The following is a 71,177-nucleotide window of genomic DNA, read 5'->3' as shown; positions in this document are numbered from 1 at the left end:
CCACCAAGGGTGGCAATGCCCGTTTACCAGGCTCCGCCCCCCACTCACCTACCACTTAGAGGGGGTGCTTCCACCCTGGGTATGGGGTGAGTGTGGGCAGTGAAACTTCCCCCCAAGTTTCATCTGCCCTCACTCCCCCCATGCCCAGCGTACTGGTGCTTCCCCCAGGCCCCACCTACATGCACTTATCTACCAGCAAGGGTGGCAATGCCTCTTAGGCACCACTTCACCCACTCATCTACCAGCAAGGGTGGCAATGCCTCTTATCAGGCTTCGCTTCACCCACTCACCTACCAGCAAGGGTAGCTATGCCTCTTATCAGGCTCCGTTTTACCCACTCATCTACCAGCAAGGGTGGCAATGCCTCTTATCAGGCTCCGTTTCACCCACTCATCTACCAGGAAGGGTGGCAATGCCTCTTATCAGGCTCCGCTTCACCCAGTCACCTGCCACCAAGAGGGGGTGCTACCACCCTGGGTATGGGGTGAGTGTGGGCAGTGGAACTTCCCCCCAAGTTTCATCTGCCCTCACTCCCCCCATGCCCAGCGTACTGGCGCTTCCCCCAGGCCCCCCCTAAATGCACTTATCTACCACCAAGGGTGACAATGCCCGTTTACCAGGCTCCGCCCCCCACTCACCTACCACCAAGAGGGGGTATTACCAACCTGGGTATGGGGTGAGTGTGGGCAGTGGAACTTCCCCCCAAGTTTCATCTGCCCTCACTCCCCCCATGCCCAGCGTACTGGTGCTTCCCCCAGGCCCCCCCTACATGCACTTATCTACCACCAAGGGTGGCAATGCCTCTTAGGCTTGGCTTCACCCACTCACCTACCAGCAAGGGTGGCAATGCCTCTTATCAGGCTCCATTTCACCCACTCATCTACCAGCAAGGGTGGCAATTCCTCTTATCAGGCTTCGCTTCACCCACTCACCTACCAGCAAGGATGGCAATGCCTTTTATCAGGCTTCGCTTCACCCACTCGCCTGCCACCAAGAGGGGGCCCTACCACCCAGGGTATGGGGTGAGTGTGGGCAGTGAAACTCCCCCCAAGTTTCATCTGCCCTCACTCCCGCCATGCCCAGCGTACTGGTGCTTCCCCCATGCCACCCCTAAATGCACTTATCTATCACCAAGGGTGGCAATGCCGGTTTACCAGGCTCCGCCCCCCACTCACCTACCACCAAGAGGGGGTATTACCAACCTGGGTATGGGGTCAGTGTAGGCAGTTGAACTTCCCCCCAAGTTTCATCTGCCCTCACTCTCCCACGCCCAGCGTACTGGTGCTTCCCCCAGGCCCCACCTGCATGCACTTATCTACCACCAAGGGTGGCAATGCCTCTTAGGCTCCGCTTCACCCACTCATCTACCAGAAAGGGTGGCAATGCCTCTTATCAGGCTCCGCTTCACCCACTCACCTGCCACCAAGAGGGGGTACTACCACCCTGGGTATGGGGTGAGTGTGGGCAGTTGAACTTCCCCCCAAGTTTCATCTGCCCTCACTCTCCCACGCCCAGCGTACTGGTGCTTCCCCCAGGCCCCCCCTACATGCACTTATCTACCACCAAGGGTGGCAATGCCTCTTAGGCTTGGCTTCACCCACTCACCTACCAGCAAGGGTGGCAATGCCTCTTATCAGGCTCCATTTCACCCACTCATCTACCAGCAAGGGTGGCAATTCCTCTTATCAGGCTTCGCTTCACCCACTCACCTACCAGCAAGGATGGCAATGCCTTTTATCAGGCTTCGCTTCACCCACTCGCCTGCCACCAAGAGGGGGCCCTACCACCCAGGGTATGGGGTGAGTGTGGGCAGTGAAACTCCCCCCAAGTTTCATCTGCCCTCACTCCCGCCATGCCCAGCGTACTGGTGCTTCCCCCATGCCACCCCTAAATGCACTTATCTATCACCAAGGGTGGCAATGCCGGTTTACCAGGCTCCGCCCCCCACTCACCTACCACCAAGAGGGGGTATTACCAACCTGGGTATGGGGTCAGTGTAGGCAGTTGAACTTCCCCCCAAGTTTCATCTGCCCTCACTCTCCCACGCCCAGCGTACTGGTGCTTCCCCCAGGCCCCACCTGCATGCACTTATCTACCACCAAGGGTGGCAATGCCTCTTAGGCTCCGCTTCACCCACTTATCTACCACCAAGGGTGACAATGCCCATTTACCAGGCTCCGCCCCCCACTCACCTACCACTTAGAGGGGGTGCTTCCACCCTGGGTATGGGGTGAGTGTGGGCAGTGGAACTTCCCCCCAAGTTTCATCTGCCCTCACTTCCCCACGCCCAGCGTACTGGTGCTTCCCCCAGGCCCCCCCTACATGCACTTATCTACCATCAAGGGTGGCAAAGCCTCTTAGGCTCCGCTTCACCCACTCATCTACCAGAAAGGGTGGCAATGCCTCTTAGGCTCCGCTTCACCCACTCATCTACCAGCAAGGGTGGCAATGCCTCTTATCAGGCTCCGTTTCACCCACTCACCTACCACCAAAAGGGGGTGCTACCACCCTGGGTATGGGGTGAGTGTGGGCAGTGGAACTTCCCCCCCAAGTTTCATCTGCCCTCACTCCCCGACGCCCAGTGTACTGGTGCTTCCCCCAGGCCACCCCTAAATGCACTTATCTACCACCAACGGTGACAATGCCAGTTTACCAGGCTCCACCCCCCACTAACCTACCACCAAGAGGGGGTATTACCAACCTGGGTATGGGGTGAGTGTAGGCAGTGGAACTTCCCCCCAAGTTTCATCTGCCCTCACTCCCCCACGCCCAGTGTACTGGTGCTTCCCCCAGGCCACCCCTAAATGCACTTATCTATCACCAAGGGTGGCAATGCCTCTTAGGCTCCGCTTCACCCACTCATCTACCAGAAAGGGTGGCAATGCCTCATATCAGGCTTTGCTTCACCCACTCACCTACCACCAAGAGGGGGTGCTACCACCCTGGGTATGGGGTGAGTGTGGGCAGTGGAACTTTCCCCCCAAGTTTCATCTGCCCTCACTCCCCCCATGCCCAGCGTACTGGTGCTTCCCCCAGGCCCCCCTACATGCACTTATCTACCATCAAGGGTGGCAAAGCCTCTTAGGCTCCGCTTCACCCACTTACCTACCACCAAGGGGGGTGCTACCATCCTGGGTATGGGGTGAGTGTGGGCAGATGAAACTTCCCCCCAAGTTTCATCTGCCCTCACTCCCCCCATGCCCAGCGTACTGGTGCTTCCCCCAGGCCCCCCCTACATGCACTTATCAACCACCAAGGGTGGCAATGCCTCTTAGGCACCGCTTCACCCACTCATCTACCAGCAAGGGTGGCAATGCCTCTTATCAGGCTCCGTTTCACCCACTCATCTACCAGCAAGGGTGGCAATGCCTCTTATCAGGCTCCGCTTCACCCACTCATCTACCAGCAAGGGTGGCAATGCCTCTTATCAGGCTTTGCTTCACCCACTCACCTACCACCAAGAGGGGGTGCTACCACCCTGGGTATGGGGTGAGTGTGGGCAGTGGAACTTCCCCCCAAGTTTCATCTGCCCTCACTCCCCCCATGCCCAGCGAACTGGTGCTTCCCCCAGGCCCCCCCTACATGCACTTATCTACCACCAAGGGTGGCAATGCCTCTTAGGCTCTGCTTCACCCACTCATCTACCAGAAAGGGTGGCAATGCCTCTTATCAGGCTTCGCTTCACCCATTCACCTACCACCAAGAGGGGGTGCTACCACCCTGGGTATGGGGTGAGTGTGGGCAGTGGAACTTACCCCCAAGTTTCATCTGCCCTTACTTCCCCACGCCCAGCGTACTGATGCTTCCCCCAGGCCCCCCCTACATTCACTTATCAACCACCAAGGGTGGCAATGCCTCTTAGGCACCGCTTCACCCACTCATCTACCAGCAAGGGTGGCAATGCCTCTTATCAGGCTCCGCTTCACCCACTCATCTACCAGCAAGGGTGGCTATGCCTCTTATCAGGCTCCGCTTCACCCACTCATCTACCAGCAAGGGTGGCAATGCCTCTTATCAGGCTCCGCTTCACCCACTCATCTACCAGCAAGGGTGGCAATGCCTCTTATCAGGCTCAGTTTCACCCACTCATCTACCAGCAAGGGTGGCAATGCCTCTTATCAGGCTTCGCTTCACACACTCACCTGCTACCAAGAGGGGGTGCTACCACCCTGGGTATGGGGTGAGTGTGGGCAGTGGAACTTCCCCCCAAGTTTCATCTGCCCTCACTCCCCCCAATACCCAGCGTACTGGTGCTTCCCCCAGGCCACCCCTAAATGCACTTATCTATCACCAAGGGTGACAATGCCCGTTTACCAGGCTCCGCCCCCCACTCACCTACCACCAAGAGGGCGTATTACCAACCTTGGTATGGGGTGAGTGTTGGCAGTGGAACTTCCCCCCAAGTTTCATCTGCCCTCACTCTCCCACGCCCAGCGTACTGGTGCTTCCCCCAGGCCCCCCCTACATACACTTATCTACCACCAAGGGTGGCAATGCCCTTTTACCAGGCTCCGCCCCCCACTCACCTACCACCAATAGGGGGCGCTACCACCCTGGGTATGGGGTGAGTGTGGGCAGTGGAACTTCCCCCTAAGTTTCATCTGCCCTCACTCCCCCCATGCCCAGCGTACTGGTGCTTCCCCCAGGCCACCCCTAAATGCACTTATCTATCACCAAGGGTGGCAATGCCTCTTAGGCTCCGCTTCACCCACTCATCTACCAGCAAGGGTGGCAATGCCTCTTATCAGGGTCCGTTTCACCCACTCATCTACCAGCAAGGGTGGCAATGCCTCTTATCAGACTCCACTATACCCACTCACCTGCCACCAAGAGGGGGTGCTACCACCCTGGGTATGGGGTGAGTGTGGGCAGTGGAACTTCCCCCCAAGTTTCATCTGCCCTCACTCCCCCCATGCCCAGCGTACTGGTGCTTCCCCCAGGCCCCCCCTACATGTACTTATCAACTACCAAGGGTGGCAATGCCTCTTAGGCTCCGCTTCACCCACTCATCTACCAGAAAGGGTGGCAATGCCTCATATCAGGCTTTGCTTCACCCACTCACCTACCACAGAGAGGGGGTGCTACCACCCTGGGTATGGGGTGAGTGTGGGCAGTGGAACTTCCCCCCAAGTTTCATCTGCCCTCACTCCCCCCATGCCCAGCGTACTGGTGCTTCCCCCAGGCCACCCCTAAATGCACTTATCTATCACCAAGGGTGGCAATGCCTCTTAGGCTCCGCTTCACCCACTCATCTACCAGCAAGGGTGGCAATGCCTCTTATCAGGCTCCGTTTCACCCACTCATCTACCAACAAGGGTGGCAATGACTCTTATCAGGCTCCACTATACCCACTCACCTGCCACCAAGAGGGGGTGCTACCACCCTGGGTATGGGGTGAGTGTGGGCAGTGGAACTTCCCCCCAAGTTTCATCTGCCCTCACTCTCCCACGCCCAGCGTACTGGTGCTTCCCCCAGGCCCCCCCTACATGCACTTATCAACCACCAAGGGTGGCAATGCCTCTTAGGCACCGCTTCACCCACTCATCTACCAGAAAGGGTGGCAATGCCTCTTATCAGGCTTCGCTTCACCCACTCACCTACCACCAAGAGGGGGTGCTACCACCCTGGGTATGGGGTGAGTGTGGGCAGTGGAACTTCCCCCCAAGTTTCATCTGCCCTTACTTCCCCACGCCCAGCGTACCGGTGCTTCCCCCAGGCCACCCCTAAATGCACTTATCTATCACCAAGGGTGGCAATGCCTCTTAGGCACCGCTTCACCCACTCATCTACCAGCAAGGGTGGCAATGCCTCTTATCAGGCTCCGCTTCACCCACTCATCTACAGCAAGGGTGGCAATGCCTCTTATCAGGCTCCGTTTCACCCACTCATCTACCAGCAAGGGTGGCAATGCCTCTTATCAGGCTCCACTTCACCCACTCACCTGCCACCAAGAGGGGGTGCTACCACCCTGGGTATGGGGTGAGTGTGGGCAGTGGAACTTCCCCCCAAGTTTCATCTGCCCTCACTCCCCCCATGCCCAGCGTACTGGTGCTTCCCCCAGGCCACCCCTAAATGCACTTATCTATCACCAAGGGTGGCAATGCCGGTTTACCAGGCTCCGCCCCCCACTCATCTACCACCAAGAAGGGGTATTACCAACCTGGGTATGGGGTGAGAGTAGACAGTTGAACTTCCCCCCAAGTTTCATCTGCCCTCACTCTCCCCACACCCAGCATACAGGTGCTTCCCCCAGGCCCCACCTACATGTACTTATCTACCACCAAGGGTGGCAATGCCTCTTAGGCTCCGCTTCACCCACTCATCTACCAAAAGGGTGGCAATGCCTCTTATCAGGCTTCGCTTCACCCACTCATCTACCAGCAAGGGTGGCAATTCCCTCTTACCAGGCTCCGCTTCACCCAGTCACCTGCCACCAAGAGGGGGTTTTACCACCCTGGGTATGGGGTTTGTGTGGGCAGTGGAACTTCCCCCCAAGTTTCATCTGCCCTCACTCCCCCCATGCCCAGCGTACTGGCGCTTCCCCCAGGCCCCCCCTAAATGCACTTATCTACCACCAAGGGTGACAATGCCCGTTTACCAGGCTCCGCCCCCCACTCACCTACCACTTAGAGGGGGTGCTTCCACCCTGGGTATGGGGTGAGTGTGGGCAGTGAAACTTCCCCCCAAGTTTCATCTGCCCTCACTCCCCCCATGCCCAGCGTACTGGTGCTTCCCCCAGGCCACCCCTACATGCACTTATCTACCACCAAGGGTGGCAATGCCTCTTAGGCACCACTTCACCCACTCATCTACCAGAAAGGGTGGCAATGCCTCTTATCAGGCTTTGCTTCACCCACTCACCTACCACCAAGAGGGGGTTTTACCAACCTGGGTATGGGGTGAGTGTGGGCAGTGGAACTTCCCCCCAAGTTTCATCTGCCCTCACTCTCCCACGCCTAGCGTACTGGTGCTTCCCCCAGGCCACCCCTAAATGCACTTATCTATCACCAAGGGTGGCAATGCCCGTTTACCAGGCTCCGCCCCCACTCACCTACCACTAAGAGGGGGTATTACCACCCTGGGCATGGGGTGAGTGTGGGCAGTGGAACTTCCCCCCAAGTTTCATCTGCCCTCACTCTCCCACGCCCAGCGTACTGGTGCTTCCCCCAGGCCCCCCTACATGCACTTATCTACCACCAGAGGTGGCAATGCCTCTTAGGCACCGCGTCACCCACTCATCTACCAGAAAGGGTGGCAATGCCTCTTATCAGGCTTCGCTTCACCCACTCACCTGCCACCAAGAGGGGGTGCTACCACCCTGGGTATGGGGTAAGTGTGGGCAGTGGAACTTCCCCCCAAGTTTCATCTGCCCTCATTCCCCCCATGCCCAGCGTACTGGTGCTTCCCCCAGGCCCCCCCTACATGCACTTATCAACCACCAAGGGTGGCAATGCCTCTTAGGCACCGCGTCACCCACTCATCTACCAGAAAGGGTGGCAATGCCTCTTATCAGGCTTTGCTTCACCCACTCACCTACCACCAAGAGGGGGCGCTACCACCCAGGGTATGGGGTGAGTGTGGGCAGTGGAACTTCCCCCCCAAGTTTCATCTGCCCTCACTCCCCCCATGCCCAGCGTATTGGTGCTTCCCCCAGGCCACCCCTAAATGCACTTATCTATCTCCAAGGGTGGCAATGCCGGTTTACCAGGCTCCGCCCCCCACTCACCTACCACCAAGAGGGGGTATTACCAACCTGGGTATGGGGTGAGTGTGGGCAGTGGAACTTCCCCCCAAGTTTCATCTGCCCTCACTCTCCCCACACCCAGCATACTGGTGCTTCCCCCAGGCCCCACCTACATGCACTTATCAACCACCAAGGGTGGCAATGCCTCTTATCAGGCTCCGCTTCACCCACTCATCTACAGCAAGGGTGGCAATGCCTCTTATCAGGCTCCGCTTCACCCACTCGTCTACAGCAAGGGTGGCAATGCCTCTTATCAGGCTCCGCTTCACCCACTCATCTACCAGCAAGGGTGGCAATGCCTCTTATCAGGCTCCACTTCACCCACTCATCTACCAGCAAGGGTGGCAATGCCTCTTACCAGGCTCCGTTTCACCCACTCATCTACCAGCAAGGGTGGCAATGCCTCTTATCAGGCTCCGCTTCACCCACTCATCTACAGCAAGGGTGGCAATGCCTCTTATCAGGCTCCGCTTCACCCACTCATCTACAGCAAGGGTGGCAATGCCTCTTATCAGGCTCCTCTTCACCCACTCATCTACCAGCAAGGGTGGCAATGCCTCTTATCAGGCTCCGCTTCACCCACTCACCTGCCACCAAGAGGGGGTGCTACCACCCTGGGTATGGGGTGAGAGTGGGCAGTGGAACTTCCCCCCAAGTTTCATCTGCCCTCACTCCCCCCATGCCCAGCGTACTGGTGCTTCCCCCAGGCCCCCCCTACATGCACTTATCAACCACCAAGGGTGGCAATGCCTCTTAGGCTCCGCTTCACCCACTCATCTACCAGAAAGGGTGGCAATGCCTCTTAGGCTCCCCTTCACCCACTCATCTACAGCAAGGGTGGCAATGCCTCTTATCAGGCTTCGCTTCACCCACTCACCTACCACCAAAAGGGGGTGCTACCACCCTGGGTATGGGTTGAGTGTGGGCAGTGGAACTTCCCCCCAAGTTTCATCTGCCCTCACTCCCCCCATGCCCAGCGTACTGGTGCTTCCCCCAGGCCCCCCCTAAATGCACTTATCTACCACCAACGGTGACAATGCCAGTTTACCAGGCTCCGCCCCCCACTCACCTACCACCAAGAGGGGGTATTACCAGCCTGGGTATGGGGTGAGTGTAGGCAGTGGAACTTCCCCCCAAGTTTCATCTGCCCTCACTCCCCCCATGCCCAGCGTACTGGTGCTTCCCCCAGGCCCCCCCTACATGCACTTATCAACCACCAAGGGTGGCAATGCCTCTTATCAGGCTCCGCTTCACCCACTCATCTACCAGCAAGGGTGGCAATGCCTCTTATCAGGCTTCGCTTCACCCACTCACCTACCACCAAGAGGGGGTGCTACCACCCTGGGTATGGGGTGAGTGTGGGCAGTGGAACTTCCCCCCAAGTTTCATCTGCCCTCACTCCCCCCATGCCCAGCGTACTGGTGCTTCCCCCAGGCCCCCCCTACATGCACTTATCTACCACCAAGGGTGGCAATGCCTCTTAGGCTTGGCTTCACCCACTCACCTACCAGCAAGGGTGGCAATTCCTCTTATCAGGCTTCGCTTCACCCACTCACCTACCAGCAAGGATGGCAATGCCTTTTATCAGGCTTCGCTTCACCCACTCGCCTGCCACCAAGAGGGGGCCCTACCACCCAGGGTATGGGGTGAGTGTGGGCAGTGAAACTCCCCCCAAGTTTCATCTGCCCTCACTCCTGCCATGCCCAGCGTACTGGTGCTTCCCCCATGCCACCCCTAAATGCACTTATCTATCACCAAGGGTGGCAATGCCGGTTTACCAGGCTCCGCCCCCCACTCACCTACCACCAAGAGGGGGTATTACCAACCTGGGTATGGGGTCAGTGTAGGCAGTTGAACTTCCCCCCAAGTTTCATCTGCCCTCACTCTCCCACGCCCAGCGTACAGGTGCTTCCCCCAGGCCTCACCTACATGCACTTATCTACCACCAAGGGTGGCAATGCCTCTTAGGCTCCGCTTCACCCACTCATCTACCAGAAAGGGTGGCAATGCCTCTTATCAGGCTCCGCTTCACCCACTCACCTGCCACCAAGAGGGGGTGCTACCACCCTGGGTATGGGGTGAGTGTGGGCAGTGGAACTTCCCCCCAAGTTTCATCTGCCCTCACTCTCCCACGCCCAGCGTACTGGTGCTTCCCCCAGGCCCCCCCTACATGCACTTATCTACCACCAAGGGTGGCAATGCCTCTTAGGCTTGGCTTCACCCACTCACCTACCAGCAAGGGTGGCAATGCCTCTTATCAGGCTCCATTTCACCCACTCATCTACCAGCAAGGGTGGCAATGCCTCTTATCAGGCTTCGCTTCACCCACTCACCTACCAGCAAGGATGGCAATGCCTTTTATCAGGCTTCGCTTCACCCACTCGCCTGCCACCAAGAGGGGGCCCTACCACCCAGGGTATGGGGTGAGTGTGGGCAGTGAAACTCCCCCCAAGTTTCATCTGCCCTCACTCCTGCCATGCCCAGCGTACTGGTGCTTCCCCCATGCCACCCCTAAATGCACTTATCTATCACCAAGGGTGGCAATGCCGGTTTACCAGGCTCCGCCCCCCACTCACCTACCACCAAGAGGGGGTATTACCAACCTGGGTATGGGGTCAGTGTAGGCAGTTGAACTTCCCCCCAAGTTTCATCTGCCCTCACTCTCCCCACGCCCAGCGTACTGGTGCTTCCCCCAGGCCCCACCTGCATGCACTTATCTACCACCAAGGGTGGCAATGCCTCTTAGACTCTGCTTCACCCACTCATCTACCAGAAAGGGTGGCAATGCCTCTTATCAGGCTCCGCTTCACCCACTCACCTGCCACCAAGAGGGGGTGCTACCACCCTGGGTATGGGGTGAGTGTGGGCAGTGGAACTTCCCCCCAAGTTTCATCTGCCCTCACTCTCCCACGCCCAGCGTACTGGTGCTTCCCCCAGGCCCCCCCTACATGCACTTATCTACCACCAAGGGTGGCAATGCCTCTTAGGCTTGGCTTCACCCACTCACCTACCAGCAAGGGTGGCAATGCCTCTTATCAGGCTCCATTTCACCCACTCATCTACCAGCAAGGGTGGCAATTCCTCTTATCAGGCTTCGCTTCACCCACTCACCTACCAGCAAGGATGGCAATGCCTTTTATCAGGTTTCGCTTCACCCACTCGCCTGCCACCAAGAGGGGGCCCTACCACCCAGGGTATGGGGTGAGTGTGGGCAGTGAAACTCCCCCCAAGTTTCATCTGCCCTCACTCCCGCCATGCCCAGCGTACTGGTGCTTCCCCCATGCCACCCCTAAATGCACTTATCTATCACCAAGGGTGGCAATGCCGGTTTACCAGGCTCCGCCCCCCACTCACCTACCACCAAGAGGGGGTATTACCAACCTGGGTATGGGGTCAGTGTAGGCAGTTGAACTTCCCCCCAAGTTTCATCTGCCCTCACTCTCCCCACGCCCAGCGTACTGGTGCTTCCCCCAGGCCCCACCTGCATGCACTTATCTACCACCAAGGGTGGCAATGCCTCTTAGGCTCTGCTTCACCCACTCATCTACCAGAAAGGGTGGCAATGCCTCTTATCAGGCTCCGCTTCACCCACTCACCTGCCACCAAGAGGGGGTGCTACCACCCTGGGTATGGGGTGAGTGTGGGCAGTGGAACTTCCCCCCAAGTTTCATCTGCCCTCACTCCCCCCATGCCCAGCGTACTGGTGATTCCCCCAGGCCCCCCCTAAATGCACTTATCAACCACCAAGGGTGGCAATGCCCGTTTACCAGGCTCCGCCCCCCACTCACCTACCACTTAGAGGGGGTGCTTCCACCCTGGGTATGGGGTGAGTGTGGGCAGTGGAACTTCCCCCCAAGTTTCATCTGCCCTCACTTCCCCACGCCCAGCGTACTGGTGCTTCCCCCAGGCCCCCCCTACATGCACTTATCTACCATCAAGGGTGGCAAAGCCTCTTAGGCTCCGCTTCACCCACTCATCTACCAGAAAGGGTGGCAATGCCTCTTATCAGGCTCCGTTTCACCCACTCATCTACCAGCAAGGGTGGCAATGCCTCTTTTCAGGCTTCGCTTCACCCACTCACCTACCACCAAAAGGGGGTGCTACCACCCTGGGTATGGGGTGAGTGTGGGCAGTGGAACTTCCCCCCCAAGTTTCATCTGCCCTCACTCCCCCACGCCCAGTGTACTGGTGCTTCCCCCAGGCCACCCCTAAATGCACTTATCTACCACCAACGGTGACAATGCCAGTTTACCAGGCTCCGCCCCCCACTAACCTACCACCAAGAGGGGGTATTACCAACCTGGGTATGGGGTGAGTGTAGGCAGTGGAACTTCCCCCCAAGTTTCATCTGCCCTCACTCCCCCACGCCCAGTGTACTGGTGCTTCCCCCAGGCCACCCCTAAATGCACTTATCTATCACCAAGGGTGGCAATGCCTCTTAGGCTCCGCTTCACCCACTCATCTACCAGAAAGGGTGGCAATGCCTCATATCAGGCTTTGCTTCACCCACTCACCTACCACCAAGAGGGGGTGCTACCACCCTGGATATGGGGTGAGTGTGGGCAGTGGAACTTTCCCCCCAAGTTTCATCTGCCCTCACTCCCCCCATGCCCAGCGTACTGGTGCTTCCCCCAGGCCCCCCCTACATGCACTTATCTACCATCAAGGGTGGCAAAGCCTCTTAGGCTCCGCTTCACCCACTTACCTACCACCAAGGGGGGTGCTACCATCCTGGGTATGGGGTGAGTGTGGGCAGATGAAACTTCCCCCCAAGTTTCATCTGCCCTCACTCCCCCCATGCCCAGCGTACTGGTGCTTCCCCCAGGACACCCCTAAATGCACTTATCTATCACCAAGGGTGGCAATGTCTTTTATCAGGCTTCGCTTTACCCACTCACCTGCCACCAAGAGGGGACGCTACCACCCTGGGTATGGGGTGAGCGTGGGCAGTGGAACTTCCCCCCAAGTTTCATCTGCTCTCACTCCCCCCATGCCCAGCGTACTGGTGCTTCCCCCAGGCCCCCCCTACATGCACTTATCAACCACCAAGGGTGGCAATGCCTCTTAGGCACCGCTTCACCCACTCATCTACCAGCAAGGGTGGCAATGCCTCTTATCAGGCTCCGCTTCACCCACTCATCTACCAGCAAGGGTGGCAATGCCTCTTATCAGGCTCCACTTCACCCACTCACCTGCCACCAAGAGGGGGTGCTACCACCCTGGGTATGGGGTGAGTGTGGGCAGTGGAACTTCCCCCCAAGTTTCATCTGCCCTCACTCCCCCCATGCCCAGCGAACTGGTGCTTCCCCCAGGCCCCCCCTACATGCACTTATCTACCACCAAGGGTGGCAATGCCTCTTAGGCTCTGCTTCACCCACTCATCTACCAGAAAGGGTGGCAATGCCTCTTATCAGGCTTCGCTTCACCCATTCACCTACCACCAAGAGGGGGTGCTACCACCCTGGGTATGGGGTGAGTGTGGGCAGTGGAACTTACCCCCAAGTTTCATCTGCCCTTACTTCCCCACGCCCAGCGTACTGATGCTTCCCCCAGGCCCCCCCTACATTCACTTATCAACCACCAAGGGTGGCAATGCCTCTTAGGCACCGCTTCACCCACTCATCTACCAGCAAGGGTGGCAATGCCTCTTATCAGGCTCCGCTTCACCCACTCATCTACCAACAAGGGTGGCTATGCCTCTTATCAGGCTCCGCTTCACCCACTCATCTACCAGCAAGGGTGGCAATGCCTCTTATCAGGCTCCGCTTCACCCACTCATCTACCAGCAAGGGTGGCAATGCCTCTTATCAGGCTCAGTTTCACCCACTCATCTACCAGCAAGGGTGGCAATGCCTCTTATCAGGCTTCGCTTCACACACTCACCTGCTACCAAGAGGGGGTGCTACCACCCTGGGTATGGGGTGAGTGTGGGCAGTGGAACTTCCCCCCAAGTTTCATCTGCCCTCACTCCCCCCATGCCCAGCGTACTGGTGCTTCCCCCAGGCCACCCCTAAATGCACTTATCTATCACCAAGGGTGACAATGCCCGTTTACCAGGCTCCGCCCCCCACTCACCTACCACCAAGAGGGCGTATTACCAACCTTGGTATGGGGTGAGTGTTGGCAGTGGAACTTCCCCCCAAGTTTCATCTGCCCTCACTCTCCCACGCCCAGCGTACTGGTGCTTCCCCCAGGCCACCCCTAAATGCACTTATCTATCACCAAGGGTGGCAATGCCCTTTTACCAGGCTCCGCCCCCCACTCACCTACCACCAATAGGGGGCGCTACCACCCTGGGTATGGGGTGAGTGTGGGCAGTGGAACTTCCCCCTAAGTTTCATCTGCCCTCACTCCCCCCATGCCCAGCGTACTGGTGCTTCCCCCAGGCCACCCCTAAATGCACTTATCTATCACCAAGGGTGGCAATGCCTCTTAGGCTCCGCTTCACCCACTCATCTACCAGCAAGGGTGGCAATGCCTCTTATCAGGCTCCGTTTCACCCACTCATCTACCAGCAAGGGTGGCAATGCCTCTTATCAGACTCCACTATACCCACTCACCTGCCACCAAGAGGGGGTGCTACCACCCTGGGTATGGGGTGAGTGTGGGCAGTGGAACTTCCCCCCAAGTTTCATCTGCCCTCACTCCCCCCATGCCCAGCGTACTGGTGCTTCCCCCAGGCCCCCCCTACATGTACTTATCAACTACCAAGGGTGGCAATGCCTCTTAGGCTCCGCTTCACCCACTCATCTACCAGAAAGGGTGGCAATGCCTCATATCAGGCTTTGCTTCACCCACTCACCTACCACAGAGAGGGGGTGCTACCACCCTGGGTATGGGGTGAGTGTGGGCAGTGGAACTTCCCCCCAAGTTTCATCTGCCCTCACTCCCCCCATGCCCAGCGTACTGGTGCTTCCCCCAGGCCACCCCTAAATGCACTTATCTATCACCAAGGGTGGCAATGCCTCTTAGGCTCCGCTTCACCCACTCATCTACCAGCAAGGGTGGCAATGCCTCTTATCAGGCTCCGCTTCACCCACTCACCTACAGCAAGGGTGGCAATGCCTCTTATCAGGCTCCGTTTCACCCACTCATCTACCAGCAAGGGTGGCAATGCCTCTTATCAGGCTCCACTATACCCACTCACCTGCCACCAAGAGGGGGTGCTACCACCCTGGGTATGGGGTGAGTGTGGGCAGTGGAACTTCCCCCCAAGTTTCATCTGCCCTCACTCCCCCCATGCCCAGCGTACTGGTGCTTCCCCCAGGCCCCCCCTACATGCACTTATCTACCACCAAGGGTGGCAATGCCCATTTACCAGGCTCCGCCCCCCACTCACCTACCACCAAGAGGGCGTATTACCAACCTGGGTATGGGGTGAGTGTGGGCAGTGGAACTTCCCCCCAAGTTTCATCTGCCCTCACTCTCCCACGCCCAGCGTACTGGTGCTTCCCCCAGGCCCCCCCTACATGCACTTATCTACCACCAAGGGTGGCAATGCCTCTTAGGCACCGCTTCACCCACTCATCTACCAGAAAGGGTGGCAATGCCTCTTATCAGGCTTCGCTTCACCCACTCACCTACCACCAAGAGGGGGTGCTACCACCCTGGGTATGGGGTGACAGAGCATGTGATTCCTTCATCCTCAAATCGGGAGGACCGGGATTATTTTGCCCGAAGGCAAGATGAACTCCGAGTTGCAGATGAGTTTGGCTACGTGCCGAGGTAAAAAACAGGACTAACATTTATTTACTGACACACACTGGACAACTTACAATGACACTAACAGAGGACGTCCAGATGTACATAAACTGACCGCTCCATGCTTTAGATAGATGTACACACACACACACACAACCCAATCAGGAGAGAGTAGACGGCACACACAGATTATAGGATGAGGCCGTACTACAAACATACACCCAACATTAGAGAAAGGATGAGTAGCGTCCAGTAGGGTAGCTTAGTGTAGTCAGTGTAGGTCCTGCCCTAGAAGAGTCTACCTTGGCGTGGTGGGCAGGCTTGGAATCTCCTGGTCAAAAGTGTGTCAGCGAATGGGGCGAGAGGATCGCTAGATCTTCACTTCTGGCCAATTGATTTTACTAAAGGACTCTTGGTTTATTCCGAGTATATAGAGATGGAGAAGGAAACATGTGACCAGAATTCTACTTTCATAAACACAACAAAAACTTCTCCCTCCACCCCCCCTCTCTTTCTTTCTCCCTCCATCCCCCTCTCTTTCTTTCTCCCATCCCCCTCTTTCCATTTCTTTCTCTATCCCTCTCTCTTTCTTTCTTCATCTCTTTCTCTCTTCCTCTACCCCCTCATTCTTTGTTTCTTTCTCCACCCCCTTCTCTTTCTTTCTCTATCCCTCTCTCTTTCTCCACCCCCCCCTTTCATTCTTTCTCCATTCCCCTCTCTTTCTTTCTTTCATTCTCCATCTCCTTTTTTCTCTTTCTTTCTTTCTTTCTTTCTTTCTTTCTTTCTTTCTACATCCACCCTCTCTTTTTTTATTTCTTTAATTTTTTATTTCTCCATCCCCTTTCTTTCTTTCTTTCTCCATCCCCCTCTTTCTTTCTCCCTCCACCCTTCCTCTCCATTTTCCTTTTTCTCTCTCTTTCTTCTTCCTCCATTTCACTCTTTTTCTTTCTTCCATCTTTTTCGTTCATTCTCCCTCCATCCCCCTCTCTTTCTTTCTCTTTTTATGTTTCTCCATCCCCCTCTGTTTCTTTCTTTCTTTCTCCAACCCCCTCTCTTTCTTTCTTTCTTTCTTTCTCCAACCCCCTCTCTTTCTTTCGTTCTTTCTTTCTTTCTCCAACCCCCTCTCTTTCTTTCTTTCTTACTCCAACCCCCTCTCTTTCTTTCTTTCTTTCTCCAACCCCCTCTCTTTCTTTCGTTCTTTCTTTCTTTCTCCAACCCCCTCTCTTTCTTTCGTTCGTTCTTTCTTTCTTTCTCCAACCCCCTCTCTTTCTTTCGTTCGTTCTTTCTTTCTTTCTCCAACCCCCTCTCTTTCTTTCTCCAACCCCCTCTCTTTCTTTCGTTCGTTCTTTCTTTCTTTCTCCAACCCCCTCTCTTTCTTTCTTTCGTTCTTTCTTTCTTTCTCCAACCCCATCTCTTTTTTTCTTTCTTTCTCCAACCCCCTCTCTTTCTTTCTTTCTTTCTTTCTCCAACCCCTCTTTCTTTCTTTCTTTCTCCAACCCCCTCTCTTTCTTTCTTTCTTTCTTTCTTTCTCCAACCCCCTCTCTTTCTTTCTTTCTTTCTTTCTCCAACCCCTCTTTCTTTCTTTCTTTCTCCAACCCCCTCTCTTTCTTTCTTTCTTTCTTTCTTTCTCTTTCTTTCTCCAACCCCCTCTCTTTCTTTCGTTCTTTCTTTCTTTCTCCAACCCCCTCTCTTTCTTTCGTTCTTTCTTTCTTTCTCCAACCCCCTCTCTTTCTTTCTTTCTCCAACCCCCTCTCTTTCTTTCTTTCTTTCTTTCTTTCTCCAACCCCTCTTTCTCTCTTTCTTTCTTTCTTTCTTTCTTTCTTTCTTTCTCCAACCCCCTCTCTTTCTTTCTTTCTTTCTTTCTTTCTTTCTTTCTCCAACCCCCTCTCTTTCTTTCTTTCTTTCTTTCTTTGTCCAACCCCCTCTCTTTCTTTCTTTCTTTCTCCAACCCCTCTTTCTTTCTTTCTTTCTTTCTTTCTTTCTCCAACCCCCTCTCTTTCTTTCTTTTTTTCTTTCTCCAACCCCTCTTTCTTTCTTTCTTTCTCCAACCCCCTCTCTTTCTTTCTTTCTTTCTTTTTCTTTCTCCAACCCCCTCTCTTTCTTTCGTTCTTTCTTTCTTTCTCCAACCCCCTCTCTTTCTTTCTCCAACCCCATCTCTTTCTTTCTTTCTTTCTTTCTTTCTCCAACCCCCTCTCTTTCTTTCTCCAACCCCCTCTCTTTCTTTCTTTCTTTCTCCAACCCCCTCTCTTTCTTTCTTTCTTTCTTTCTTTCTTTCTTTCTTTCTTTCTTTCTTTCTTTCTTTCTTTCTCCAACCCCTCTTTCTTTCTTTCTTTCTTTCTTTCTTTCTCCAACCCCCTCTCTTTCTTTCTTTCTTTCTTTCTCCAACCCCTCTTTCTTTCTCTTTCTTTCTTTCTTTCTTTCTTTCTCTCTCCAACCCCCTCTTTTTCTTTCTTTCTTTCTTTCTTTCTTTCTTTCTTTCTTTCTTTCTTTCTCCAACCCCCTCTTTTTCTTTCTTTCTTTCTTTCTTTCTTTCTCCAACCCCCTCTCTTTCTTTCTTTCTTTCTTTCTTTCTTTCTCTCTCCAACCCCCTCTCTTTCTTTCTCTTTCTTTCTTTCTTTCTTTCTTTCTCCATCTCCTTTTTTCTCTTTCTTTTTCTTTCTCCCTCCATCCACCCTCTCTTTCTTTCTTTCTACATCCACCCTCTCTTTTTTTGTTTCTTACATTTTTTATTTCTCCATCCCCCTCTCTTTCTTTCTCCATCCCCTCTTTCTTTCTCCCTCCACCCTTCCTCTCCATTCTCCTTCTTCTCTCTCTTTCTTCTTCCTCCGTTTCACTCTTTTTCTTTCTTCCATCTTTTTCCTTCATTCTCCCTCCATCCCCCTCTCTTTCTTTCTCTTTCTCTTTCTCCAACTCTCTCTTTCTTTCTTTCTTTCTTTCTTTCTTTCTTTCTTTCTTTCTCCAACCCCCTCTTTTTCTTTCTTTCTTTCTTTCTCCAACCCCCTCTCTTTCTTTCTTTCTCTAACTGCCTTTCTTTCTCCACCCCCCTCATTCTTCCTTTCTTTTTCTTTTTTTCTTCATCCTCCTCTTTTTCTTCCTCTATCACCCCTCATTCTTCCTTTCTCTCTTTAGTTACCCCCCTCTTTCTTTCTTCTTCCATCCCCCCTCTCTCTCCCTTTCTGTCTTCCTCTACCCCCCTCTCTCTTTCTCACTCCACCCCCACTCTCTCTCTCTCCCTCCATCCCCCTCTCTCTCTCCCTTTCTTTCTCCCTGCACCCCCTCTCTCTCCTTTTCTTTATTCCACGATCTCCCTCTCTCTCTCTTTCTCCCTCCATCCCCCTTCTCTCTCTCCCTTTATTTCTTCTTCCATCCCCCCTCTCTCTCCCTCTCTCTCTCCCTCCACCCCCCTCTCTCTTCATCCCCCTCCATCCCCATCACTCTCTCCCTTTCTTTCTCCCTCCATCCCCCTCTCTTTCTCCCCTGACCACTCCAGTTCTCCTCTACCCATCCCCCATCTCCTACCCACTACCTCCTTTTTCCTCCCTCCTCCTCCTCCCCTACCCCATGGACGTCCAGCATCATCTAGTCCAGCCATTCTCCACCGCACCTCATGACCAGACACAGGGTGACCTGGGAAGTTTCTGTAGTGTAGCGGTTATCACGTTCGCCTAACACGCGAAAGGTCCCCGGTTCAAATCCGGGCAGAAACACAGCGTGCACCCCAGTGCTTTATGAGGTGGAAGAGGACGTCTTAGATTACCCCCCCCCCCTTTATGTGTATTTTCCTGTAATAAGGCTTCAAACCTGTGAACTCCTCCCCCTCCCATCCCCTAGGCCTGTGAACTCCTCCCCCTTCCATCCCCCAGGCCTGTGAACTCCTCCCCCTCCCATCCCCCAGGCCTGTGACCTCCTCCCCCTCCCATCCCTCAGGCCTGTGAACTCCTCTCCCTTCCATCCCCTAGGCCTGTGAACTCCTCCCCCTCCCATCCCCCAGACCTGTGAACTCCTCCCCCTCCCATCACTCAGGCCTGTGAACTCCTCCCCCTCCCATCCCCTAGGCCTGTGAACTCCTCCCCCCTGCCATCCCCCAGACCTGTGAACTCCTCCCCCTCCCTGTGAACTCCTCCCCCTCCCATCCCTCAGGCCTGTGAACTCCTCCCCCTCCCATCCCCTAGGCCTCTGAACTCCTCCCCCCTGCCATCCCCTAGGCCTGTGAACTCCTCCCCCCTGCCATCCCCCAGACCTGTGAACTCCTCCCCCTCCCTGTGAACTCCTCCCCCTCCCATCCCTCAGGCCTGTGAACTCCTCCCCCTCCCATCCCCTAGGCCTGTGAACTCCTCCCCCCTGCCACCCCCCAGGCCTGTGAACTCCTCCCCCTCTTTCCTGTCCCCCATCCCATACCTGTGAACTCCTCCCCCTCCCATCCCCCAGACCTGTGAACTCCTCCCCCTTCCATCCCCTAGGCCTGTGACCTCCTCCCCCTCCCATCCCCTAGGCCTGTGACCTCCTCCCCCTCCCATCCCCCAGACCTGTGACCTCCTCCCCCTCCCATACCTGTGACCTCCTCCCCCTCCCATACCTGTGAACTCCTCCCCCTCTCATCCCCCAGGCATGTGAACTCCTCCCCCCTCCCATACCTGTGAACTCCTCCCCCTCCCATCCCCTAGGCCTGTGAACTCCTCCCCCCTGCCATCCCCCAGGCCTGTGAACTCCTCCCCCTCTTTCCTGTCCCCCATCATTCACACCCATTGAAATGTCTTGAACAGTTAGGTTTGTCTTGGGGTGCCATGTAGGACATAAGGGGGAAGGGTTCCTCTTAGGCACTTCATGTCTGACATTGTGCCGCTTGGTACCTCGGGGGCCACATAATGCTTACAGGATGAAGTGGCGTCATGCATGGCATGGGGGAGGGGGGACTCGGGTAACTTTGTCCCACATTCAGAGGGAAAAAAACTCACAGGAAGCGGTGGCCTCATTGGATGCAGAAAAGGCCTTTGACTCTGGAATGGGAATATTTGGGGCGGGGACTTAACAGATTCAGTTTTGGCCCGAAATGTATTACCTGGATCCAGTTGCTATATGCGTCCCTCCCTGTCAGCGCGAACCGAGGAATGACGTTTACCAGCTCTTCCTGGTTCACGCAATGATCAGCTGTGATTGGTCACAGCTGATCATGTGGTAAGAAGCCTCTTATGATCGGAGATGCAGCGTGTCAGACCGACACGCCGCACTCGCAGGCGCACGCCGACATGTTATCCTGCTGGACGTCATATGACATCCAGTCAGGGTAACAGAACCACTTCCCGGACATCAATTTGTTATTGACCGGGCGGGAAGTGGTTAAAGAGGTCGGGGGGGGGGAGCAGTGTAGTGTTTTTAGCCTCGGGAAACCAAAAGGCTCTAGAAGCGCGGAAAGTTTTTCGAAACAATCCTGACATAGTTGGAGAAAGATCTGCTTTTCTCAGACGGACCGCGTAGAGGAGGGGAGCAGGGTCAGGGTCTGGGAACCATAGAGATGGACCACGTCTCGCCCTGGACCTGCACTGGTCTCCGCGGCTGACTACACTTGTTGCACTTTTGGTCAAGGTGAGCTCCTAGCACAGGATCCAGTGTGTGTGTCACTGTGACCGACACTGACCAATCAGCATCGACCTGGTCTGTGCTGGAGGAGAAGGACCGCTGGAGTGTGGACAGCCCAGCACTGTTAAAATGACATCAAATTTTAATTTAGTTTTAGTCTTTTTGGTCGTATTTTAGTCATCTGAATTGTTGTCGTTTTAGTCAACTAAAATGTTAATATTCATCGACAAAAATATTAGTTGAGGAAATTTAAACTGCAGGTCTAGCGAGGACCAGGGGGGGTGTGTCCTGTGTTGAAATTTCTTCTGTAAAGATGAACTGACACTTTAACCCTTACAATACCGGGCACTTTTACCCCCCCCCCCTTCCTGCCCAGGTCAAGTTTTCAGCGATGTCACCCTTTGAATGACAATTACGCGGTCACGTAACACTGTACACATGACATTTTTATCATTTGTTTCACACAACTAGAGCTCTCTTTTGTGGTATTTAAAGAGGAAGTAAACCCTGATGGGTTTTACTCCCCCCCCCCCCCGCAAAGTAAAAGCATAATGGGCTAGTATGCATTGCATACTAGCCCATTATGTTGAACTTACCTGCAAATGAAGCCCACGTTGTCCCTGCTGGAGGACGTGTCCATCTCCACCCCCTCTTCCTTTTCGTGGCCGCGGACTCCGGCTCAGTGACTGGCCAGCGTCGCGTGACTTCACTCCCACGCAGGGCCGCCATCAGGAATTTTGGGGCCCCTTACACAGCTTCAGGCATGGGCCCTCTGTATTTTAATAATATAAATATATATAAGAATAAAAAAAATATATATATATATATAACAATTTTTTTTATAGAAAAATAAATAAAAAAAGGGGGGGGGGTTGCCATCCGGGGCCCTCGGACCCCTAAAATTTTTTTTTTTAAAGGGGGTTGCCATCCGGGCCCCTTACAGGTGTACTGCCTGTACCCCCCTGATGGCGACCCTGCTCCCACGCATGCGCTAATGACGTCAGCGCAAGCGTATATGGTAAATATCTCCTAAAACGTGCAGGTAAGCCTTACTCTAAGCAAAAAGGCGTGTACCTTGTTTTTTGGAGGCACCCAGCTCCCACTTTCTCCCCTGGCACTGCAAGGAAGATCACCTCTCCCCGCAATCTTCTGGGACACGTCACAGGTCCCAGAAGACTGTCCGGCCATTCACAACGCACAGTGTGGCTCACCAGGCTGTGAAGCCACAGCCGGGCACTCACAGTTAGAATTCCCCTTGAAATGTTCCACATTTTCTCATGTTACCACCAAAAACGTAAATGTATTTTATTGGGATTTTCTGTGAGAGACACAAAGTGTCACATGATTGTGAAGTGGAAGGAAAATGATACAAATAAATGTGAAAAGTGTGGGGGGGGCCCAAAGCACCTTGCCCCTAAGTTGATGAGGACGAGAGCCTCTTCCCGACAACCCTGGCCGTTGGTTGCCAAGGTCTGCGGGCGGAGGGGCTTATCGGAATCTGGAAGCCCCCTTTATCATGAGGAGACACACGGCGGCAGCACGGACGGAGAGAGAGGGGGGGGAGAAACACGGCAGCAGCACGGACGGAGAGAGAGAGAGGGGGGAGAAACACGGCGGCAGCACGGATGGAGAGAGAGAGGGGGGGAGAAACATGGTGGCAGCACGGACAGAGAGGGGGGGAGAAACACGGCAGCAGCACGGACGGAGAGGGGGGGAGAAACACGGCAGCAGCACGGACGGAGAGAGAGAGAGGGGGGAGAAACACGGCGGCAGCACGGATGGAGAGAGAGAGGGGGGGAGAAACACAGCAGCAGCATGGACGGCGAGAGAGGGGGGAGAAACACAGCGGCAGCACGGACGGAGAGGGGGGGAGAAACACGGCAGCAGCGCGGACGGAGAGAGAGAGGGGGGGGGGGGAGAAACATGGTGGCAGCACGGACGGGGAGAGAGAGAGGGGGGAGAGGAGGAGACACACGGCGGCAGCAGCACGGATGGGGGCACACGGCAGGAACATGGAAAAAGAGAAGGCAGTATGGAGTGGGACACGGAGGGGGGATGGAGGAGGATACGAGAACAGTCAGCGGTGATCGGTGCTTGTCACTCCCCCATAGCACTGATCACCCTGACTGTTCAGGTATCAGCTGAAGGATCGGAGCATTTGCCCGAGTACAAGTACTTAGGGCAAATGCTCGTCATCGGTCCCGGTACTAGTATCGGTATCGGGACCACCCTAATCCAAACCCTGGCCTCTGTTTAGGACTACGTTCCTGAACTGTTATTAAAGGTGTCATTTTTATCTGCATTTTCTGTCTCCGTCCGGTTTTTGGTTCCCGACAATACCAGACCCGTGTGCTGTAACTTGACTGCGAGACCTCCGATGACTTTTGACTCAATTTATGGCGCAATGACACTAGACGAGGGTGCGAATATTTCAATGGGACACCCAAACAATTCTAATCATCAGGATCTTCCACGGAATAAATGACTGGTCCTCTTTGAAAGGTCCGGTCCAACCTAAGTTTGGGGCCTTCTTGAGTATTTTTAGGCCAAACATCTTTGACTTCCAGGTGGAATATCTAAAGTACGGGTGCAGCTACAGGCATCATTTAGATCTCCTCGTTATCAGCCGGCGATTCTGTGCGCCATAAGAACGATCACAGCGGCAGTTCCGCCGCTTCATCCTTCTTACAGGAGATTGGAGAGGACACCCCCCCTTCCCACCGTCATCCGGTGCTTCTCCGGGGCTCTCCCGTCCCGGAGAAAGAATCGTCCGCCGCCAAACGAGGAGCATAGAGATTTCCGGTAACCAGATGGTCTCTAGTCATCTCTATGATCGTCGGAGGCGCAGCGTTATGACGTCGCATCCGGTGCCGCGATTGTAAACAAAGCCGTGATCGTGGCTTGTAAGCATAAGATCGTGAATTTTTTTTTTTTTTTATCTCATGCTTTCCAGCCTGGAGGAGAGATGTGGGGGGAGGGGGAGGTCTTATTGACCCCACATCTCTCCATAAAGAGGACCTGTCAAGCACCATTCCAAATTACAAGGGATGTTTAGACTCCGTTTCCACTACTGCAACCTAGAGCTGCACGATTAATCGCGGAGGGAATCGCGATTTCGATTCTCCCCGCCCACGATCTCCCCGCGGGATGACCCGCGATTCTGCTTTTTCACAGCTGGTTCCACGCAGAGTCATTATTCAGGGCCCCCGATTATTCGCCGCTGACGCCGCTAGAGGTCCGCGGCCGGGCGGAGACAATGTCTCCGACGGCCGCCATTTTATTGTAGACCAAGCAATAGGAATTGCTCAGTGCAGAGTGGACAGGACTGGAGGAGCCGGCCGGGTGGCTTCTAATAGGAATTGAGCTGCAGCTCCGCCCACCTCCCGCCCCACTGATGTCTGTCTGTGAGTGTAATGACGTGGGAAGGGGCGGGGGTGGGCGGAGCTGCAGCTCAATTAATATTAGAAGCCACCCGGCCGGCTCCTCCAGTCCTTTCCACTCTGTACTGAGTCTATGCTGCTGGGGCATCATACCTGATGATTTAAGGGGGCCCTGCTGGAAACGCCTGGTGTAAGGGGGGCCCTGCTGGGAACGTCTGGTGTAAGGGGGACCCCGCTGGGAACGCCTGGTGTAAGGGGGGACCCCGCTGGGAATGCCTGGTGTAAGGGGGGCCCTGCTGGAAACGCCTGGTGTAAGGGGGGCCCTGCTGGAAACGCCTGGTGTAAGGGGGGACCACGCTGGGAACGCCTGGTGTAAGGGGGGACCACGCTGGGAACGCCTGGTGTAAGGGGGGCCCTGCTGGAAACGCCTGGTGTAAGGGGGGACCCCGCTGGGAACGCCTGGTGTAAGGGGGTCCCCGCTGGGAACGCCTGGTGTAAGGGGGGACCCCGCTGGGAATGCTGGTGTAAGGGGGGCCCTGTTGGAAACGCCTGGTGTAAGGGTGGACCCCGCTCGGAAAGCCTGGTGTAAGGGTGGACCCAGCTGGGAACGCCTGGTGTAAGGGTGGACCCCGCTGGGAACGCCTGGTGTAAGGGTGGACCCCGCTGGGAACGCCTGGTGTAAGGGTGGACCCCGCTGGTAACGCCTGGTGTAAGGGGGACCCCGCAGGGAACGCCTGGTGTAAGGGTGGCCCTGCTGGAAACGCCTGGTGTAAGGGGGGACCCCGCTGGGAACGCCTGGTGTAAGGGGGTCCCCGCTGGGAATGCCTGGTGTAAGGGGGGACCCCGCTGGGAACGCCTGGTGTAAGGGGGGACCCCACTGGGAACGCCTGGTGTAAGGGGGGCCCTGTTGGAAACGCCTGGTGTAAGGGGGGACCCCGCTGGGAAACACCTGTTTTTTGGGGAGGACCCCGCTGGGAACTCCTGGTTTAAGGGGGACCCTGCTGGAAACGCCTGGTGTAAGGGTGGACCCCGCTGGAAACGCCTGGTGTAAGGGGGGACCCCGCTGGGAACGCCTGGTGTAAGGGAGGACCCCACTGGGAACGCCTGGTGTAAGGGGGGACCCCACTGGGAACGCCTGGTGTAAGGGGGGCCCTGTTGGAAACGCCTGGTGTAAGGGTGGACCCCGCTGGGAACGCCTGGTGTAAGGGGGGACCCCGCTGGAAACGCCTGGTGTAAGGGGGGACCCCGCTGGGAAACACCTGTTTTTTGGGGAGGACCCCGCTGGGAACTCCTGGTTTAAGGGGGACCCTGCTGGAAACGCCTGGTGTAAGGGTGGACCCCGCTGGAAACGCCTGGTGTAAGGGGGGACCCCGCTGGGAACGCCTGGTGTAAGGGAGGACCCCACTGGGAACGCCTGGTGTAAGGGGGGACCCCATGGGAACGCCTGGTGTAAGGGGGGCCCTGTTGGAAACGCCTGGTGTAAGGGTGAACCCCGCTGGGAACGCCTGGTGTAAGGGGGGACCCCGCAGGGAACGCAAGGTGAAAGGGGGGACCCCGCTGGGAATGCCTGGTGTAAGGGAGGACCCCACTGGGAACGCCTGGTGTAAGGGGGGACCCCACTGGAAACGCCTGGTGTAAGGGGGGACCTGTTGGAAACGCCTGGTGTAAGGGTGGACCCCGCTGGGAACGCCTGGTGTAAGGGGGGACCCCGCCGGGAACGCCTGGTGTAAGGGGGTACCCCGCTGGGAACGCCTGGTGTAAGGGGGGACCCCGCTGGGAACGCCTGGTGTAAGGGGGAACCCCACTGGGAACGCCTGGTGTAAGAGGGGCCCTGTTGGAAACGCCTGGTGTAAGGGGGGACCCCGCTGGGAACGCCTGGTGTAAGGGGGAACCCCACTGGGAACGCCTGGTGTAAGAGGGGCCCTGTTGGAAACGCCTGGTGTAAGGGTGGACCCCGCTGGGAACGCCTGGTGTAAGGGGGGGACCCCGCTGGGAACGCCTGGTGTAAGGGTGGCCCTGTTGGAAATGCCTGGTGTAAGGGGGGACCCCGCTGGGAACGCCTGGTGTAAGGGGGGACCCCGCTGGGAACGCCTGGTGTAAGGGTGGACCCCGCTGGGAACGCCTGGTGTAAGGGGGTCCCCGCTGGGAATGCCTGGTGTAAGGGGGGACCCCGCTGGGAACGCCTGGTGTAAGGGTGGACCCCGCTGGGAACGCCTGGTGTAAGGGGGTCCCCGCTGGGAATGCCTGGTGTAAGGGGGGACCCCGCTGGGAATGCTTGGTGTAAGGGGAGACCCCACTGGGAATGCCTGGTGTAAGGGGGGACCCCACTGGGAATGCTTGGTGTAAGGGGGGACCCCGCTGGGAACGCCTGGTGTAAGGGGGGACCGGCACTGAATCCACGTAACCAGCGTGGAACGAAAATGACGCCAACAGATTTATATGGGGGGGGGGGTTCTGGCATTCAGTTTTTGAGAATCGTGATCTTTAGTCTAAGCAAAAGAATCACGATTCTCATTTTGACCAGAATCGTTCAGCTCTACTGCAACCCCAAAGTCTCGCGATTTTGCCGCGACTTGAAGCAATGCCTGTGTATTCTTGAGGTCCTGGACCTCAAGTCGCATCAAAGTGGGACCAAAGTAGTGCGGGGGACTACTTTGAAGTCGCTGCAACTTGAAGGCGCACAGGTATGAACGGTACTTATTGGAAATCATGGGGGTACAACTTGTCATGCGACTTTGCAGTCCCGAATCACATGAAAAGTCGCACAAGTGGAAACCGAGCCCAACATTCCTTGTGATAGGCATAAAAAGTGATAAATTAAACAACATTTTAACCACTCAAGGACCGCCTCCTGCACATATACAACGGCAGAATGGCACGGCTGGGCACAAGCACGTACAGGTACGTCCTCTTTAAGTGCCCAGCCGTGGGTTGCTGGCGCAGAGCCGATCGCTGCTGGAGTCCCGCGATCGGTCCCCGGAGCTGAAGAACGGGGAGAGGTGAGTGTAAACACAGCTTCCCCGTTCTTCACTGGGGCGCCGTCATCGATTGTGTGTTCCCTAATATAGGGAACCACAATCAATGACGTCACACCTACAGCCACACCCCCCTACAGTTAGAAACACACAAGAGGTCTCACTTAACCCCTTCAGCGCCCCCTTGTGGTTAACTCCCAAACTGCAATTGTCATTTTCACAGTAATCAGTGCATTTTTAATGCATTTTTTGCTGTGAAAATGACAATGGTCCCAAAAATGTGTCAAAATTGTCCGAAGTGTCCGCCATAATGTCGCAGTCCTGAAAAAAATCGCTGATCGCCGCCATTAGTAGTAAAAAAAAATGAATTAATAAAAAATGCAATAAAACTATCCCCTATTTTGTAAACGCTATAAATTATGCGCAAACCAACCGATAAACGCTTATTGCGATTTTTTTTACCCAAAATAGGTAGAAGAATACGTATCGGCCTAAACTGAGGAAAAAAAATAAAATTTTATATATTTTTGGGGGATATTTATTACAGCAAAAAGTAAAAAAGTTTTTTTTTTCAAAATGTTCGCTCTATTTTTGTTTATAGCGCAAAAAATAAAAACCGCAGAGGTGATCAAATACCACCAAAAGAAAGCTCTGTTTGTGGGGAAAAAGGACGCCAATTTTGTTTTTGGGGAGCCACGTCGCACGACCGCGCAATTGTCAGTTAAAGCGACGCAGTGCCAAATCACAAAAACTGTCCGGGTCCTTTAGCTGCCTAAAGCTGCATTCACACCTAGGCGACAAAACGCCTGAAGTGCGACGCTACAATACGCTGGAGGGGAGAAATAACATGATTCTCTATGGAGATGGTTCACATCTCCACGCCGAACGCCTGAAGCTCAAACAAGTCCCGGACCCTTTTTTGTCGCGGCATATCGGGCCGCTTCGGCGTTCTCCATACAGACAATGACCTATACAAAACCGCAGTTAAAAACGCTGCAATTTGTCGCGGCAAAAACGCTGCAATTTGTCGCGGTAAAAAACGCTGCAAATCGCCTACGCCTAGGTGTGAATGCAGCCTAAAGGTCCGGGTCTTAAGTGGTTAAAGAGAAAGTGCAAAAAAAAAAAAAAAAGGAAAGCAAAAAAAGAAATCCGTCGCCGGAAGTGAACGCCCACATAAGAAAAAACACAGTTCAAACCACTGTGTGAGGTATCGTCGCGTGCGTTAGACCGCGAGTAATAATTCTAGACCTCTCCCAACTCTAAACTGGTAACCTGTAAAAAATAAAAAGAATTAAAGCGCCGCCTATGGAGATTTTTAAGTACCGAAGTTTGGCGCCGTCCCATGAGTGTGCGCAATTTTAAAAGCGTGACATGTTGGGTATCTATTTACTCGGTGTAACGTCATCTTTCACATTATACCAAAAAATTGGGCTACTTTACTGTTTGTTTGTTTTTTAATTCATGAAACATTATTTTCTCTTTTCAACAAAGTTTTAATTTGAAGAAAAACTTGAAAAACCACGGAATATTTTACTGGATTTTTATTCATAAACTTGTTTGAATCAGAAAAACAGAAAAATAAACAATGCGTCGTACTCTAGGCTTATTACGTCATCCCGGTGATCCCGTCCTCACAGTCACCTCCCCCGGGGAGGGGGGAGAGAGCTACAGCCACCACTCTACCCAATACAAGTGCTGCCCCCTGCTGACCACAACCTGCAGAGCCTGGAGCCTGGGGAGGGGGGAGAGAGCTACAGCCACCACTCTACCCAATACAAGTGCTGCCCCCTGCTGACCACAACCTGCAGAGCCTGGAGCCTGGGGAGGGGGGAGAGAGCTACAGCCACCACTCTACCCAATACAAGTGCTGCCCCCTGCTGACCACAACCTGCAGAGCCTGGGGAGGGGGGAGAGAGCTACAGCCACCACTCTACCCAATACAAGTGCTGCCCCCTGCTGACCACAACCTGCAGAGCCTGGAGAGAGCTACAGCCACCACTCTACCCAATACAAGTGCTGCCCCCTGCTGACCACAATCTGCAGAGCCTGGAGCCTGGGGAGGGGGGAGAGAGCTACAGCCACCACTCTACCCAATACAAGTGCTGCCCCCTGCTGACCACAACCTGCAGAGCCTGGGGAGGGGGGAGAGAGCTACAGCCACCACTCTACCCAATACAAGTGCTGCCCCCTGCTGACCACAATCTGCAGAGCCTGGAGCCTGGGGAGAGCTACAGCCACCACTCTACCCAATACAAGTGCTGCCCCCTGCTGACCACAACCTGCAGAGCCTGGAGAGAGCTACAGCCACCACTCTACCCAATACAAGTGCTGCCCCCTGCTGACCACAATCTGCAGAGCCTGGAGCCTGGGGAGGGGGGAGAGAGCTACAGCCACCACTCTACCCAATACAAGTGCTGCCCCCTGCTGACCACAATCTGCAGAGCCTGGAGCCTGGGGAGGGGGGAGAGAGCTACAGCCACCACTCTACCCAATACAAGTGCTGCCCCCTGCTGACCACAACCTGCAGAGCCTGGGGAGGGGGGAGAGAGCTACAGCCACCACTCTACCCAATACAAGTGCTGCCCCCTGCTGACCACAACCTGCAGAGCCTGGGGAGGGGGGAGAGAGCTACAGCCACCACTCTACCTAATACAAGTGCTGCCCCCTGCTGACCACAATCGGCAGAGCCTGGAGCCTGGGGAGGGGGGAGAGAGCTACAACCACCACTCTACCCAATACAAGTGCTGCCCCCTGCTGACCACAACCTGCAGAGCCTGGGGAGGGGGGAGAGAGCTACAGCCACCACTCTACCCAATACAAGTGCTGCCCCCTGCTGACCACAATCTGCAGAGCCTGGGGAGGGGGGAGAGAGCTACAGCCACCACTCTACCCAATACAAGTGCTGCCCCCTGCTGACCACAATCTGCAGAGCCTGGAGCCTGGGGAGGGGGGAGAGAGCTACAGCCACCACTCTACCCAATACAAGTGCTGCCCCCTGCTGACCACAATCTGCAGAGCCTGGGGAGGGGGGAGAGAGCTACAGCCACCACTCTACCCAATACAAGTGCTGCCCCCTGCTGACCACAATCTGCAGAGCCTGGAGCCTGGGGGGGGGGGGAGAGAGCTACAGCCACCACTCTACCCAATACAAGTGCTGCCCCCTGCTGACCACAACCTGCAGAGCCTGGAGCCTGGGGAGGGGGGGAGAGAGCTACAGCCACCACTCTACCCAATACAAGTGCTGCCCCCTGCTGACCACAACCTGCAGAGCCTGTAGCCTGGGGAGGGGGGAGAGAGCTACAGCCACCACTCTACCTAATACAAGTGCTGCCCCCTGCTGACCACAATCTGCAGAGCCTGGAGCCTGGGGAGGGGGGGAGAGAGCTACAGCCACCACTCTACCCAATACAAGTGCTGCCCCCTGCTGACCACAACCTGCAGAGCCTGGAGCCTGGGGAGGGGGGAGAGAGCTACAGCCACCACTCTACCCAATACAAGTGCTGCCCCCTGCTGACCACAATCGGCAGAACCTGCAGAGCCTGGAGAGAGCTACAGCCACCACTCTACCCAATACAAGTGCTGCCCCCTGCTGACCACAATCTGCAGAGCCTGGAGCCTGGGGAGGGGGGAGAGAGCTACAGCCACCACTCTACCCAATACAAGTGCTGCCCCCTGCTGACCACAACCTGCAGAGCCTGGGGAGGGGGGAGAGAGCTACAGCCACCACTCTACCCAATACAAGTGCTGCCCCCTGCTGACCACAATCTGCAGAGCCTGGAGCCTGGGGAGAGCTACAGCCACCACTCTACCCAATACAAGTGCTGCCCCCTGCTGACCACAACCTGCAGAGCCTGGAGAGAGCTACAGCCACCACTCTACCCAATACAAGTGCTGCCCCCTGCTGACCACAATCTGCAGAGCCTGGAGCCTGGGGAGGGGGGAGAGAGCTACAGCCACCACTCTACCCAATACAAGTGCTGCCCCCTGCTGACCACAATCTGCAGAGCCTGGAGCCTGGGGAGGGGGGAGAGAGCTACAGCCACCACTCTACCCAATACAAGTGCTGCCCCCTGCTGACCACAACCTGCAGAGCCTGGGGAGGGGGGAGAGAGCTACAGCCACCACTCTACCCAATACAAGTGCTGCCCCCTGCTGACCACAACCTGCAGAGCCTGGGGAGGGGGGAGAGAGCTACAGCCACCACTCTACCTAATACAAGTGCTGCCCCCTGCTGACCACAATCGGCAGAGCCTGGAGCCTGGGGAGGGGGGAGAGAGCTACAACCACCACTCTACCCAATACAAGTGCTGCCCCCTGCTGACCACAATCGGCAGAGCCTGGGGAGGGGGGAGAGAGCTACAGCCACCACTCTACCCAATACAAGTGCTGCCCCCTGCTGACCACAACCTGCAGAGCCTGGAGCCTGGGGAGGGGGGAGAGAGCTACAGCCACCACTCTACCCAATACAAGTGCTGCCCCCTGCTGACCACAACCTGCAGAGCCTGGGGAGGGGGGAGAGAGCTACAGCCACCACTCTACCCAATACAAGTGCTGCCCCCTGCTGACCACAATCTGCAGAGCCTGGAGCCTGGGGAGGGGGGGAGAGAGCTACAGCCACCACTCTACCCAATACAAGTGCTGCCCCCTGCTGACCACAACCTGCAGAGCCTGGGGAGGGGGGAGAGAGCTACAGCCACCACTCTACCCAATACAAGTGCTGCCCCCTGCTGACCACAATCTGCAGAGCCTGGGGAGGGGGGAGAGAGCTACAGCCACCACTCTACCCAATACAAGTGCTGCCCCCTGCTGACCACAATCTGCAGAGCCTGGAGCCTGGGGAGGGGGGAGAGAGCTACAGCCACCACTCTACCCAATACAAGTGCTGCCCCCTGCTGACCACAATCTGCAGAGCCTGGGGAGGGGGGAGAGAGCTACAGCCACCACTCTACCCAATACAAGTGCTGCCCCCTGCTGACCACAATCTGCAGAGCCTGGAGCCTGGGGAGGGGGGGAGAGAGCTACAGCCACCACTCTACCCAATACAAGTGCTGCCCCCTGCTGACCACAACCTGCAGAGCCTGGAGCCTGGGGAGGGGGGGAGAGAGCTACAGCCACCACTCTACCCAATACAAGTGCTGCCCCCTGCTGACCACAACCTGCAGAGCCTGTAGCCTGGGGAGGGGGGAGAGAGCTACAGCCACCACTCTACCTAATACAAGTGCTGCCCCCTGCTGACCACAATCTGCAGAGCCTGGAGCCTGGGGAGGGGGGGAGAGAGCTACAGCCACCACTCTACCCAATACAAGTGCTGCCCCCTGCTGACCACAACCTGCAGAGCCTGGAGCCTGGGGAGGGGGGAGAGAGCTACAGCCACCACTCTACCCAATACAAGTGCTGCCCCCTGCTGACCACAATCGGCAGAACCTGGGGAGGGGGGAGAGAGCTACAGCCACCACTCTACCCAATAAAAGTGCTGCCCCCTGCTGACCACAATCTGCAGAGCCTGGAGCCTGGGGAGGGGGGAGAGAGCTACAGCCACCACTCTACCCAATACAAGTGCTGCCCCCTGCTGACCACAATCTGCAGAGCCTGGGGAGGGGGGAGAGAGCTACAGCCACCACTCTACCCAATACAAGTGCTGCCCCCTGCTGACCACAATCTGCAGAGCCTGGGGAGGGGGGAGAGAGCTACAGCCACCACTCTACCTAATACAAGTGCTGCCCCCTGCTGACCACAACCTGCAGAGCCTGTAGCCTGGGGAGGGGGAGAGAGCTACAGCCACCACTCTACCTAATACAAGAGCTGCCCCCTGCTGACCACAACCTGCAGAGCCTGGAGCCTGGGGAGGGGGGAGAGAGCTACAGCCACCACTCTACCCAATACAAGTGCTGCCACCTGCTGACCACAACCTGCAGAGCCTGGGGAGGGGGGAGAGAGCTACAGCCACCACTCTACCTAATACAAGTGCTGCCCCCTGCTGACCACAACCTGCAGAGCCTGTAGCCTGGGGAGGGGGAGAGAGCTACAGCCACCACTCTACCTAATACAAGTGCTGCCCCCTGCTGACCACAACCTGCAGAGCCTGGAGCCTGGGGAGGGGGGAGAGAGCTACAGCCACCACTCTACCCAATACAAGTGCTGCCCCCTGCTGACCACAACCTGCAGAGCCTGGGGAGGGGGGAGAGAGCTACAGCCACCACTCTACCCAATACAAGTGCTGCCCCCTGCTGACCACAATCTGCAGAGCCTGGGGAGGGGGGGGGAGAGAGCTACAGCCACCACTCTACCCAATACAAGTGCTGCCCCCTGCTGACCACAATCTGCAGAGCCTGGGGAGGGGGGAGAGAGCTACAGCCACCACTCTACCCAATACAAGTGCTGCCCCCTGCTGACCACAACCTGCAGAGCCTGGAGCCTGGGGAGGGGGGAGAGAGCTACAGCCACCACTCTACCCAATACAAGTGCTGCCCCCTGCTGACCACAACCTGCAGAGCCTGGGGAGGGGGGAGAGAGCTACAGCCACCACTCTACCCAATACAAGTGCTGCCCCCTGCTGACCACAATCTGCAGAGCCTGGGGAGGGGGGGGGAGAGAGCTACAGCCACCACTCTACCCAATACAAGTGCTGCCCCCTGCTGACCACAATCGGCAGAGCCTGGAGAATTCAGCATTCTACATGGAGGAGACGATCTGATGCCGGGAGTCCGATGTTCTCTGCGCAGATATCGTTGTCTGCCAGGTCAGAGATTTAACTAGCGGGCACCACTTCAGCCCTGGCACCACCCACCCACAATTGACCTGGGTGTTAAAAGCTAAATAGCTGAAATATATACATACAAGCGTTATTTTACCAAAGGATTTGCAGTTTTGTCCGTTCAGTACTGAGATTTACACAGGAGAGCCGATCTTTTCTCCAAAACACATGCTGCCTCGTTTTTGGGGCGCGTTGTGCTTAAAGTGGGCCTAAAGGCTCAAGTGTTTTTTTTTTACCTTAATGGCTTGAAGCTGGCACCTCTTGACCCTCTTAATGCAGGGATCTTCAAACTGCGGCGCTCCAGCTGTTGCGGAACTACACCTCCCATGAGGCATTGCAAGACTCTGACATTCACAGACATGACTGGGCATGATGGGAATTGTAGTTCCTGAACAACTGGAGGGCCGTAGTTTGAGGACCCATGCTCTAATACATAGGTCTTCAAACTGCGGCCCTCCAGTTGTTCAGGAACTACAATCCCCATCATGCCTAGTCACGTCTGTGAATGTCAGAGTTTTACAATGCCTCATGGGATGTGTAGTTCCGCAACAGCTGGAGGGCCGTAGTTTGAGGATCCCTGCTCTAAGGGGGTTCAGGATGCTGGGGGGCGGGGTTTAGGATCATGCGACCACCGTGATTGGCTGTCGCATGAGGAGCAAGCTCCCAATTGCAAGTAGAGATTGGGGGGCTTTCCATTAGCCGCCAGTCACTGTACCGGGAGCTGTATTCACACTTAGCGCCAAAGCCCACCCGCCCAGAGGTACTACATTTGCACGCGGCCGGCGCCAACGGGTTAAAAAAAACAAACTTTCTGGGTGCAGTGCTCCTCCCCAGACCCATCTTGATCCAGTGATGTGCATGAAAGCAGCGGCTCTCCGGGGGTCTCTCTCCCCTCACACAGCCAATGAGAAGAGAGCAGGGCCAAGGCCACGCCCCACAATGTCCATTCACAGAATCGTAGCTTGGGAAAAGAGCCTGCTTGAGCGCTTGCTATGGGGGGGGGCACTCGGCAAGGGGGAGGAGCCAAGACCATCAACTGGGGACCCAAAAAGAAGAGGATCGGGGCTGCTCTGCGCAAAACCATTACACAGAGCAGGTATGGCCACACGTGCAGAGCAAAGCGCTGTGGTGTGAATGAACCATCAACCTCTCTGCGCAAAGCGCGCACAAATATGCGGCCTCTCCGGGGGGCGGGCTTTGGCAGAGTGGCCACATATTTGCATGCCTTGGTGCAAATAGAGCTGTGCCGAGAGCCCGTGCCCCCTGGCGGCTGAGGCAAAGCTCCTGGTCGCCGCTTGGGAGCTTTACGATCATGTGACCGCCGATCACATGATCGCAAGTCCCTTCTCTCAGCATTTTAAACACCTTAAAGGGTGCCTCCAAAGGGGTTCATCATTTATTACGAATACAGTGCGAGATCACTTAGATATCAGCGCGTTTCGTCATGAAGGCTATATTGCATTTTAGACGCCGCCTTCTTGCGGTTTCCATTATTGGCGCCACACCTGCTCAGGCCGCTTTCGACCAGATTTAGCAAAACTCAAAATTAAGTGAGATGGAGGAAGAAGCTCACAGCGAGTGAGCGCTGACCGCGTTCTTACCTTCTATAATGTTGGTATAGAACAGGGGGGGGGAGGAGGTCTGACACGTTGCATGGTGCTCACGGTACTTTCTCAGGGGGAAGCATCACAAGCAGTATCATGCTACTTGGAGCTTCCACCCTCCGTGTCTATGGTGATATTTTATGAATACAGAAGGCGGTCAGCGATCACGCAGCGTGCGCTCATGTTGGTAACTTCTATTATCACAGAACAGGAGGGGAGGAGGTCCAACACGTTTCGTAGTGCTCACGTCACTTTCTCAGGAATGACCACAAGCAGCAGGACATTTGTTGGACCTTCCGACCCCACCGTCTACGGCAGGGGTGGGCAATTATTTTTTCGATGGGGCCACATGAGAAACTAAAAATATTTTGGAGGGCCGGGCCAAAAGGCTAAACTCAATACTGCATAAAATCAATTGTATTTCTTTATAAAAAGCAGTAAATATCATTGTTGGACAACTGGTACGAGTACTTGTTATAGTTAAACAATGAAAAAGTGAGGTTGCCTTACAAGAAAAAAAATGTAATTTATTAAACAAAATTTCCCAAAACAATGAACATTTTTCACTATTTGTGACTCATATTAGTGAAAATTTCCAGAGAGGATCAGAGACTGCGCACATGATACCAGAGAGGATCAGAGACTGCGCACATGATACCAGAGAGGATCAGAGACTGCGCACATGATACTAGAGAGGATCAGAGACTGCAGACATTGTCCCCATAAAGTCCTGCCAAACGACAATGTATGCCGTGTCATAAATTATGGTTTATGTATGTCTTATTGTCTTAGTGATTGATTCACATCACAACTTCATTGATAGCTTTTTTTTTTGTATGATTTTTAGTTTTTCTCATTACTGCCACACACGTGCAATGCATGGCTGCATGTGTGTGGCAGTGATGAGCAAAAGCAAAAATCATACAAAAAATAAGGGTATCAATTTCAAATCAATGAAGTTGTGATGTTAATCAATCACTAAGACATACATAAACCAGCGTGCCATCAATTGCTGCCAGTGTGCCATCAATTGCTGCCAGTGTGCCATCAATTGCTGTCAGTGTGCCACCAGTGTGCCATCAATTGCTGCCAGTGTGCCATCAATTGCTGCCAGTGTGCCATCAATTGCTGCCAGTGTGCCATCAATTGCTGCCAGTGTGCCATCAATTGCTGCCAGTGTGCCACCAGTGTGCCATCAATTGCTGCCAGTGTGCCATTAATTGCTGCCAGTGTGCCATCAATTGCTGCCAGTGTGCCACCAGTGTGCCATCAATTGCTGCCAGTGTGCCATCAATTGCTGCCAGTGTGCCATCAATTGGTGCCAGTGTGCCATCAATTGCTGCCAGTGTGCCACCAGTGTGCCATCAATTGCTGCCAGTGTGCCATCAATTGCTGCCAGTGTGCCACCAGTGTGCCATCAATTGCTGCCAGTGTGCCATCAATTGCTGCCAGTGTGCCACCAGTGTGCCATCAATTGCTGCCAGTGTGCCATCAATTGGTGCCAGTGTGCCACCAGTGTGCCATCAATTGCTGCTAGTGTGCCATCAATTGCTGTCAGTGTGCCACCAGTGTGCCATCAATTGCTGCCAGTGTGCCATCAATTGCTGCCAGCATCCCCACAAGCAAGTACCTGATGATGATGATGATGAAATCTCTGTCCTGTCAGTGTTTTGCTGCCTGCAGTCCTCGGCCGTCTCGGGTCTCCTACAGCAGCCTGTGCAGTGTGCACAGTGTGAGGTGAGGAGTCGGGACCGGGTCATTACTTGGCGGGAATTGGGGGACTTTTTTGAATTCGGGGACACTCACTCCACGTGGTGACGGACGGCTGGGAATGCCGTCAGCGGGGGGCGGGAAAGGAAGCGTGGCCAGCTCCAATGGCTTCTTCGGCTGAATCAGCGGGGGGCGGGAAAGGAGGCGCGGCTAACACCCACGGGTTTCTTCGGCTGCACCAGCGGGGGGGCAGGAAAGAGGTGCGGCTAACACCCGCAATTCTTTCGGCTGCAAATTCAGACTTCAAATTTAGATTTCTAGCGATCCGCCCGGGGGCCGGATTAAAAGGTCTGCCGGGCCGTATACGGCCCGCGGGCCTTAGTTTGCCCACCTCTGGTCTACGGTGATATTTTATGAATACAGAAGACGGTCAGCGATCACGCAGCGTGCCCTCATGTTGGTAACTTCTATTATCACAGAACAGGAGGGGAGGAGGTCCAACACGTTTCGTGGTGCTCACGTCACTTTCTCAGGAATGACCACAAGCAGCAGGAAGTTTGTTGGACCTCCCGACCCCACCGTCTACAGTGATATTTTATGAATACAGAAGACGGTCAGCGATCACGCAGCGTGCGCTCATGTTGGTAACTTCTATTATCACGGCATAGAACAGGAGGGGGGGAGGAGGTCTGACACGTTTCGTGGTGCTCACGTCACTTTCTCAGAAATAACCACAAGCAGCAGGAAGTTTGTTGGACCTCCCGACCCCACCGTCTACAGTGATATTTTATGAATACAGAAGACGGTCAGCGATCACGCAGCGTGCGCTCATGTTGGTAACTTCTATTATCATGGCATAGAACAGGAGGTCCAACACGTTTCGTGGTGCTCACTGCACTTTCTCAGGAATGACCACAAGCAGCAGGACGTTTGTTGGACCTTCCGACCCCACCGTCTACAGTGATATTTTATGAATACAGAAGACGGTCAGCGATCACGCAGTGTGCTCTCATGTTGGTAACTTCTATTAACATGGCATAGAACAGGAGGGGAGGAGGTCTGACACGTTTCGTGGTGCTCATGGCACTTTCTCAGGGGAAGCATCACAAGCAGTGTCATGTTACTTGGAGCTTCCATCCTCAGTGTCGAAGGTGATATTTTATGAATACAGAAGGCAGTCAGCGATCACGCAGCGTGCGCTCATGTTTCGTTCGTTCTATTATTACGCCACAAGACGACGCCTTCTTGCAGTTTCCATTATTGGCGTCACGCCTGCTCAGCCGGCTTCTCCCAAACTTGGCAAAACTCAAATCTGGCAAGATGGAGGAGGAAGTTCACAGCGAGTGAGCGCCGACGTATATGTTGGCATAGAACAGGGAGGAGGAGGTCCAACGCGTTTTGTGGTGCTCACCGCACTCTCTCAGGAAAAGGACCACAAGCAGCAGGACGTTTGTTAGATTTTCCATCCCTAGGGCCTATGGTGATATTTTATAAATAGAGAAGACGGTCAGCGATCACGCAGTGTGCGCTCATGGCCGTAACTTTTATTATGGCATAAAATTGGGTGGGGGGGGGTCCGACACGTCACGTAGTGCTCACGGGACTTTCTCAGGGGAAGAACCACAAGCAGCAAGACGTTTGTTAGATCTTCCATCCTCAGTGTCTATGGTGATATTTTATGAATAGAGAAGACGGTCAGCGATCACGCAGTGTGCGCTCATGATCGTAACTTCAAGGATCACGGCATAAAATTGGGGGAGGAGGTGTGACACGTTTTGTGGTGCTCAAGGGCACTTTCTCAGGGGAAGCACCATCATGATACTTGGAGCTTCTATCCCCAGTGTCTATAGTGATATTTTATGAATACAGAAGACGGTTAGCGATGACGCAGTGTGCGCTCACGGTCGTAACTTTTATAATAATGGCATTAAATTGGGTGGGGGTGGAGGTCCAACACGTTACGTGGTGCTCACGTCACTTTCACAGGGGAAGCAGCAGGACGTTTGTTAGATTTTCCATCCCTATGGTCTATGGTGAAATTTTATGAATAGAGAAGACGGTCCGCGATCACGCAGTGTGCGCTCATGGTCGTAACTTCAAGGATCACGGCATAAAATTGGGGGAGGTGGTGTGGCACGTTTTGTGGTGCTCACTGAACTTCCTCAGGGGGAAGCACCAAAAGCAGCATCATGATACTTGGAGCTTCCATCCCCAGTGTCTATAGTGATATTTTATGAATACAGAAGACGGTTAGCGTTCACGCAGTGTGTGCTCATGGTCGTAACTTTTATTATCATGGCATAAAATTGGGTGGGGGTGGAGGTCCGACACGTTACGTGGTGCTCACGGCACTTTCTCAGGGGAAGAACCACAAGCAGCAGGAGGTTTGTTAGATTTTCCATCCCTAGGGCCTATGGTGATATTTTATGAATAGAGAAGACGGTCAGCGATCACGCAGTGTGCGCTCATGGTCGTAACGTCAATGATCACGACATAAAATTGGGGGGGGGGGGTCCCCGACACATTTTGTGGTGCTCACTGAACTTCCTCAGGGGAAGCACCAAAAGCAGCATCATGTTACTTGGAGCTTCCATCCCCAGTGTCTATAATGATATTTTATGAATACAGAAGACGGTCAGCGATCACGCAGTGTGCGCTCATTATTTAATTCTGGTTGGGAATAGTAACCAGGCCACTGCCCAGAACATGGGCGACCCGAGGCTGCGGCGTGCATTTCACTTTAAAAAGCAATATTGGACAAAAAAAAAAAAAAAAACAGACTACAGATTGATGTATATTGAAATGTATAGAACAAGCAAATCACAACTATCGCCTTCGCCTGCCTGGTAATACTAAAAAGAAATACATTTATCTGGAGGGAACATACACGAGAGAACCAAACACAGCTAACTCTCCTCCCCCTGTGATGTCACTTCCTGTATAAAATACTGATTTTCACTTTTTTTTTTAAAGGATAAGTTCACTTTTTTTTTAACCTCTTCACGCCTCCCACCCTTTAAGGGTTCAAAAAGCCAGGAGGTGGGCATTTGGGTCACGTGACCGCTGTCACATGATCAAAAAGCTCCCGATCGCTAATATGCATTGGGAGCTTTCCGTTAACCGCCGGTACGTGGTTTACACAGGGCCACATAGGTGTTCGGCGGATGTAAACAGGCTGAAAAATGCTATTTTTTTTGCAGGTAAAAAAAAAAATTTGCACTTTTTTTCTGCTATGGAGCCTACAGATTATTGCACCCACAAAGCAGCAGATCGTGGGTGCAATGTCCAGCTCCTGCAGGCTCTCAGGATGATTGTCTGCCTGTAATTTGTACAGGCAAGGCAGTTAGAGAGCAGGAAAAGCAGTGGACTATCTAAAGCGCGCATCAGCACCCAAGCCAGCAGCTGCATTGGCTGGCGGTACTTGTAGGCATTCACTCACAGGAAACGGAATGAATGACGCAGCCTTTTGGGCGGAACCCCCGCAGTTTTCAAATTGTGGCAGCGGGCGTGGGAAGAATATCCCCCACCCGCTGTCCCAGGGCTGAGAGTAGAAATATCAGTGGACTAGCTAGAGCGCTCCATCAGCACCCAAGCCGGCAGCTGCAATGGCTGGCAGTACTTGTAGGCATTCACTCACAGGAAACTGTGAAACAGTGACGCAGCCTATTGGGCGGAGCACCACTGTTTCTCTTCCGTTCATGGACGGACACAGCAGCCTTTGACCTTAGCGGATATAACCCTAAGGTCAAAGGCTGTTGTGTCCGTCCATGAACTCAGAGAAATGGATTTTACGGTGAGTACAAAAATCCTATTTTCTCTGCCGTTTATGGACGGACACAGCAGCCTTTGACCTTAGGGTTATATCCAAGGTCAAAGGCTGCTGTGTCCGTCCATGAACTCAGAGAAATGGATTTTACGGTGAGTACAAAAATCCTATTTTTCAATGTGTCACAGTGGGCGCAGGGAGAAGGTCCCCAACCCGCTGTCCCAGGGGTGAGAGCAAGAAGATCAATGTACAACCTAGAGCGCTCCATCAGCACCCAAGCCAGCAGCTGCAATGGCTGGCAGTACTTTTAGGCATTTACTCACAGGAAACAATGACGCAGCCTATTGGGCGGAGCGCCACTGTTTTCAACATGTTACAGTGGGCGCAGGGAGAAGGTCCCCAACCCGCTGTCCCAGGGGTGAGAGCAAGAAGATCAATGGACAACCTAGAGCGCTCATCAGCACCCAAGCCGGCAGCTGCAATAGCTGGCGGTACTTGTAGGCATTCACTCACAGGAAACAGAATCAATGACGCAGCCTTTTGGGCGGAGACCCACAGTTTTCAAATTGTGGCAGCGGGCTTGGGAAGAATATCCCCCACCCGCTGTCCCAAGGCTGAGAGCAGAAATATCAGTGGACTAGCTGGAGCGCTCCATCAGCACCCAAGCCGACAGCTGCAATAGCTGGCGGTACTTGTAGGCATTTACTCACAGGAAACAATGACGCAGCCTATAGGGCGGAGCACCACTGTTTTCAACATGTTACAGTGGGCGCAGGGAGAAGGTCCCCAACCCGCTGTCCCAGGGGTGAAAGCAGAAATATCAGTGGACTAGCTAGAGCGCTCCATCAGCACCCAAGCCGGCAGCTGCAATAGCTGGCGGTACTTTTAGGTATTCACTCACAGGAAACAATGACGCAGCCTTTTGGGCGGAGCACCACTGTTTTCAATGTGTCACAGTGGGCGCAGGGAGAAGGTCCCCAACCCACTGTCCCAGGGGCAAAAGCAAGAAGATCAATGGACTACCTAGCTGGTGCAATAGCTGGCGGTACTTGTGAGCATTAACTCACAGGAACCTGTGGATGAAGCATACAGTCTCTTAGGCAGAGCCCTGCTATTTTTAATTTGTGACATCGGGCATGGAGAGAAGATCCCCCCATCTGCTGTCCCTAAAAACTTGGAGGAACATGTAAAATGTTCCAAAGCTGAACTTATCCTTTAAACTGTTTGTTGCATCTGAGTGCTGTCCCTCCCCGGCGGCCATTTTGCCGCCACTTCCCGCCTACATGAACTCCAGCAATGGCTGCATGACGTTTTACGGGACGGGATTCCTGATGGCGACAACGGTGGGTAGCGTTCCAACGGCCACTTGTAGTCTCCATCCAAAGTCTGTGTGTGTGACAACGCAGGAGCACAACCGCGAGACAGAGAGAGAGCGCGTTGTCACCTTATAACAGGAAGTGCCCAAAACAAGAACCTTCAAGGCAGGATCACCGGGTACTATTTTACTAAAAGCAAATTTAAAAAAGACTGAAAATTCATATTTTTTTTAAAAAAAAATATACATAAATACGGTAAGGGTCTGAGATTTAAGGCCCCTTTCACACTTGTGCGACTTGTCCTGCGACTTGGGACTGAAAACGCACACCCCATGATTTCCAATGAGTACAGTTCATCAAGTCCCGGGCGACTTCAAATTAGTCCCTGCCCTACTTTGGTCCAACTCTGATGCGACCCGAGGTCCATAGACCTTAAGATCACACAGGCTTTATTACTTCAAGTCGCGTGACTTTCGGGTCGTACGAGCGTGAAACGGGCCTTCGTGATTGGGTTTACATCAACTTTAATCTGTGTAACATAACAAAAAAAAAAAAAAGATTAAAGACGTAAAACAAACCAGCTGTCACCCAGACCTGCCTAGAAAAAAAGGACGACGACTTTGGGGGTGCTTTAGGCTAACTGCATGGCGTGCTACGTGATAAGTCCTACATGGAGAGGGTGAGATCTGACATTGTTCAGGCACAGACACACGCTTCGGCACGTAATGCTGCGCCGGCACACGTCCTGCACGTAATGCTGCGCCGGCGCACGTAATGCTGCGCCGGCACGTCGTGCTTGTAATGCTGCGCCGGCACACGTCAATGCTGTGCCAACACATGTCCTGCACGTATGCTCTTCGGCACAGACACTTGTCCTTTACGTATGCTGAACCGGAACATGTTCTTTACGCATCTTCATCTGCGCAGACACGCGTCCTTTACGTATGCTCTTAAAGAGAAAAAAAATTCATCAATTCTTTAATAATCGGATTGCCGACCAACGAGAGGGACAATCCTCAGTCTCATAGTAAACCACAAGAAGCTCTACAAAAGCTCAGGAGGACCTTTGTGGTGCCAGAATCCTCTAAACCTACATCTCAATACCTACAGAAACTATAGGGTGATAGAAGTTCCAAAGGAGGGCAACGAAAGAATAAAAGAGTGAATATTCCAACGCCTGTTAGCAAAATCATTTGTGGAGAAGAAAACAAAAAACAAAATGCAATAAAGCAAAAGGTGTCCGATACGCCCGAGAGTCAGCCATGCACAGGGAAAGAAAGAAGGCAGCGTATTGGAGGTCAACGCCTGAGGGAATATTGGGGTCTATGGCGGTCCTCCCGCCGCGCCTCCCACTTCATTTTGTAGAAAGAAGCCGATCTTGCAAAGTGTTCTTTATATCATAATTGGGGAACACCTGGCCGACTTCATGGTTTAATCTTCTTCTGCACTTGCAGGCTCTGCACGTTATGCACCCGGATGTGAGCCAAGAGAGTCTCTTTCTTGTTGAAGCTCCTCTCGCACTGGTTGCACGGGTAGGGTTTATCTGGACCATGGTTGGCTTGGTGGGCCATCAGCTGCGTCTTCAGGAAGAAGCTCTCGTTGCACTGAGTGCACTTGAAGGGCTTAGTGTCTGTGTGCACTCCCTCGTGGGTGGCAAGAAGGGTCTTGTCGTTGAAGCTCTTCTCGCAGTGCCGGCACTTGAATGGCTTGGGTTTCAGGTGGCACTCTTCGTGTTCCACCAGGCTGTTGCGGTTAGGGAACCATTTGTTGCAGTGGCTGCACTTGTGAGGCTTCTCGCCGGTGTGGGTCCTCTTGTGGGCCACCAGGAGGGACTCGTCGTTGAAGTTCTTGTCGCACTGGTCGCACTGGAAAGGCTTGCCTTCCTTGTGGGTGTTGTTGTGAGCCGCCAGCAAGGACGGTTTGGAGAAACTCATGTCGCACATCGTACAAGGGTAGGCCAGCTTCCCGGTGTGGATTCGATGGTGGGCTTCCAATATTGACCTGTCGTTAAACCTTTTCTCACAGAAATTGCATTTAAGAGGCTTATCGCTGTCTTTTTGAGGGAGGCTGGAGGGACTGCCGCTGCTAGTGCTCGGCTGCGAGCTCGGCACTGGCTGGGCAACAGGGCTCGCGGCACGTTCAACACTTGTGTCGGTGTCCTCTGAGGTCCCGTTGACACTTGTGGTTGGAAGCGGCGTGGATTCTTCAGGCTCAGCTGCAGTGGGAGGTGCAGCTTTGGTGGGAGGTTGATTTTTCGCACCTTTGGATGCACTTTTGGTGGACTTGGAGTGTTTCCTGCGGTGCACGATCAGCTCAGACTTGAAACTAAAGGTCTGATGGCAGTCTTCACACTTGTGTGGTTTGTCCCCACTGTGCACGCGGAGGTGAGCTTCCAACGCCGAGCTATAGTTGAAGCATTTTTCGCAGTGCTGGCAGTAGTACTGTTTGCGCTCTCTGAGGTTTCTGGTGTGCGCAGGAGGAGGAGGAGGATCCTTAGTCTCATCCTTACTGGTCGAGTCCTGGCTCCGCTCTTCTAAATTTTTACTAAATCGAACCCTCTTGGAGGATCTTTTGATGGCTCCGTTCCCAGGATGGCTAAATGACTCCTTAGGCTCTTCTTGTGGCTTCTTTGGCTCTTCTTGTGGCTCCTTCTCTTTCAAGTGATTGGCTGTAGGATCTGTCATAAAACACAAACAGAAGAGGTTATCAGAAGAGCCTCTGAAGTTCATTTTATTTTACATGATTACACTATATGGGCGCCATCTTGTTTTACATGATTACACTCTATGGCCAAATATTTATGGGCGCCATCTTGTTTTACATGATTACACTCTATGGCCAAATATTTATGGGCGCCATCTTGTTTCGCATGATTACACTAGAAGGCCAAATATTTATGGGCACCATCTTGTTTTGCATGATTACACTAGAAGGCCAAATATTTATGGGCACCATCTTGTTTTGCATGATTACACTAGAAGGCCAAATATTTATGGGCACCATCTTGTTTTGCATGATTACACTAGAAGGCCAAATATTTATGGGCACCTACCACCACACCTCATGTATATGCAACCCCCTCCCCTCAAATTACCAAGTTTGGGTGTTTTCGGTGAAATGTACGGTTAATCCTACAGCAAACAAAAGACATTTTAGACAACTATGAACTTCCAAACTTGTGCTGTTTAAGGGGGAGGGGGGGGGGGAGACCCTTCTGCACAACTTCTGCTGTTCCTGTATGACTCTGCCATGTCTAGAAAGCCAGCTGAATAAAGATATGGTTTGACCAATTTGATGTGGAGGAACTCGAATGGGTTTGAGTGCTGACCTCAAGCCTTCTGAACACCCTTAGGACTAAAGGGGATAAAACCGGTCTTCTCATCCAACATCTTAATAAAGGCATGGTCTGACCAGTTTGGTGTGGAGGAGATGAAGTGGCACTGAGATGGCACTAATGAGGTGGCACTGATGGACACCGATAGGCTGCACTGGTTGGAACTGCACTGGTTGGAACTGATGGACACCGATAGGCTGCATTGGTTGGCACTGATGGTCTGCACCCCACCTCTGAGATGAAGAAGAAAAAAAAAAAAAAAGATCGACCGCCCCGATTTCTAAGCAACACCCGGAGAAAACCCCATATAGCTCGACCTCTACTGTACAGAGCCCTGACCTCAACCCTACAGAACACCTTCGAGATGAATAGGAACACTGTTCACGCCAGGTCTTTTTTTTTTGCGCCCAACATGCAAGTAAGCCAGGTCTTCTCACCCAACATGATTACCTGACCTCACAGATTATCCTTCAAAATCTTGTGGAAAGTCCTCCCAGACGAGTGGAGAATGTTAGAGTCACATAGGGGACAACTCCATAAAAACATGGTTTCAACACTTAGGTGTGGAGGAATGGAAGTGTCCTGACCTCAACCCTACTGAACACCCTTTAAATATCAATTTTGAGCCTGGTCTTCTCATCCAACATCAGTCCTGTCCTTGGAGGTTCATGATTAAAGAACTCTACCGATAGTGGTAATAGGGTTATCCCACTCCAGATATTGTACATATGGCCCAAAGGATGTGGGCACTCCTTCAAAAAATGGAGTCCAGGTGTCTCCAGTAAAAAAAGAGTCCTCCTCATACTCCATCAAAGACATTGGAGAGAATTGTACTCCTCCAGCCTTGTGGTAACAGTTTGGTGAAGCACCAGGAACTGCCTTGCTTTACCACTGCTGTTTTCTAACGCACTAAGTGTTAACACTGAGGGACGGAGCCGTGATGCCATCCACTGGGTTGAGTGTTACTCCTGGTGGAACTCTGACCTCTGACTTGTTTCTACTGCCAACCTCCAGTGACCTGGTCACTACTCATTCTGCTCTCAGAGAAATTCTGCCTGCAGTCTGGATTCCAGTGACCCTATAATAACTGGGTCTACCCTTCCGCTTCATATGGCAAGGCCACATCCCCTATCCTATCATGGATCTCTACATCTACTCTAGACTCTGTGGCCCAAATCCTCATAGATACTGGTGGCAGAGGCTGCAAGTACGCTTCAGCGCCATCCCCTGCAAGGCCCACCCCTGGCCTTAGAACAGGCAGAGTGCTTTGACCCTCTCCGACTCAAATTCAGCCTCAAGTCTATCTAGTCCTGGTGCAACTTTTCTTGGGGCACTGCAGTCCCCTATCATCCTCTCAAACCTTCAAGAGATTTATGTTTTTTTTTCATGTAGTACCGACTTTACGGCATTTGGAGGATCACCCTACTGCCTCCAGCCTTGGGTCTTTCAGAGCTCTTACAGCTGTAAAGTCCTTTCCACCACATCCCGTAATTCAAGGTTTTCCTCATCTATACGAATTGGAAGCACCCTGAAGGGTCCTGGGCCATACGACCCCATCCTGTTTTAGCTTTGACCTTAAATCGGTCAGTCAAACCATGGCAGAATTAGTTGGATCCCTTAAATAGGTTGTAAAGGTTAGTTTTTTTCACCTTCATGCATCATCCTGAGCCCCGAATCTGCTGTGCGCGTCCCCTGGCGTCCTCTTCTCCTATGAGTCTGGCTAGATTTGCTGGATTGATAGCAGCGCAGCCATTGGCTCGCGCTGCTGTCAATCACATGCAATGACGCAGTGCGCCGGGGGCCGTGTGATACAGTCGGCGGCTATAGCCATCGGCTGTATCACGGGAGCGCACCCGCAAGCCAACAACCTTGGGAGAGAGCTTCCCATGAAGGGGGTTAGCTGATGCGGGGAGGAGCCGAGACAGCCGCTGAGGGACCCCAGAAGACCAGGATCGGGGCCACTGTGTGCAAAATGAGCTGCACAGTGGAGGCAACGATTTTTTTTAGACTGGAACATTTAGTGTCCCTTTAAGAAGGATTTCTCCAGCAAATTGGGGAGAAACTAGGGGTGCGCATCTTTCGATTACAATTATCTAGTAAGCGATTTGATTCCGCGATGCATCGCGATTACTGATGTCATAGGTGTGCATGGAATATTGCATTAGGGTGTGCACCCCAAAGCTCAAAACGCACACTACCGATCACTCACAATGTTCATTCAGAAAGGGAAGGGGCCGGGAAATTACATATTTACTGGCCCCTTCCCCACTCCTAAGACCGTCCCCGCAGCAACAGCCGATAGGAGAGGTGGGAAGCTGGCAGCGCTGCGGGGGGAAAGATGTGAGCCAGGGCAGTAGGGGGAATCTGTGCTGCACAAGGTGATTAGGGTGTGCCTGGGCACATCTGGCAGACGCCTATGACTGACGCACTCCCACTTCCGCATGGCCTGCCTAGGCGGCCCTTCCTCCCTGAAATCTTCTCGGACACATCACAGGTCCTAAAAGATTGCCTGGCTATACAGGACAGCGCAGTGAGGCATGCGCCCCCCGGCTGTAAAGCTGCAAGCTGGATGCCCACATCAGTATTGCCAGCGCCATGGACAGGCGGGGGAGAGAATGGAGGGTTCGGGTGGCCATAACGCTGGATTGTGGGACAGGTGAGTAAGTGGAAGGGCGAAAAACTACGCTACCTAAAAATCTCCATATGCGACGCTTTAAAATTGTTTTTTTACGGTTACCAGGTTAGAGTTAGAGGAGGTCTAGAATTATTTCTCTGGCTCTGACAATCGCGGCGATACCTCATGTGTGGTGTGAACATCGTTTACATATGCGGGCGAGACTTGTAAACGGGAGGCCCGGTCAGAGGGGCGGAAGGGCATCATCCCGGGAATTGATTTTCCTGGTCGCATGCATCGATGCTGCATCGGGGACACGCGAATCGTGATGCATCGATTCATTTCGGCACCCCTAGGTTAAACTCCCGTTTAATGAAGCCTTTGGTACAGGTACCTGAAGCTTCGGGTTTTAGTTGTGTTGGCCTGTAACAAGCATCCAACTGCTGTACTTCATGGATCTGCTGTCAATACAGATGGGCAGAGCACATAGGTCAAGATAATGGGACAGCCACGTCCTTCCCGTAACGGGACAGCCACGTCCTTCCCGTAACGGGACAGCCACGTCCTTCCCGTAACGGGACAGCCACGTCCTTCCCGTAACGGGACAGCCACGTCCTTCCCGTAACGGGACAGCCACGTCCTTCCCGTAACGGGACAGCCACGTCCTTCCCGTAACGGGACAGCCACGTCCTTTCCGTAACGGGACAGCCACGTCCTTTCCGTAACGGGACAGCCACGTCCTTTCCGTAACGGGACAGCCACGTCCTTTCCGTAGAGCCACCGACTCGCCTGGCCTTTCAAAGGACGTAGTCTTTGGATCTACACTAGATACCACCTGAACGGATGCCACAGGAAGCCTAAACACAGGAGGTTCAGGAAGAGGTTGGCCAAGTCTCAGCCTTTTTTTTTTAATTTATATTTGTCATAGGGGCCCTAGGACCCCAGAGCCCGATTCAGGCAGCTAATAAGGCTTGGATTCAAAAACTGGCTAAGCCTGCTGATGAATTTTCTGCAGGAAGGTGTCCCTCCACTTCTGCAAGTGGCGAGCCGTTTGCGAGTCCTTCCAGATCCAAGAGTAAAGTCCTTCAGGCATTAAGACGCAGAAAGCACCCCCTTTGTGCCCTCAGGCTAATCTCTTGCCCCTGACATTTATCCTACACTCCTTTGTGCTACTGCACCTCTCCTGGTCCCCTTCTTCCAGACCCCGTTTTCACTCAAATGCTAGAGCTGGGCTACATCCAGACCTCCCTCTTGTCTCATAGAAACTCCTTTGATTTTTGACTTGTTAGTTTCCCATTAATACCCGGTACCCCTCAGTGCCCCCCCCCCCCCTTCTGCAGAGAAACGTTCTGTCTAGGAGCAGGCATGCCCAAAGTCCGGCCCGGGGGCAAATTGCGGCCCCACTGGTAACTTGGATATACATCTCTTTTGTAACCCCCCAACGAATCTCCGAGCATCGCACATTCAGAGGCTGCATTCATGGCAGTGGCGAGGGTTGCATTCATGGCGAGGCTGCAGATGGGCACCGGCCCTTATTTTGCTTCACAATTCTTTATTTAAAAAAAATAAAAAATTCCCCGAAACTTCCATTTTAACCACTTAAGGACCCCCTACCGACGATATACGTCGGCAGAACGGCACATCCACGTACGTGGCTCTTTAAGCCCAGCCGTGGGGTCGCGCGTGCACATGACCCAGTCCGGGGCCTCGCGGACCCGATCGCCGCTGGAGTCCCGCGATCGGTCCCCGGAGCTGAAGAATGGGGAGAGCTGAGTGTAAACACACCTTCCCCCGTTCTTCACTGTGGCGCCGTCATCGATCGTGTGATCCCTTTTATAGGGAATCACAATCTATGACATCACACCTACAGCCACACCCCCCTACAGTTAGAAACACATATTAGGTCATACATAACCCCATCAGCGCCCCCTTGTGGTTAACTCCCAAACTGCAATTGTCATTTTCACAGTAAACAAGACATTTTAAATGCCTTTTTTGCTGTGACAATGACAATGGTCCCAAAAATGTGTCAAAATTGTCTCAAGTGTCCGCCGTAATGTCGCAGTCACGAAAAAAATCGCTGATCGCCGCCCATTAGTAGTAAAAAAAATTATAAAATTGCAATAAAACTATCCCCTATTTTGTAAACGCTATAAATTTTGCGCAAACCAACCGATAAACGCTTATTGCGATTTTTTTTTATACGAAAAATAGGTAGAAGAATACGTATCGGCCTAAACTGAGGAAAAAAAATAATGTTTTATATATTTTTGGGGGATATTTATTATAGGAAAAAGTAAAAAATATTGAATTTTTTTCAAAATTGTCGCTCTATTTTTGTTTATAGCGCTAAAAATAAAAACCGCAGAGGTGATCAAATACCACCAAAAGAAAGCTCTATTTGTGGGGAAAAAAGGACGCCAATTTTGTTTGGGAGCCACGTCGCACGACCGCGCAATTGTCAGTTAAAGCGACGCAGTGCCGAATCGCAAAAACTGTCCGGGTCCTTTAGCTGCCTAAAGGTCCGGGTCTTAAGTGGTTAAAGTGAAGGTGCGTGTTATACACCAGATAACACACAGAGCTCATCCTTAGACTCTTCACCACAGAATTCGTGTTGGGCAGTGTATTAGTTTGCATTTAATTTTAATGGTTCAAAGAATGTCAGGCAAAATGGTCGGCCCTCACGCACGGTCACTATCAAATCTTGCCTTCTTTAAAAAGAAAGTTTGGACACCCGTCTTGGACCAGCCTCACCCTGCCAGGGATTTGAATCCTTTCTGCCACCCACGCACACCTGATACACTTTAGAGCTTAGTCTCTTGTGTTGGGTCCATGACCAGTCCCTGTGAAGAGGGTGAGCTTCTTGGATTCTAGTAGACAACACGTCCCTGAAGAACCGAACACTTCCAAGATCCAAACTGGATCTCAACAGATTTCAGTGCCGGGAACTATCCGTCACCTGGGCAGTTTACTTTTACTCCCTTTGGTTTTCGATTGAGACCCATTTCAGGAGGAGGGTTTGGCCTCGTCAGGCTCTTCAGCTCCTGGCAGTCCCCCAATTTCCTGGGCGTGAGGGAGGTTGTTTCTATGTTGCCCACTCCTCAGCTGGACCGATTTTGGACATTCCAAAAGTCGAATTTCTGTGTCCTTCTATGGACAAGAAAGGAAGCCGGAATTTTGTATTTACCAGTAAATCCTTTCCTTGGGAGTCCATAGAGGGACACAGACCCCAGCTATGGTTTTTGCTCATGCTTTGCAGTTTGCAACAAAATCCAGGTATCCAGGGGAGAACACCGGGAGTAGAAGGAATCCAGGGGAGAACGCCGGGGAGTAGAAGGAATCCAGGGGAGAACGCCGGGGAGTAGAAGGAATCCAGGGGAGAACACCGGGAGTAGAAGGAATCCAGGGGAGAACGCCGGGGAGTAGAAGGAATCCAGGGGAGAACGCCGGGGAGTAGAAGGAATCCAGGGGAGAACGCCGGGGAGTAGAAGGAATCCAGGGGAGAACACCGGGAGTAGAAGGAATCCAGGGGAGAACGCCGGGGAGTAGAAGGAATCCAGGGGAGAACGCCGGGGAGTAGAAGGAATCCAGGGGAGAACGCCGGGGAGTAGAAGGAATCAAGGGGAGAACGCCGGGGAGTAGAAGGAATCCAGGGGAGAACGCCGGGGAGTAGAAGGAATCCAGGGGAGAACGCCGGGGAGTAGAAGGAATCCAGGGGAGAACGCCGGGAGTAGAAGGAATCCAGGGGAGAACCCCCGGGGAGTAGAAGGAATCCAGGGGAGAACGCCGGGGAGTAGAAGGTATCCAGGGGAGAACGCCGGGGAGTAGAAGGAATGCAGGGGAGAACGCCGGGGAGTAGAAGGAATCCAGGGGAGAACGCCGGGGAGTAGAAGGAATACAGGGGAGAACGCCGGGGAGTAGAAGGAATACAGGGGAGAACGCCGGGGAGTAGAAGGAATACAGGGGAGAACGCCGGGAGTAGAAGGTATCCAGGGGAGAACGCCGGGGAGTAGAAGGAATACAGGGGAGAACGCCGGGAGTAGAAGGTATCCAGGGGAGAACGCCGGGAGTAGAAGGAATCCAGGGGAGAACGCCGGGAGTAGAAGGAATCCAGGGGAGAACGCCGGGAGTAGAAGGAATCCAGGGGAGAACGCCGGGGAGTAGAAGGAATCCAGGGGAGAACGCCGGGGAGTAGAAGGAATCCAGGGGAGAACCCCGGGGAGTAGAAGGAATCCAGGGGAGAACGCCGGGAGTAGAAGGAATCCAGGAGAGAACGCCGGGGAGTAGAAAGAATCCAGGGGAGAACGCCGGGGAGTAGAAGGAATCCAGGAGAGAACGCCGGGGAGAAGAAGGAATCCAGGGGAGAACGAGGGGGGGGTAGAAGGAATCCAGGGGAGAACCCCGGGGACTAGAAGGAATCCAGGGGAGAACACCGGGGAGTAGAAGGTATCCAGGGGAGAACGCCGGGGAGTAGAAGGAATACAGGGGAGAAGGCCGGGGAGTAGAAGGTATCCAGGGGAGAACGCCGGGGAGTAGAAGGAATCCAGGGGAGAACGCCGGGGAGTAGAAGGAATCCAGGGGAGAAGGCCGGGGAGTAGAAGGTATCCAGGGGAGAACGCCGGGGAGTAGAAGGAATCCAGGGGAGAACGCCGGGGAGTAGAAGGAATCCAGGGGAGAACGCCGGGGAGTAGAAGGAATCCAGGGGAGAACGCCGGGGAGTAGAAGGAATGCAGGGGAGAACCCCGGGGAGTAGAAGGAATCCAGGGGAGAACGCCGGGAGTAGAAGGAATCCAGGAGAGAACGCCGGGGAGTAGAAGGAATCCAGGGGAGAACGCCGGGGAGTAGAAGGAATCCAGGAGAGAACGCCGGGGAGTAGAAGGAATCCAGGGGAGAACGCCGGGGAGTAGAAGGAATCCAGGGGAGAACGCCGGGAGTAGAAGGTATCCAGGGGAGAACGCCGGGGAGTAGAAAGAATCCAGGGGAGAACGCAGGGAGTAGAAGGAATCCAGGGGAGAACGCCGGGGAGTAGAAGGAATCCAGGAGAGAACGCCGGGGAGAAGAAGGAATCCAGGGGAGAACGAGGGGGGGGTAGAAGGAATCCAGGGGAGAACCCCGGGGACTAGAAGGAATCCAGGGGAGAACACCGGGGAGTAGAAGGTATCCAGGGGAGAACGCCGGGAGTAGAAGGTATACAGGGGAGAAGGCCGGGGAGTAGAAGGTATCCAGGGGAGAACGCCGGGGAGTAGAAGGAATCCAGGGGAGAACGCCGGGGAGTAGAAGGAATCCAGGGGAGAACGCCGGGGAGTAGAAGGAATCCAGGGGAGAACGCCGGGGAGTAGAAGGAATCCAGGGGAGAACGCCGGGGAGTAGAAGGAATCCAGGGGAGAACGCCGGGGAGTAGAAGGAATCCAGGGGAGAACGCCGGGAGTAGAAGGAATCCAGGGGAGAACGCCGGGGAGTAGAAGGAATCCAGGGGAGAACGCCGGGGAGTAGAAGGTATCCAGGGGAGAACGCCGGGGAGTAGAAGGAATCCAGGGGAGAACGCCGGGGAGTAGAAGGAATCCAGGGGAGAACGCCGGGGAGTAGAAGGAATCCAGTCCAGGGGAGCAGAAGGAATCCAGTCCAGAGGAGCACGCTGGGATTAGGAGAAGCTATCCGGGGTTGACTCACAATTTCCTGTTTGACAATGTCTGATCATCCTGCAGGTGGCAGTATAACCCAACAGTATCGGAATTCCTTTGTCCCTCAATGAACCCTCCACATTCCGTGCAGAGTATCCGACATCTAATGACCATCCTAAAGCAGAACTCCGGGCAGAATCGGTCAGCCAGCCAAGTGATTACATCTTATTTCTTTACAGTGTTCCTGAGATTCGGCACCATGGTCTCCACCGCAAGAATGTCCGCTATTCGTTAGGATCAGGACATCATGTGACTTCCCTGGCCAATGGGCACCCCGAGGACCCTCAACACACATTACGATGCAACCGTTATATTTATACTGCCTCCCTGTGGTGGATGGAAAGAATACATTCTACAACCTAATGTCAGTGGGAGGAATAGTGTCCCATCATTGTTGTCAGTGGGAGGAATAGTGTCCCATCATTGATGTCAGTGGGAGGAATAGTGTCCCATCATTGATGTCAGTGGGAGGAATAGTGTCCCATCATTGGTGTCAGTGGGAGAAATAGTGTCCCATCATTGGTGTCAGTGGGAGGAATAGTGTCCCATCATTGGTGTCAGTGGGAGGAATAGTGTCCCATCATTGGTGTCAGTGGGAGGAATAGTGTCCCATCATTGGTGTCAGTGGGAGGAATAGTGTCCCATCATTGGTGTCAGTGGGAGGAATAGTGTCCCATCATTGGTGTCAGTGGGAGGAATAGTGTCCCATCATTGGTGTCAGCGGGAGGAATAAAGTCCCATCATTGGTGTCAGGGGGGGGAATAGTGTCCCATCATTGGTGTCAGTGGGAGGAATAGTGTCCCATCATTGGTGTCAGTGGGAGGAATAGTGTCTCATCATTGGTGTCAGTGGGAGGAATAGTGTCTCATCATTGGTGTCAGTGGGAGGAATAGTGTCCCATCATTGGTGTCAGTGGGAGAAATAGTGTCCCATCATTGGTGTCAGTGGGAGGAATAGTGTCCCATCATTGGTGTCAGTGGGAGGAATAGTGTCCCATCATTGGTGTCAGCGGGAGGAATAGTGTCCCATCATTGGTGTCAGGGGGGGGAATAGTGTCCCATCATTGGTGTCAGGGGGGGGAATAGTGTCCCATCATTGGTGTCAGGGGGGGGAATAGTGTCCCATCATTGGTGTCAGTGGGAGGAATAGTGTCCCATCATTGGTGTCAGTGGGAGGAATAGTGTCTCATCATTGGTGTCAGTGGGAGGAATAGTGTCCCATCATTGGTGTCAGTGGGAGGAATAGTGTCCCATCATTGGTGTCAGTGGGAGGAATAGTGTCCCATCATTGGTGTCAGTGGGAGGAATAGTGTCCCATCATTGGTGTCAGTGGGAGGAATAGTGTCCCATCATTGGTGTCAGTGGGAGGAATAGTGTCCCATCACTGGTATCAGTGGGAGGAATAGTGTCCCATCATTGGTATCAGTGGGAGGAATAGTGTCCCATCATTGGTGTCAGTGGGAGGAATAGTGTCCCATCATTGGTATCATTAGGAGGAATAGTGTCCCATCATTGGTGTCAGTGGGAGGAGTTGTGTCCCATCATTGGTGTCAGTGGGAGGAGTTGTGTCCCATCATTGGTGTCAGTGGGAGGAATAGTGTCCCATCATTGGTGTCAGTGGGAGGAATAGTGTCCCATCATTGGTGTCAGTGGGAGGATTGGTGCCCCATCATTGGTGTCAGTGGGAGGAATAGTGTCCCATCATTGGTGTCAGTGGGAGGAATAGTGTCCCATCATTGGTGTCAGTGGGAGGAATAGTGTCCCATCATTGGTGTCAGTGGGAGGAATAGTGTCCCATCATTGGTGTCAGTGGGAGGAATAGTGTCCCATCATTGGTGTCAGTGGGAGGAATAGTGTCCCATCATTGGTGTCAGTGGGAGGAATAGTGTCCCATCATTGGTGTCAGTGGGAGGAATAGTGTCCCATCATTGGTGTCAGTGGGGGGAATAGTGTCCCATCATTGGTGTCAGTGGGAGGAGTTGTGACCCATCATTGGTGTCAGTGGGAGGAATAGTGTCCCATCTTTGTTGTCAATGGGAGGAATAGTGTCCCATCATTGGTGTCAGTGGGAGGAGTTGTGACCCATCATTGGTGTCAGTGGGAGGAGTTGTGACCCATCACTGGTGTCAGTGGGAGGAGTTGTGTCCCATCATTGGTGTCAGTGGGAGGAGTTGTGACCCATCATTGGTGTCAGTGGGAGGAGTTGTGCCCCCAGAACTATTAATAAAACAATCAGATGGAGAGGATGTTCGTACCTTCATGATTGGGGGGTTCAGGTGATTTCTGGGCCACCGTCTCGCTGGCGGCCTTATTGCTGTGTTGCGGCCATGACAGGATGATGGGAACCTTCAACCCTGAGAGGAAAAAGCGAGAGACAGAAGAGATGAGGACCGGAGATAATCCGCCAGATTTGTTGCCTCTGAACACTCCACAGACATACAGAGCAGCCGGAAAGTATTCACAGAACTTCACTTCTTCCACAGTTTGTTCGAAATCTTTACAAATGTATTAAAGGAAAAAAATCCAATGTACACAGGCCCCTCCCATGTACACAGGCCCCTCCCATGTACACAGGCCCCTCCCATGTACACAGGCCCCTCCCATGTACACAGGCCCCTCCCATGTACACAGGCTCCTCCCATGTACACAGGCTCCTCCCATGTACACAGGCCCCTCCCATGTACACAGGCCCCTCCCATGTACACAGGCTCCTCCCATGTACACAGGCCCCTCCCATATACACAGGCCCCTCCCATGTACACAGGCATCACAGGCTCCTCCCATGTACACAGGCATCACAGACTCCTCCCATGCACACAGACTCCTCCCATGCACACAGACTCCTCCCATGCACACAGACTCCTCCCATGCACACAGACTCCTCCCATGCACACAGACTCCTCCCATGCACACAGACTCCTCCCATGCACACAGACTCCTCCCATGCACACAGACTCCTCCCATGCACACAGACTCCTCCCATGCACACAGACTCCTCCCATGCACATGAAACAGAATGCACCCAAGCTCAATTTTAAATGCCATGGCAAAGCCTGCGATATTTATGCACATGGGGAGGAGCCCGCCAGGCACACGGGGAGGAGCCCGCCGTACCCAGGCACACGGGGAGGAGCCCGCCGTACCCAGGCACACGGGGAGGAGCCCGCCGTACCCAGGCACACGGGGAGGAGCCCGCCGTACCCAGGCACAGGGGGAGGAGCCCGCCATACCCAGGCACACGGGGAGGAGCCCGCCATACCCAGGCACATGGGGAGGAGCCCGCCATACCTATGCACATGGGGAGGAGCCTGCCAGGCACATGGGGAGGAGCCTGCCAGGCACACGGGGAGGAGCCCGCCGTACCCAGGCACACGGGGAGGAGCCCGCCGTACCCAGGCACACGGGGAGGAGCCCGCCGTACCCAGGCACACGGGGAGGAGCCCGCCGTACCCAGGCACACGGGGAGGAGCCCGCCGTACCCAGGCACAGGGGGAGGAGCCCGCCATACCCAGGCACACGGGGAGGAGCCCGCCATACCCAGGCACATGGGGAGGAGCCCGCCATACCTATGCACATGGGGAGGAGCCTGCCAGGCACATGGGGAGGAGCCTGCCAGGCACACGGGGAGGAGCCTGCCAATCTTCTCTCACGGTGTCATTATTGGGGATGTTTGTAGAGTTTTGAGGAAAATAATGAATTTAATCCATTTTTGGAATACGGCTGGAACATAAAATGTGGAAAAAGTGAAGCGCTGTGAATACTTTCCGGATGCGCTGTACGCTCTACAGACACACTGGGAAGGGGGAGGGGTGAAGGGGGAGGGGGTGTGAAGGGGGAGGGGCTACCCGACAGGAGAACCTGTAAAGAAGCAGAAAACTCTCCTCCCATTGGTGGATGAGACGTGGACTTGCCTAGATAGATGAAATGTTCGTAGTTTTCCTTCATCACCTCCATGTAGAGCGTCCTCTGCTGGTCACTGAGCATCTCCCACTCTTCCCCCGAGAAGACAATGGCAACATCGTCAAATGTGATTGGGTCCTGCAATAAAGAAGAAGAGCAGTTAGTGGGGGGGGGAGGGGTCACCTGCGTGTTCTTAGGCCGACGCCCCCAGGACACGTCACACACACCAGAAGGCCTCAGGAAAGCCGCTCAAAGCACTCCACCATTGCATGCAGGCGCAGTGAGGCGCAGGGGGCGGGGTCTGTGCCGGGCAGTCTGACAGGTCTCCTCCCATTCTTCCTCTCTGAATACATTACTGCTCCGTTCATGTGGGGGAGATAGGATATTACCACTGCTACGTCAGAGGGTCCGGCCCTGCCGCGGTCCCCCCAACCACAGGTCCCCCCCAACCTCCTCTGACGCAAACCCCCCCAACCTCCCACTCTGCCGCAGAGCCTCCCCCAGCCTCCCACTCTGACGCAGACCCCCCCCCCCCCACAACTCCGCCACAGGTCCCTCCAACCTCCCCCCCCCAACCTCTGCCGCAGACCCGCCCCAACCTCACCACAGCCCCTCCAACCTCTGCCGCAGACCCCCCCCAAACCCTGACACAGGCCCCCCCAACCTCCGACCCCGCCACAGGTCCCCCCAACCTCTGACCCCGCCACAAGCCCCCCCAACCTCTGACTGCCTCCGACCCCCCCCCCCCCCCAACCTCTGACTCTGCTTCAGACCCCCCCCAACCTCGCCACAGCCCCCTCTGACTCTGCCGCAGACCCCCCCAAACCTCCAACCCCACCACAGGTCCCCCCAACCTCCGACTCTGCTGCAGACCCTCCCCAACCTCCGACCCCGCCACAGGTCCTCCAAACTCCGCCACAGGCCCCCCCAATATCTGACCCCGACACAGGTCCCCCCAACTCCGCCACAGGTCCCCCCAACCCCGCCACAGGTCCCCCCAACCTCCGACCCCGCCACACGCCCCCCCAACCTCTGACTGCCTCCGCCCCCCCCCCCCCAACAGGCCCCCCAACCTCTGACTCTGCTGCAGACCCTCCCCAACCTCCAATCCTGCCACAGGTCCCCCCAACCTCCGACCCCGCCACAGGTCCCCCCAACAGCCCTCCCGACCCCGCCACAGGTCCTCCAAACTCCGCCACAGGCCCCCCCAACATCCGACCCCGCCACAGGTCCCCCCAATATCTGACCCCGACACAGGTCCCCCCAACTCCGCCACAGGTCCCCCCAACCTCCGACCCCGCCACACGCCCCCCCAACCTCTGACTGCCTCCGACCCCCCCCCCCCCCCCCAACCTCTGACTCTGCTGCAGACCCTCCCCAACCTCCAATCCTGCCACAGGTCCCCCCAACATCCGACCCCGCCACAGGTCCCCCCAACAGCACTCCCGACCCCGCCACAGGTCCTCCAAACTCCGCCACAGGCCCCCCCAACATCCGACCCCGCCACAGGTCCCCCCAACAGCCCTCCCAACCCCGCCACAGGCCCCCCCAACATCTGACCCCGCCACAGGTCCCCCCAACAGCCCTCCCGACCCCGCCACAGGTCCCCCCAATATCTGACCCCGACACAGGTCCCCCCAACTCCGCCACAGGTCCCCCCAACCCCGCCACAGGTCCCCCCAACCTCCGACCCCGCCACACCCCCCCCCAACCTCTGACTGCCTCCGACCCCCCCCCCCCCCCCCAACAGGCCCCCCAACCTCTGACTCTGCTGCAGACCCTCCCCAACCTCCAATCCTGCCACAGGTCCCCCCAACATCCGACCCCGCCACAGGTCCCCCCAACAGCCCTCCCGACCCCGCCACAGGTCCTCCAAACTCCGCCACAGGCCCCCCCAACATCCGACCCCGCCACAGGTCCCCCCAACAGCCCTCCCGACCCCGCCACAGGCCCCCCCAACATCTGACCCCGCCACAGGTCCCCCCAACAGCCCTCCCGACCCCGCCACAGGCCCCCCCAACATCTGACCCCGCCACAGGTCCTCCAAACTCCGCCACAGGCCCCCCCAACATCCGACCCCGCCACAGGTCCCCCCCAACAGCCCTCCCGACCCCGCCACAGGTCCTCCAAACTCCGCCACAGGCCCCCCCAACATCCGACCCCGCCACAGGTCCTCCAAACTCCGCCACAGGCCCCCCCAACATCTGACCCCGCCACAGGTCCCCCCAACAGCCCTCCCGACCCCGCCACAGGTCCTCCAAACTCCGCCACAGGCCCCCCCAACATCCGACCCCGCCACAGGTCCCCCCAACAGCCCTCCCGACCCCGCCACAGGTCCTCCAAACTCCGCCACAGGCCCCCCCAACATCCGACCCTGCCACAGGTCCCCCCAACAGCCCTCCCGACCCCGCCACAGGTCCTCCAAACTCCGCCACAGGCCCCCCCAACATCCGACCCCGCCACAGGTCCCCCCAACAGCCCTCCCAACCCCGCCACAGGCCCCCCCAACATCCGACCCCGCCACAGGTCCCCCCAACAGCCCTCCCGACCCCGCCACAGGTCCTCCAAACTCCGCCACAGGCCCCCCCAACATCCGACCCCGCCACAGGTCCCCCCAACAGCCCTCCCAACCCCGCCACAGGCCCCCCCAACATCTGACCCCGCCACAGGTCCCCCCAACAGCCCTCCCGACCCCGCCACAGGTCCTCCAAACTCCGCCACAGGCCCCCCCAACATCCGACCCCGCCACAGGTCCCCCCAACAGCCCTCCCAACCCCGCCACAGGCCCCCCCAACATCTGACCCCGCCACAGGTCCCCCCAACAGCCCTCCCGACCCCGCCACAGGTCCTCCAAACTCCGCCACAGGTCCCCCAAACATCCGACCCCGCCACAGGTCCTCCAAACTCCGCCACAGGCCCCCCCAACATCCGACCCCGCCACAGGTCCCCCCAACAGCCCTCCCGACCCCGCCACAGGTCCTCCAAACTCCGCCACAGGCCCCCCCAACATCCGACCCCGCCACAGGTCCCCCCAACAGCCCTCCCAACCCCGCCACAGGCCCCCCCAACATCCGACCCCGCCACAGGTCCCCCCAACTCCGCCACGGGTCCCCCCCAGCCACCAGACGACGATATAAGGGGGTATCAGTGGGGGAGGGGTGATCGGTGTATATTGGAGGGGGGTGATATAGTGGGATATATATATATATATATATATATATAGAGGGGGAAGGGGAGATGTATACAGATGGTATATATAGTGTATATATAGAGGGGGTGATATATTGGGGTATATATAGGGGGGGAGATGTATACAGATGGTGTATATTGGGTGGTGATGACACTTCCTATGGGGGGGGGGGTGATATATTGGAGTGTATATAGATATATAGAGAGGGTATGGGGGTGAGATGTATACAGGTCGGAGTATATAATGTATGTTGGGGGGGTAGACGGGGCAATATATTGGGGGGTGTATACAGATCGGAGTGTATGATGGGGGGGGGGTGATATATTGCGGATATATATACAGATCGGAGCGTATATAGATATATATAGAGGGGGGATGGGGGTGAGATGTATACAGATCGGAGCGTATATAGATATATATAGAGGGGGGATGGGGGTGAGATGTATACAGATCGGAGTGTATATAGATATATATAGAGGGGGGATGGGGGTGAGATGTATACAGATCGGAGTGTATATAGATATATATAGAGGGGGGATGGGGGTGAGATGTATACAGATCGGAGTGTATATAGATATATATAGAGGGGGGATGGGGGTGAGATGTATACAGATCGGAGTGTATATAGATATATATAGAGGGGGGATGGGGGTGAGATGTATACAGATCGGAGTATATAACGTATGATGGGGTGATATATTGCGGAGATGTATACAGATCGGAGTATATAGTGTATGTTGGGGGGGGGTGGGGAGATGTATACAGATGGTATATGTTGGGGTGTATATATAGAGGGGGTGATAAATTGGGGTGTATATAGATATATATAGTGGGGGATGGGGGGTGAGATGTATACAGGTCGGAGTATATAATGTATGTTGGGGGGGTAGACGGGGCAATATATTGGGGGGTGTATACAGATCGGAGTGTATATAGATATATATAGAGGGGGGATGGGGGTGAGATGTATACAGGTCGGAGTATATAATGTATGTTGGGGTGTATAGAGGAGGATGTATATATATTGGGGTGAGATGTATACAGATCGGAGTATATAACGTATGATGGGGGGTGATATATTGCGGAGATGTATACAGATCGGAGCGTATATAGATATATATAGAGGGGGGATGGGGGTGAGATGTATACAGGTCGGAGTATATAACGTATGATGGGGTGATATATTGCGGAGATGTATACAGATCGGAGTGTATATAGATATATATATATGGAGGGGTGAGACGTATACAGATGGTATATACCGGGCGGTGATGACGCGTCCTATGTGGGGGGATTGTCTATCGGAGGGGGGGGTGGACGGGTAACGATCGGTAACACACCGCGGGACTCACCCGGCTCTCGGTAGTTCCGGCCATGTCTCGGCGGGTGAGGAGGGCGGAGCTGATCAGACACACAGACAAGATGGCGGCCTCCAGGAAGTGATGTCACCGGGAGAAGGAGGGGGAGGAGCACGGCGGGGGGGCGGGGACACAGGAACACTGAACGAACTCTCCGCCCCTCCCTAGCCAATCAGGTAGTGAACGCGCTGTAGCTCCGCCCCCCCCCCCCAGTGCTGGGTTATCCCGCATGGAGGGGGAGGGGAGGTCCTCAGAGTAACACGTGACCCACATGTCTGAATGTATATCGCTCTCCTATACCATAGAGGTGTCGGGTCTCTGTGTGGTACAGGGGGGGTCCAATCACCGGCCCCCCCCCATAACATACATAACTCCCTCCTCACGTGTCCCGTATTTTGCTCTGATTTATATAATCATAGATAGAACGCACTTTGTATCTTTCAGAAAGTGTTTCCCGGCGCCAAACCTTTCATCCGAATTCTACATTGCTGCATTTATACTTTTCATCTGCGGATATAAAGGAAGAAAAGTGTTTTTTTTGTACAAGTCTCCTTTAAGGGGGCGTGTCAAGGGGTGTGTCCTATGCCTGCATACTTTCGCTGATAGGTGTCCCCTCTGTACAGATTCACACTCTGCTTGTCCTTGTGTCACCCTGACAGGAAGTGAGGAGAAATATTTTTACCTCAGACACCACCTGAGAGATGATTTGTTCCTTCATAACAGGAAACACTAATACTAACCCCCCCCCCCCCCACACACACAGGATGTGATCAGATCAGCCCCCCCTGAGGATGTCATCAGATCAGCCCCCCCCACATCAGATCAGTCCCCCCCCCCTGAGGATGTCATCAGATCAGTCCCCCCCACACGATGTCATCATATCAGCCGCCCCCCCCAGAGGTTATCATCATATCAGCCCCCCGGGGATGTCATCAGATCAGTCCCCCCCCTGAGGATGTCATCAGATCAGTGCCCCCCCCTGAGGATGTCATCAGATCAGCCCCCCCTGAGGATGTCATCAGATCAGTCCCCCCCACAGGATGGCATCAGATCAGCCCCCCCCAGAGGTTATCATCATATCAGCCCCCCGGGGATGTCATCAGATCAGTCCCCCCCCCCCCCTGAGGATGTCATCAGATCAGTCCCCCCCCTGAGGATGTCATCAGATCAGTGCCCCCCCCCTGAGGATGTCATCAGATCAGCCCCCCCTGAGGATGTCATCAGATCAGTCCCCCCCACAGGATGGCATCAGATCAGCCCCCCCTGAGGATGTCATCAGATCAGTGCCCCCCCCCCCCCTGAGGATGTCATCAGATCAGTCCCCCCCCCCCTGAGGATGTCATCAGATCAGCCCCCCTGAGGATGTCATCAGATCAGTCCCCCCCCTGAGGATGTCATCATATCAGTCCCCCCCAGAGGTTATCATCATATCAGCCCCCCCCCCTGAGGATGTCATCAGATCAGTCCCCCCCCCCCCTGAGGATGTCATCAGATCAGTGGCCCCCCCTGAGGATGTCATCAGATCAACCCCCCGAGGATGTCATCAGATCAGCCCCCCTGAGGATGTCATCATATCAGCCCCCCCCTGAGGATGTCATCAGATCAGTCCCCCCCCTGAGGATGTCATCAGATCAGTCCCCCCCCTGAGGATGTCATCAGATCACCCCCCCCCCCGAGGATGTCATCAGATCAGTCCCCCCCCTGAGGATGTCATCAGAGCAGTCCATCCCCCGAGGATGTCATCAGATCAGCCCCCCTGAGGATGTCATCAGATCAGTCCCCCCCTGAGGATGTCATCAGATCAGCCCCCCTGAGGATGTCATCAGATCAGCCCCCCCGGGGATGTCATCAGATCAGTCCCCCCCCTGAGGATGTCATCAGATCAGTCCCCCTGAGGATATCATCAGATCAGTCCCCCCCCTGAGGATGTCATCAGATCTGTGCCCCTGAGGATGTCATCAGATCAGTCCCCCTGAGGATGTCATCAGATCAGTCCCCCCCCTGAGGATGTCATCAGATCTGTCCCCCTGAGGATGTCATCAGATCAGTCCCCCCCCTGAGGATGTCATCAGATCTGTCCCCCTGAGGATATCATCAGATCAGTCCCCCCCTGAGGATGTCATCAGATCAGTCCCCCTGAGGATGTCATCAGATTAGTCCCCCCGAGGATGTCATCAGATCAGTCCCCCTGAGGATATCATCAGATCAGTCCCCCCCTGAGGATGTCATCAGATCTGTCCCCCTGAGGATGTCATCAGATCAGCCCCCCCCCCCTGAGGATGTCATCAGATCAGTCCCCCCCCCTGAGGATGTCATCAGATCAGTCCCCCCCCTGAGGATGTCATCAGATCAGTGCCCCCCCCCTGAGGATGTCATCAGATCAGCCCCCCCTGAGGATGTCATCAGATCAGTCCCCCCCACAGGATGGCATCAGATCAGCCCCCCCTGAGGATGTCATCAGATCAGTGCCCCCCCCCCCCTGAGGATGTCATCAGATCAGTCCCCCCCCCCCTGAGGATGTCATCAGATCAGCCCCCCTGAGGATGTCATCAGATCAGTCCCCCCCCTGAGGATGTCATCATATCAGTCCCCCCCAGAGGTTATCATCATATCAGCCCCCCCCCCTGAGGATGTCATCAGATCAGTCCCCCCCCCCCCTGAGGATGTCATCAGATCAGTGGCCCCCCCTGAGGATGTCATCAGATCAACCCCCCGAGGATGTCATCAGATCAGCCCCCCTGAGGATGTCATCATATCAGCCCCCCCCTGAGGATGTCATCAGATCAGTCCCCCCCCTGAGGATGTCATTAGATCAGTCCCCCCCCTGAGGATGTCATCAGATCAGTCCCCCCCCCGAGGATGTCATCAGATCAGTCCCCCCCCTGAGGATGTCATCAGAGCAGTCCATCCCCCGAGGATGTCATCAGATCAGCCCCCCTGAGGATGTCATCAGATCAGTCCCCCCCTGAGGATGTCATCAGATCAGCCCCCCTGAGGATGTCATCAGATCAGCCCCCCCGGGGATGTCATCAGATCAGTCCCCCCCCTGAGGATGTCATCAGATCAGTCCCCCTGAGGATATCATCAGATCAGTCCCCCCCCTGAGGATGTCATCAGATCTGTGCCCCTGAGGATGTCATCAGATCAGTCCCCCTGAGGATGTCATCAGATCAGTCCCCCCCCTGAGGATGTCATCAGATCTGTCCCCCTGAGGATGTCATCAGATCAGTCCCCCCCCCTGAGGATGTCATCAGATCAGTCCCCCTGAGGATATCATCAGATCAGCCCCCCCCCTGAGGATGTCATCAGATCAGTCCCCCTGAGGATGTCATCAGATTAGTCCCCCCGAGGATGTCATCAGATCAGTCCCCCTGAGGATATCATCAGATCAGTCCCCCCCTGAGGATGTCATCAGATCTGTCCCCCTGAGGATGTCATCAGATCAGCCCCCCCCCCCTGAGGATGTCATCAGATCAGTCCCCCCCCCTGAGGATGTCATCAGATCAGTCCCCCCCCCTGAGGATGTCATCAGATCAGTCCCCCCCCTGAGGATGTCATCAGATCAGTCCCCCCCCTGAGGATGTCATCAGATCAGCCCCCCCCGGGGATGTCATCAGATCAGTCCCCCCCCCTGAGGATGTCATCAGATCAGTCCCCCCCCTGAGGATGTCATCAGATCAGTCCCCCCCCTGAGGATGTCATCAGATTAGTCCCCCCGAGGATGTCATCAGATCAGCCCCCCCCGAGGATGTCATCAGATCAGCCCCCCCTGAGGATGCCATCAGATCAGCCCCCCCTGAGGATGTCATCAGATCAGTCCCCCCCCTGAGGATGTCATCAGATCAGCCCCCCCCGAGGATGTCATCAGATCAGCCCCCCCCCCTGAGGATGTCATCAGATCAGCCCCCCCTGAGGATGTCATCAGATCAGCCCCCCCCCTGAGGATGTCATCAGATCAGTCCCCCCCCTGAGGATGTCATCAGATCAGCCCCCCCCCCTGAGGATGTCATCAGATCAGCCCCCCCGGTGATGTCATCAGATCAGCCCCCCCCTGAGGATGTCATCAGATCAGTCCCCCCCGAGGATGTCATCAGATCAGTCCCCCCCCCCGAGGATGTCATCAGATCAGTCCCCCCCTGAGGATGTCATCAGATCAGCCCCCCCCCTGAGGATGTCATCAGATCAGTCCCCCCCCTGAGGATGTCATCAGATCAGCCCCCCCCCCTGAGGATGTCATCAGATCAGCCCCCCCTGAGGATGTCATCAGATCAGTCCCCCGGGATGTCATCAGCCCCCCCCCCCTGAGGATGTCATCAGATCAGTCCCCCCCTGAGGATGTCATCAGATCAGTCCCCCCCCTGAGGATGTCATCAGATCAGCCCCCCCTGAGGATGTCATCAGATCAGCCCCCCCCCACACCAAATTCCGACCGTCAAGAACACAGTGACGTAAAACACTACAACGAGCCAAGATCAATGAAGTTCAATGATTCCGAGCATGCGTCAAATTGATTCCGAGCATGCATTTTTTTTTGCGGGTCGGAATTGCATACAGACGGTCGGAATTTCCTCCAAGAACTTTTCTTGTCGGAAAATTTGAGGAACCGGCTCTCATATTTTTCTTGGCGGAAAATTCCGACCAAACGCTCACATCTGACTTTTCTTTGATGGTGTGTACGCAGCATTAGAGGCAGGAGATCTAGAGGTAGGAGATCGAAAGTCAAATATGTAAATTAGGTCGATACGCCGATTCACGAACGTACTTGCGCCCGCTACGCCGTTTACGTTAGGCTTACGTCCAGCGTAAAGTTACCCTCTGCTATTATGAGGCGCAGCCAATGCAAAGTATGGACGTCGGCAAACGTATCTTTTTACGTCGTTTACGTAAGTCGTACGTGAATGGGGGTTCACGTCGACTAAGCATTGAGCCGGCGAAAATTACGGAGTCAATTAGATGTCATACTGAGCATGCGCCGTTCGTTAAGCGCGTCATTTACGTGGGGTCACGATTCATTTCCATAAAACACGCCCACCTCTTCCACATTTGAATTAGGCGGGGCTTACGCCGGCCCCATTTACGCTACGCCGCCGCAACTTACGTAAGCAAGTGCTTTGTGAATACTGCACTTGCCCGTCTAAGTTGCGGAGGCGTAGCGTAAATAGGATACGCTACGCCGGAACAAAGATACGCCAGGATACGTGAATCTAGGGGCCAGATTCAGGTAGAATCACACAATATTTGCGTGGGCAAAGAGCAAAGATTTTTCTCTGCGCCCACGCAAATATTTCGAGTTGCCCAGCGATTCACGGAGCAGTAGCTCCGTAAATTGCGCGGGCGCTATGCTAAACAGCCCTGCGTAAGGGCGCCTAATGTAAATGATCCCGCCGGGGGCGGGAATCATTTAAATTAGGCGCGCTCCCGCGCCGAGCGAACAGCGCATGCTCCGTCGGGAAACTTTCCCGACGTGCATTGCAGGCAAATGACGTCGCAAGGACGTCATTTGCTTCTAAGTGAACGTGAATGGCGTCCAGCGCCATTCACGAATCACTTACGTAAACGACGTGAAATTCAAATTTCACGAGCGGGAAGCGCAGCTATACTTTAGCATAGGTTGCCCCTGCTATAGCAGGAGCAACCTTGCGCTAAAGTCGCCGTACGGAAACTCCATACCTTGCGTGCGCAGGGCCCGCGCAACTTTTGTGAATCGGTGGTAGTATGCAATTTGCATACTATACGCCGATCACAAAGGCCGCGCCCCCTAGCGGCCAACGCAAGAATGCAGCCTGGGATGTGAAGGCATAAGGAGGCTTATGTCTGTCATATCCTAGGCTGCAGTCGGTGTAACGAGGTTCCTGAATCAGAGGCATTCGCTACGCGGGAGCAAAACAGCTATTGCGCCGCGCAACCTATGGTTGCGCGGGCGCAAGTGCTTCTTGAATCTGGGCCTAGATGTTTTGCTGCTTAAATGATGTATTCATATACATCTATATTTATTTATTTTCTAGCATTTATATGTATTTATGCTTTTTTTTCTCTATGTACAATGGCCCAGATTCAAGAAGCAATTGCGCCTGTGTAACCATAGGTTACACAGCGCAATTGCGTACTTGCTCCGGCGTTACGAATGCTTCTGATTCAGGAACATCGTAACGCCGACTGCAGCCTAAAATCTGCGTGGCATAAGGCTCTTATGCCCGCATATCTTAGGCTGCATTCTTGCGATGACCGCTAGGGGGCGCTCCCATTGTGCTCAGTGTATAGTATGCAAATTGCATACTAACGCCGATTCAAAATGTTGCGCGAGCCCTGCGTACGCAATTTACGTCGTTTCCGTACGGCGTGTTTAGCGTAAGGCTGCCCCTTCTATTAGCAGGGGCAGCCAATGCTAAAGGATACCCGTCGTTCCCGCGTCGCGATATTTGAATGTTACGTCGTTTGCGTAAGTGATTCGTGAATGGCGCTGGACGCCATTCATGTTCACTCTGAAGCAAATGACGTCCTTGCGACGTCATTTGCCGCAATGCACGTCGGGAAAGTTTCCCGACGGAGCATGCGCTTTACGCTCGGCGCTTGAGCGCGCCTAATTTAAATGATTCCCGCCCCTACGGGATCATTTAAATTGCGTGCTCTAGCGCCGGGCAATTTTGCCGGCGCGCCCTCGCAATTTACGGAGCTACTGCTCCGTGAATCGAGGGCAGCGGAGCAAATTTGCGGGGGCGCAGGGCAAAAATCGTTGTCCTGCGCCTCCGCAAAAAAGGCGCAATTCTCTTTAAATCCGGGCCATTGTTTTAAATAGAACAAACAGCCTGTTAACCACTTAAGCCCCGGACTATTTTGCTGGCCAAAGACCTGGCCACTTTTAACGATTCGGCACTGCGTCGCTTTAACCGACAATTGCGCGGTCGTGCGACGTGGCTCCCAAAACAAAATTGGCGTCCTTTTTTCCCCCCACAAATAGAGTTTTCTTTTGGTGGTATTTGATCACCTCTGCGGTTTTTATTTTTTGCGCTATAAAAACAAAAATAGAGCGTAAATTTTGAAAAAAAATACAATGGGCTGGATTCAGATACATTGGCGTATCTGTCCGCCCGGCGTAACGTATCTGAGATTACGCCGGAGCAAGTAAGCAATTGCGCTGTGTAACCTATGGTTACACAGGCGCAATTGCTTCTTGAATCTGGGCCATTGTACATAGAGATACGTTACGCCGCTCTAACTTTGGGCGCGAGTTCTTTATTCAGAAAGAGCTTGCGCCCTTAGTTAGAGCGGCGTAGCGTATGTGTTGCGGCGTAGGGCCGCGTAATTCAAATGGGGATGTAGGGGGCGTGTGTTATTTACATTTTTGTTGACCCCGCGTTTTTTACGTTTTGTTAGAACTGCGCATGCGCCGTCCGTAAAATATCCCAAGCTCTAAATGACGTCGCAAGGACGTCATTGGTTTCGACGGGAACGTAAATTACGTCCAGCCGTATTCGCGAACGACTTACGCAAACGACGTAAAATTTCAAAACTCGGCGCGGGGAACGACGGCCATACTTAACATTAGCTACCCCTCATATAGCAGGGATAACTATACGCCGAAAAAAGCCGAACGCAAACGACGTAAAAAAAAAAAGCGCCGGGCGGTCGTTCGTTTCTGAATCGGCGTAACTCCTCATTTGCATATTCCTTGCGTAAACAAACGGAAGCGCCACCTAGCGGTCAGCGTGAGACTGCAGCCTAAGATCCGACGGTGTAAGTCACTTACACCTGTCGGATCTTAGGGAGATCTATGCGGAAACCTGATTCTATGAATCAGGCGCATAGATACGACCGGCCGGACTCAGAGATACGCCGGCGTATCAGGAGATACACCGTCGTATCTCTTTCTGAATCCGGCCCAATATTTTTTACTTTTTTTTTATAATAAATATCCCCAAAAAAGATATAAAAAAACATTTTTTTTCCTCAGTTTAGGCCGATACGTATTCTTCGACATATTTTTGGTAAAAAAAAAAAAAATCGCGTTTATTGATTGGTTTGCGCAAAAGTTATAGCGTCTACAAACTATTTCGATAGATTTATGGCATTTTTATTATAATTTTTTTTACTAGCAATGGCGGCGATCTGCGATTTTTTTATCGTGACTGCGACTTTACGGCAGACACATCGGACACTTTTGACGCCATTTTTGGGAACCGTTGTCATTTATACAGCGACCAGTGCTATAAAAATGCACGGATTACTGTAAAAATTACACTGGTAGTGAACGGGGTTAACCACTAGGTGGCTCTGAAGGGGTTAGGTCAGTACTAGGGAGTGATTCTAACTGTTAGGGGGCGTGGCTACACGCGACACGTCACTGATGACCATTCCCGATCACAGGGAACAATAGGCGTGTCACAAGGCACAAGAGGGGAATGCCTTGTTTACAAAGGCATCCCCCCCTGTTCTGCTTTTGCCGACCGCAATCGTGGGACGCCCCGAGAACATTGAGTTCACGGGACCCGCGAGCACGCTCACGAGGCACGTGGCGGGTGCGCGTGCTCCTGCTGGGCGGTAAATTAAAAGGGATGTACAGGTACGCCCATTTGC

The 71,177-nt window shown here is 54.3% G+C and overlaps 1 protein-coding gene, 1 long non-coding RNA gene and 1 other non-coding gene across 7 annotated transcripts; 1 reads left to right on the top strand and 2 right to left on the bottom strand.

Moving 5' to 3' along the window:
- The first annotated feature begins 19,079 nt into the window (after positions 1-19,079).
- TRNAV-AAC lies at positions 19,080-19,152 on the top strand. The gene has a single exon. It is a non-coding gene; the product is annotated as a tRNA-Val (tRNA).
- Positions 19,153-28,903: 9,751 nt separating this feature from the next.
- On the bottom strand, positions 28,904-34,474 carry LOC120941733. 4 transcript variants are annotated; one of them, XR_005749580.1, is made up of 3 exons: positions 32,802-34,474; positions 29,501-30,474; positions 28,904-29,344 (listed from the first exon to the last, which is right to left on the bottom strand). It is a non-coding gene; the product is annotated as an uncharacterized LOC120941733 (long non-coding RNA). The 4 variants fall into 4 exon arrangements; XR_005749579.1 differs by having other exon boundaries at positions 28,904-29,812; positions 29,899-30,474; XR_005749581.1 differs by having other exon boundaries at positions 28,904-30,474; positions 32,802-33,776; positions 33,863-34,474.
- Positions 34,475-43,488: 9,014 nt separating this feature from the next.
- LOC120941729 (zinc finger protein 431-like) lies at positions 43,489-62,695 on the bottom strand. 2 transcript variants are annotated; one of them, XM_040355351.1, is made up of 4 exons: positions 62,598-62,695; positions 58,067-58,193; positions 56,411-56,509; positions 43,489-45,204 (listed from the first exon to the last, which is right to left on the bottom strand). In XM_040355351.1, exons 1-4 carry the CDS (start codon positions 62,619-62,621, stop codon positions 43,952-43,954), a joined length of 1,503 nt encoding a protein of 500 aa, XP_040211285.1. In that variant the 5' UTR covers positions 62,622-62,695; the 3' UTR covers positions 43,489-43,951. The 2 variants fall into 2 exon arrangements, with proteins under 2 accessions (XP_040211285.1, XP_040211284.1); XM_040355350.1 differs by having other exon boundaries at positions 62,586-62,686.
- Positions 62,696-71,177: the final 8,482 nt, after the last annotated feature.

The sequence above is a fragment of the Rana temporaria genome, chromosome 5 (genome assembly GCF_905171775.1).
Source record: "Rana temporaria chromosome 5, aRanTem1.1, whole genome shotgun sequence".
Taxonomy (NCBI): Eukaryota; Metazoa; Chordata; class Amphibia; order Anura; family Ranidae; genus Rana; species Rana temporaria.
This window is presented reverse-complemented; position numbering and strand designations above follow the sequence as displayed.

Bases quoted from the DNA above. Each gene is read 5' to 3' on its own strand.
- LOC120941729 (XM_040355350.1), bottom strand. From the start codon at position 62,621: ATGGCCGGAACTACCGAGAGCCGGGTGAGTCCCGCG. The intron at 56,510-58,066 runs GCAAGTCCACGT...TTTTCCTCTCAG, and splicing joins CGAACATTTCATCTATCTAG to GGTTGAAGGTTCCCATCATC. The intron at 45,205-56,410 runs GTACGAACATCC...GTTTTATGACAG, and splicing joins TGAACCCCCCAATCATGAAG to ATCCTACAGCCAATCACTTG.